We start from the raw sequence: 71148 nt of genomic DNA, 5'->3' as shown, positions 1-71148 counted from the left end.
AATCATGAGGCTCGAGCCCATGGTGCTGTCGACGTGGCCGTGGAGCAGGTACTCGCGAAACACCAAGGAGAAGTACCGCTTCCAAGCGGAGTAGGACGCGGTGGATTGATCAAGCACCACCGGAACGCGCTCGTGGATGTTGAGATCGCAGACGAGGATGACATCGGGAACGGCGAAGGGGTTGGAGACGGTGGAGGAGGATGAACTCATGGCGCAGCTAGGGGAAAGGGGCGGCTAGGGTTCAGGACGGGTCGGGTGTGGATCAGGTTAGGGTTGGGGTGGCGCGGGGGGAGGATGGGACGGCGCGGGTAGGAGCGGCTGGGTTAGTTTTGGGGCGGAAGCGGGTTGGAACAACGGCGACAGGCGGCGGCGGGTGGCGGCGGTTGGAGGTGGGCAGAGCGGCGACGACCGGTAGCAGCGGCGGCAACTGGAGGAACCGGTTGCGGCGGCGGCGGTAGGTGGCGGTGCTAGTGGTGCGGCGGCGACGGCGGCTAGGGTTGGGATCAACCTGCGGTAGATACCATGTAGAAGAGGAAGAATAGGCTGCGCAACACAATGCATTAATCGATGCACCAGGCACGTATATATGATGTATAGAAGGGGCCACAACCTCAACTATACAGATAAATTAGGAGGTGAGCCCAAGACACAATATACGCGTACATATATTCAACAGTTGGGAATTTATGATATTGATCCGATTCTAGCTAGCTCCCGCATAAGCATGGAGGACGTCGGCAAATGGTGCAGCATGACTTCCGTCTTCTCTCCGCTGCTATTAGACCGAGCAGGCGTCGTAGGATGTTTGGTTGTATTCAGACCTGTGAATGTTAAGATTCAGGCTTTCGAGGAGGCCACGTTCGTCTGGTGTTTGTTTTCCGGATAAAAACGCCAGCGCGGGCATGCATGGTCCTCTTCCCGTTTACACCTTAATGAACATCTGTAATTACCAATTGGCGGCGACATTCTAGATTCTACGCTAGGGCTATTCTGTGGTATCAGATGCTGCGTCCTGCGTGATGTTGCTGCTTGAGTGCTTCTGGAGAAAGAAAGAAAGAAGGAAGGAAGGAAGAGTAGGATGGTCGGCTAAAACGGAGAAGCAGCGTGGTGGACGGTGGTAGCAAAGCCAACAAAGTCGTCGAGGCTGCTGCTGTTTGAATATCGAATATTGAATATTGGATTGAACTGAATGTACGGAATCTCGCTGGCTCGTGGGATTCTGGACGGTCTTCTTTTCCGTTCACTTCCGGCCACGACTTTTTTGCTCTTTTTTTTTCCCTTGATGACACTTGGAATATAATAGTGCCGTTTAATCCGACGCGACATTCTGTTTTCGCGCTGGAGAGTTGATACCGGGCACGTGGCGGCACGGCGACCACAAGGAGCTGATGGTGCTTACAGCTGAATGCAGAAGCTGATGGTGCTGCATTTTTTTTTTGACAAAGGAAATATATTAATATCACGAAGATATCAATTACACCTGGCCTCTGTACCAACAAGATGTCCATAGACATCCAGGATACACACAGCCAAAAAGAAAATAAAAATCCTGCCACGGTGATCAATCACTAGCAACAACAGCACTCTAACCACCACCGAAGACAACATCCGGATTACAAAAGAGGTTCTTCAAAAGCAACGCCTCAAAGAAGGAAACAATGCACAGGCGTTGTCGTTGCCTGATCGAAGATCTTGAGCTTTCACCCTGGAGAAAGTCCGAAATCATCAAAAACAATGCCTTCAACAAGGCCATTGCCAAGTACAACCAATAAAGGCCAGACCTTCGGTTTTCACCCTGAAAATTGAGACTCGGTACTCGAGGAGTACCACCGAAATTGCAATCCTTCAATGTTGTCGCCCCCACTTGCTGAGGCTGCTATTGCAAGTCATCAAACACGTAGCATGTAGTCTTCATCGCAGATACACCTTGCCGTCAACGCTTCAAGATCTCCAATCACATTCGCCGTGACTTCTGCATCTGGCTTCACACCTTTTCTCTTCTTTTTTTAAAAAAAAAGAGCTAAAAGAAAACCATCGCAGTACAGATGGCGCCTCATTCGGAGTATGACAGCCAACTCATTTGCACGTATCTTTTTTTTTATCATGCTACCAAGTACATCGAGTAATTGACATGCCACATTTGTGAGTGTGTTGTAAAAAAACTCTAAACTCTACTCTCCCTTATTTAATTGAAGAGGCAAATCTTTTACCTCCGTTCGAAAAAACATAGGAAGACTGAAATTGATGGTGAGACCGGGGACAAGTTGGCGGTTCCATGCCTCCTATCCATGCTGGGCCAGTCCTCCTCGTCTGATCTTTCCTTAGGGCCATAGAGGCGTGGTGGCCCCGGCTCTTACCGACTGGAGGGTCCTTCTTCGTTTTTAGATGTTTTTTGAGGTGTGTTTGTCTTTGTGTCCTATTCTCTTCGTCCGGAAATACTTGTCATGTCATGAAAATGAATAAAGAGTGATGTATCTAGATGTATTTTAGTTCTAGATACATCTTTTTTTGTCCATTTTGATGACAGGTATTTTCGGACGGAGGGAGTACTTGGGAAAGCAAGACAGCGGCGGCTCCCTGTAGAAGAAATACGGTTCTCCTCGCCTACCCTTGCCCCGGTGAAGCGTCTAGTATCGTCAGAGGGAGTGGAGATGTATCTCTGACGGATGCCGCGATATTCGGTCGGTGCTGGTCCTCGATGGATCTATTTGAATCGAGTCTTCATTCGTCGGCATCCTGTGTTTACATGTTGGACCCTTCCGGTCAATATACTCTTCACCGGCGGCGATGGATGATTTGGTGCGCTAGTCCTTGTATTTTTTTATGTTATACTCCCTTCATCCCAAAATAATTGTCTTAACTTTATACTAACTTTAGTATAAAGTTGTATTAAGCATGAGACACTTATTTTGGGACGGAGGGAGTACTTTATAATTGTCGGCGTCTTCAAACGGTATATACTCAAGCCTCTATTGCAGGCAAGGTTTTTGCCCCAACATTCACCCACTTGTGTGAAAGTGACCCATGGTGAATTGTGTACATGGCACGTGCCCTTTTTTGGTATGTGGATGTGTACAAATGTCTTGTGTATTTAGAAATTTGATTCAAATTTTTTGAACGGGGTGTGGCGATTGCTTTGGTTCGCTTAGCATTTTTTGGCTGCATGTGGGCCAGGCAGATGTGATTGTTCTTGGCCCGTTGACCTGGTTGTCTAGTGTTCCTTCCGTGGGCTTCCTTTCTTATCTGGCTTGCACGTGCCTCCTGATCGAGTTGTCGTGTCGTGCATCCATGTACCTGATCGAGTTGTCGTGTCGGCATCCATGTATTCGGTTCTCAGTGCCGCTTTCCAGTCAAAAAAGGGTGCCGCCTCGATCGCGTAATCTAGACGCTCCTCGTGTTTCTGATCGGTGCCGCTTCCATCGTTTGATCTAGAGTCTGCTATTAGTTTCTGGTTTGCGCTGCTGTCGTCGTTTAATCTTTAAACCTCGCCGTCTATCGCCACCGTTGCGGGGTTATAAATAGACCGTCCTTCTCGCCATATTATTGTAGTAGGTCTTCTTCGGTCTCACGTACATTGTCTTCATGGTATCTCTTTCTTTCTATTGTAATGGACTGCGGCGTCCGGGTCGGCCTCCTCGTTCCCGGGGGGCTGTGGTTGGCCGGCGCGGTGGTTGGGGCCGTTCTGCTGTATCGTCGTTGTGTCGGCTCGGCCCGTATATATGGAGCATGCTCCGGCGTTTGATGATCATGCATGCAGTCTGCGGCCGGCTCATGGGATGCCAGAGCGAGCGCCCCGGCAAGCGGCGCCACTCGTGCGACAACGGCTGCGCCTACGTCCGGTGCTCCCCGATGGACGGCGGCGTCTGCTACACCGGGTCTAGTAGGTTTATAACCAGCACGGCTGCCAGAGCTGCGTAGCCTACTACGAGGCCGTGACCACGAGAGCATGTGCCCACACGTGCCTTGCTCCTGCACAGGGCCCGGCCATGCCTCCATTGGTTCGCTGCCGCCGCCGCTGAAGTCAGCCGCTAGGAGCGGCGCCTCCGGATCTCCGTCGCCCCCGACTTTTCCTTGCAGTGTCTCGCCTCCACCGCTGTGCCGCATCGAGCTAGACAGAATCGGCATCATGGGCATCAACCCCTTCTCAAGCCGTGCATCGTGGCCATCCCCGCACATGGCTCCTGCGGCAACAGCGCGAGGTGGCAGCGACCTGCGTGCATGTAGAGCGGCGGTGGCGGCACACACTCATCGTGCGGGGAAGATGTTCTTCGCACCTGGCGGCTAGCCGGGGCATCGCCGCATCCGGGATGATGGAGCAGACATCGCCGCCCATTACGAACGCCGGTATGGCAGCCATTCCGCGTTGGGTGGAGGAGGTCGGGACAAACGCTAGCACACCAGCCAAGTTATGGCTACAACCACGGCAGCATCGATGCAATCCAGAACCTCTCGCCTTCAACTGGAGTATCCTACGGAAGACGCGGTGCTCGATGTTTGTTCCCTAGCTACCCGGTGTTTGTTCCCTGCTCCACAGGTAAGGTAACGTGGCTTCTAAAACTCTAAAACAGGTCGGGTTTCTTTATTTGTGTTCTTTCGCAAGATTTGACATGTTTCTTTCTCTGTGTTCATCCGCAAGATTTGACATCATGATTTAACTGGTCGAAAAGCAAAATTGTTGATGTTAGAACCATGTGGCCACCCCATGCAAAACTCACTCACTCACGTAGGCACCTCACCTCTCAATCCCATGCACATGCACGTGGTCACATCACTGTAATTCACGCCCAATCAAAGCATGCACCCATCAGGGACAAAACGAAAGCAAACAGATCCCATGCCGCTCCATGAAGAATGTAGTTTGACAAAACAAACCGTGGAAGAAAGTGCTGCGGCCACACATATCGTGTACCAGCACTTGGGCATTCTGTTCATGGAAAAACTGTTTTTTAAGTTTTTTTTGAAGAGAATTCAAAAGGAAAATATACACCGTTATCCTTTTTTAGTGGGTACATTTACCTTTTCTAATTTGTGAGAAGACATGAAGATCTAGTACCAGGTTTTGAACATGAATGTCGACAAATAAAAGTTCACACAAAATAGAAAAACTAACACACGAATGACCCAGCGAAGTGCGGCCACAACTCAAGTAACTATTAATTGAACAAGAAAAAATATATGTACATAAAATATTATATACTACATAGATGATTCACCGAAATCCACCAAACTCAAACTTAGCATGCGATATATAAAAGTGCTTCCCTTGTTTAATAAGTATCGATTACTTCATGCAATAAAATTTTCCTTCTTCAAACATCTTAGCATCCACAATGGCTTTATGTTCATAAAAAATCATTCAAAATTTATATTACTTAATAGACATGCAAAAATTTAAATGAATAAGTAGTAACCAACCAATTAGCAAAATGATCAGCAGATGAATGCATACATGATTTTAACATAGTGTTGCATGCACACCTATATTATTGCTTCCCCTAAAAATTAGGTTATTGCCAAAAAAATTCATCCCGAGTCAAGACTAATAAAAAAATTTAAAAAAGTGTAAGTATATACAATAGTATACACTGTTAACCATAACAAGGCGTGGCGTGCCGCCGCGCGGGTACATGCTAGTAAATATGCTAGATCATCCAAAATGGGCAATTGAGCTATCTTCAATGAACAATGGGAAATCAAAAATGCTGGAAAAAAAACCCTCTACATCAAGTATGCAACCAAGAACCAAAATAGAACTAAACAAAATAATGGGGAATCTTCATCATTTCCATCATGTATAGGATTGGGGGAAAGTAAACAAACAAATCTGGAATATGGTGCGTGGTGGGTGTTTCCGTCATCTGACGAAATCTAGAAGTGTCGTTGAGGGGGCCTAGTGGTATCCGGCGTAAAACCAAGGTGTGTTTGCCTTCCGATGGTTTCGTTGCCATTTTCTCATTTTAGTAAAATAGAAAGTTTAGAAACCCGAATCCATGTGGTCCAGATTTGAATAGATCTCAAAGCAACTTTGCCCCGATGGATGGCTGACATAGGATACATACCCGCTTGTGTTGGTACATATGCATTTTCGCTCATAAAAATACTAAATAAAATATTTTTGTTATGACTGTATTTATATAGCACTTGGGAGGAGAGGAGACATATTAGCTGAAAAAAGTTAGGTCTTTATCTAGACATATTTTTTGACTATTTGTCGAAATCCAAGACCTTATGAGCCAAGTATAGATGTTTAGCCCATGTGACCGTGGCGTAATGCCATGACGGAGTATCACTCAGCCATCATTTTAAGCGATAACAAAAATTCTGCTCTTTCTTAAGTAAGTAAAAGAATAGTTTTGGTTTTACCCAACCTCTCGATTCAAGGCTCATTCAACAACTTTTAGGCAGTCTCCTGGCACCATTCCTTTACAAAATCCTTCTACTTTGATTGCCTATTCACCACCTATGTATCATTAAAAAATTCTTTTAGGATGCAGACACTTTTGAAGTTTTTCTTCCAGTACTTCTCGAGAAAAAAAATCGGGCTTGATTTTGCGAAATTTGCTAGTTTTCGTTGTATCAAAATGATCACCACCCTCATACTAGGTAAACATATCCTTGTGAGTTTCAATGAACACATTTAGTGCATCCATGAATTTATCCATTGCGTCCACAAACCTTTTGTCCTTGCTGTTCTTCACCTCTTGCAGAACTGTCTCCATTGTCGCAACCACTATTACATATCCATATATTAAAGGTTATACAAACACAAATAATTTTTTTCTCGCCACCACTATTATATGTCATTATTTTGTTCATACTTAGTGATGCTACACAAGAAGTAACTCTAAAAAACGTCGTCAATTGGAAGCGACTGAAGTGGAGGAATGGGATCTGTAGCAAATAAGGAAGACAAGGAGTGCAAGTACTGTAGAGGAGACCATAACTACTTAGAATTAAGCGATGCCAGTTGTTTATACTAAACTCTTTTACTCCTCTACAATTGTTTTTCGCAGCACACATTCTGAATAATAACATCTTGTCTAGGCGATTGGAACACTACTATGAACAATGGACCATGGCTCTTCCATAATCAAGCAGTGATCATTAAGGAGTATGACTGGTTTACGAATCCAAGAACCGTGAAGCTAGATAAAATTGCAATATGGGCGATGGTACTGAAACTACCTTTATCTGAAAGAGGCAATTATCAAGGGCATCTGTAGGAAGATGGGGAAGGAGTTGGAGGTACAAATTCAACTCCCAGCACGTTACATAGGTTCCTACGTTCAAGTGAAGGTAAAGATAGATGTGGGAAAGAAGTTAGAAAGATTTGTGTCAATCACAAAAGGAGGCAACAAAGATTGGTATTGGCTAAAATATGAAAAGATGCCTACTTCTGTAACAACTATGGACTCTTGATACATTGGTATGAAGAATGCAGAACCTGGAGAACATGACATAATCAAATTTGAATGACGTGATTTTATTTTATTGGGCGACGATTTGGGGGGGGGGGGGGGGGGGGGGGGGGGGGGTGATGATGGAAACAATGGCGCTGGAATGCATTATATGCAGGGGGCGGAGCTACAGTGTTGGACCAAGGGTCAATTGATCCCGATGACCTTGGCCCAAATCTAGGTTCGTACATACAGCCCATGAAGAAAAATAACACTGTGAAAAAAATTGACCCCAGTGAAAAGAGGACGGGAGCAACTAACTGAGGAGCGCTCGTTCCCAGCCTCCACAAGGGTCACTTGGGGTGGGCTCACTGATCTCAGTCTGATTACCCTAAGAACAAAAGCCAAACACAAAGACACTTTCAAGGATTGGGTTGCAGCACACTTATCTTATTTCTCCATGAATTTTCCAAGAGCTGGAATTGGTTAGAGGGTTGTCTTTTGTACTCATTTTCTTTTCTTTTTGTATGTACAAATTTATTTGAGTAATGACAATTACCGCAGAACAATTATTCCACAGTCTTGGGTTAAAAAGAAGTAACGTACTACTTTTTAGTTTTCTTATCATGCTACTGTGCACGTATGTTTGTACTTAAAACATAGGAAGACGGAAACTGATGGTGAGACTGATAATCACTGGATTTTAGCTTCAGAGAATGGGGTGTGTGATGATGGACGGTGAAAGCCAAAGTTGCAAGTTACTGCTGAAGTAATGAATGAACCCTTTCTTGCCCAAGGAAACAGATCGACCTTCTGAAATTTAAATGGCGTCCTCTTTTCTTCCACAAGGCGGCGGTCGCTTCCTGAAAATGAAATATGGTTCTCCTCGCCTACCCCCGTCCTGGCGATGTGCCCAGTGTCATCCGGAGGGTATGTGGAGATGTATCACCGACGGATGTCATGATATTCGGTACTGGTCTTCGGTGGATCTACTTGGATCCAGCCGCGTGTTTGCATGTTGGACCCTTCCAGGCTATACTTCTGTTCATCGGCGAAGATTGTTGATCTGGTTTTCGTTATACTAGATAAGCTTGTGCCTGGCAACGGGATATAAATATTGTAGTAGTTAGCCCATAATTTAATTGCCCGTATTAATATATTGGGTAAATAAATATTTATCAACTTCTGCCATGATTTACCTACCTAAGTAAAGTTGTGCTTTTATTTGGTAGAACTATTAGTTTACCAAAGAAACTATACATGATTTTATTTGGTAAGTAAATAAATGATGAAACGGTTAAGACTGTTTTTAAGAGAAACTGGTAAAAAAAACTCAGAGAGAAAAGAATCAAATCAAAGAAAAAGAAGAAGAAACATATGTGAGGTTTGACGAAGTGCTCTGTCCGACATGAAAGGAAACCTTACATCTTTTGAAGTAGTATATATAGAAATATTGCCATATATGTATTAATTTAAACTTTTAAATCGCAAAACCAAAAAGCAGTGTGGGCCCTTCATAGAGGCCATCAGATGGTCCAAATTGCTAGGCTTCACAGCTACGGTGCATATGAACAAAGGTAGAGTAGTTTTCTAGAAACATAGACATACTAATCGATCCATGTGCTTTGCTGCTACTATCCATCTGTGTGTAGCTGGTCTCGCCAATCGCCTCAGTAAGTTTCTGAGAGGAGAGAGGATCCTCATCTAAAGGCATTACTCAAAGTGCCTAAAGGCCGGTGTTATAGGAACACCGTAGAGCATGAGTAGAGGTATTGCCCAGGCAGGCATAGCAACCAGCTAGAGGTCCAAAAGAGAGAAATCGTCGACAAAGTTTGTAAATGTATGCCTAGCATCATGGTTTTCTGCCCGTAACACCAAAACCAAGGTTGTGTTCCGGGTCTGCTTAAATCCATCCTCGCCGTATATATATATATATATATGTGTGTGTGTGTGGTCCACGACGTGCAATTTCAACTTTGGCGTTGTTTGCAAGTATCCATGTACTCAGTGGCAGACCTGAACATTGAGATTTCAACCACGCTGCACCTGCACCCACTGGCCGCTGGGGATGAGAGGTGCCCCTGTCACTGGATGATGTATAGTAAACCTGTAAAGATGAATCATGCTTCGATTGGGGTGCCATATGTCTGCCCGTTCTTTGTTTTTTTGCAGATAAAAATGGCAGCACACAGTCTTGGTGGGACGAGCAGACAGCGGGCATCAGATGCTGCGTGACGTTGCTGCTTCTGGAGGAACAAGAAGAAGGAAGAGTAGGACGGCAGAATCTCAGGGAGACCGGCCGACGAGGAGCAGAGCAGCGTGGTGGGCTGTGGACGGTGGCAAAGCGTTTGCCACCGAAGCTGGCTCTTGTGGACGGAATTGTTTCTGTTTTGTTAGCGAATTTGCCAGCAGAGTCATCGAAGGTGCTGTTTAATACTCGTTGAATATTGTACTGAAATGAATGGACGGGAATCTTGCTGGCTTTCATTCCGGGATCTGGACGGTGTTCTCTTCTTTCACTTTGGGCCACGACCTTCTTGCCTTGCTTGGATGGCTTCACACCCAAGTTAGCATTATTATTACTCTAGTACTAGTAATCTTTTATATCTAAATAGCTAACCCCCACTAGGTATTTCTTTCAACATACAAGCATGCCATCTCATCATTCAACATGCATAAAAAAGACCCACCTAAGCATGCAACTATGCAAATAAAAAATCCACTACAACATGCATGCATGTAAAATTCCATTTTATTATGCTATTTACATTTAATTCTTATATAGTATTTTTAGAAACTATTGTTTCAAGAATTTATGTTTCATATAATCAAAATTTTATTGAAATATTGCAAACATTTTCGCAACAATGTGCGAGGCATCATCTAGTAGGTAAATTTGTGTGGCGATTAGAAGGTGAGATTCGTTGGTTGATAGTGACATGAGTCATGGCGCCTGGTTCTGGTTCTGGTTGCTTGATTAGGACAGCTAACCGCACGCACTCACCCACGCCGACCACAACATATTAGTCACACTTTTTTTCCTCGAGTGAAACCAGTACATTCTGGAACATCACGAGACAAAAATAAAAGCAATTACCTTGAAATAACAACACTGATACTAATACAACCTATGATTAAAAGGTTAGGAGAACAGTCCAACCACCAAAATTCAAGTACTAGACTTGACACTCGTTGATTAGGACAACGAACTGCACGCACTCACACCGACCACAGGATATTAGTGTCATTTTTTTTCTCTAGAGTGCTGCGATCAGATTAAACATCACCAACAAAAATAATAAAATGATGGAGGAGTAATTTCCTGCAACATTTCCTTGAAAATAATTTTTGCCTGCAAGTAGTAATAATAACAATACTAATGGGGCCTTCCTCCCCTCGATCTTCGCCGGCGAGCCCATGGATTCGCCTTCCCTCCGCCTGCCACTCCGGCAACTGGTAGATATGTAGGGTTTAGCCCTCGTAGTACCAGCGTTTGGACGGATGGCAGCGCTCCTTCTTCGAGTCAGTCTCCCGGGTTTTGATCCTTCTCAAATTGGTCGGTTGGGATGGATTAGGTTGAGCTCCGGCGTAGATCCCTGACAGCTCCTTGGGGCGGCGAGCTTAGAGTTTCTTGCTGTCCGTATGCAACGGCGATATTTGGTGTCAGGTTCTTCAGATCTATTCAAGGATTCAACGGTGACGATTGCGGCTCCAGGGCATTGGTCCTTAGGGGCACGTGCACGGAGACTTTCCGGCTGTCGACAAGGTCAGGTCGGCTCATGTTGGGAGCGACGCGTCGGCGGCTCGTTCTGGTGACGGCAATGGTTGTTCGGTGATCCATAGATCTCGATGCAATTTTAATTATGTTTAAGGCACTTTGTATCTTCGGTGAATGTTTATAAGTAGATCTGGTTATTTTTGGAAAAAATACTAATGAGGTGCAATTTTAATTATGTTTAAGGCGCTTTGTATCTTCGGTGAATGTTTATAAGTAGATCTGGTTCTTTTTGGGAAAAAAATACTAATTGGGGAGGAGTAAATAATTTCGTTTTTCCTTGGAGATTTACCATTTTTTTTGTCGGTTTTGTACTGCTACTCTGCTAGCACCACGCTTGACGGGACGGTTCCACTTTTCCGGTACCAAACGTCACCTTCTTCCCAGCTTCCTCCTCCGTCCACCCACGCCGCCGACGCGCCTCCGCCGGTCCGGTCTACATATACCAGCGCCCTCGCCATCCCCCATTTCCTTCCTCCCCAACCCGCCATTTTCCGTCCTCACCGAGACGGTTCCCATCCCCGCGCATCTGCCTCTGCCGTCTCCGCCCGGTGCCATCTTCTTCGCTCACTCCGCGCAGGCCAACTAATCTTTCTGGTAAGTACGCGCTGAGTGATCTGCACTTCAATCTCTTCCCCTCCGCGCCCGGCCGTCCTGTTTCTCTTCTCGCCGGCGACGCCCCCGTTCTACCCGGCGCCGCCGCGCGCGCTGGGGCCTGTAATGCGACGCCGCAGATTGGATTCTGTTTAGAGATCTGGACCGCGTCCCCGGCCGTGGATTGATTCGCTGACTGATTGGGCGTTGGTTCTTGCAGATCGGCCGGCCGGTCGAAATGGGCCACGAGGGAGCCAAGTACGGCGACGACGGCCGCCCCACCTGCGACTGCCTCCTCTTCGGTACTACTTTGTCTCTCTTCCCTCTGCTGCTGCCAGATATCTCTCTCTGTCAGGCTAATTTCAGTTTCAGAACATCTTGGGTGGTACTGCACGTCTGATGCATGCTATGCCTTTGTGTGTGTGTGTTCTTTTTTCTCTTTTTTTCAGACCTTGATGACACGCTCTACCCGGTGGGATCAGGCATCGGCCTCGACGTCATGAAGAACATCCAAGGTACATAGATAAGCCAAACTCTGCTTGTTAGTTCTACTGAAAATCTGCACTGGCACATCAGTTTGCAGGTAGAGATGTCTGGATGCATTTCTGATCTGTCTATGTATATATGGTGTTCATGAGTTGTTGCTGCTCTCTGACTAATTGGCTTCCTGGTGCTCCAGAATACATGGTCGAGAAGCTCGGCATCGACAAGAGCATCAGCCACGAGCTCTGCATCCTGCTGTACAAGCAGTACGGAACCACCATGGCCGGTCTGCGGGTGCGTGCCGTGTCGTTTCAATCCACACTCCACAGAATAGATTTTAGACCCGTTCTTTTGTTTGTTTCTACTCTTCTTACCTTGTTCCTCTGAACCTTTGATGTAGGCTGTCGGGTACCAGTTCGACTACGATGATTTCCACGGGTACTGCCTGCCGGTTTCTCTACACACTTGTTGTTTCAGTGTAATTTGGGCAAAAATAATGGAATTCCAGAGTCTTGACTGTTTCATTTGTTCTGCAGCTTTGTTCATGGAAGGTTGGCCTACGAAAAGCTCAAGCCTGACCCTGTGCTCAGGAACATCCTTCTGAGCCTACCAATCCGCAAACTCGTACGCATCGCGAAATCCCGAAACTTTTCATCAGAACCCAAGTGTTAGGATGCAACCATAACCATGTAATTTTTTCTGTGCTGCTAGGTGTTCACGAATGGTGACAGGCTCCATGCTTCGAGGGCCATGAAGAGGCTTGGGATCGAGGACTGCTTTGAGGGAGTTCTGTGCTTTGAGACATTGAACCCGCCACCGCCCACTCCTGCGCCAGCCAGCAAAGTTGAGATCTTTGATATAATGAAGCACCTGGCTCATCCGGAGCCTGGGGTTGAGCTGCCAAGGTCACCAATCCTGTGCAAACCGAATATAGATGCAATGCTGCATGCCCTCAAGCTTGCCGACATCAATCCTCAGACTACTGTAAGTGCCAAATAACTCAACGGTCATATTCAGAGATTCATAGGTACCTCATGTTATATGGTGTGCTAACTGAATACGGGACATCCACCAGATATTTTTTGATGACAGCGTCAGGAACATCCAGGCCGGGAAGCAAATCGGAATGCACACTGTCCTGGTAAAATCCTGCCTCCGGTTATTGTCGCTCAAGTTTGGTTGATGATTGAGTTGCTAATGTGAATGTGTTGTTGAATCGATGTACCAGGTTGGAACTTCTGAAAAGATTAAAGGTGCTGACCATGCCTTGGAAAGCCTCCACAACATGAAGGAAGCGTTTCCAGAACTGTGGGAGGAGGCTGTGAAGGATGAGGACGTCAGGAAATCGAGCAAAGTTGGAATCGAGACATCGGTGATCGCTTAAAATCCCTCATGAACTGACTCATGGTTTTGGGCAAAGGGCACATGAGACGACCAGATCCAGTATCTGTTTGTCTGACAGTAGACATGCTGATTAGACCAAGAGAAAATTGTTGTAATCGTTAAGGGAACTGATGCCACTTTCGTTATGTTTGTCCCTTGTAATAAGAAATAAAATGTTCTGAACCTCGCTGTAACTCCGTTCACGGGGCAATAGACCTGCTATGCTAGTACTATTTGACATTACAGAGCATCTTGGTTCAGCTTGCATTATAAAATGAGCGAGCTTGATTTGGCTCGAGCTAAAAGTCCGAGTTGCAGGGTGGGCTCATACTCAACTTGTAATGATGTTCATGGAGCCCCAGCTGCAAGAGATTGATGAGCACGAAATGTAGAACGAGGGTGCCATCCACCCCACTCGAGACTCAATGCGAGGAGCAAGAGTGGCTCCTGGCTCGGGAGAAGCTGTTTGAGGCTTCACAAAGCTCTGGCGCTGCCACTACTTCAGGCACTACAACAATGTAGTGCTTGATGAGGGCGACGAGCTCAGCCTCTACATCTCATTGGACGACGGTGCGGCATAGGGCGGCAGGGCACCGTGGCGGCTATGCTTAATTATGTGTAGTACTAATAGTCTTTGTTTAGAGCTATATTTACGTCAACTAACAAGATTAAAGATGCTTAATTATATATTGCACTGATGATGGATCCATATCACCCCTCATTCAGTTACAACCCATAGATCACACAGAGCAGAAGAGGCGGCGGGAAAGGGAATGATATGCATAAACGAGTACTGATAAGTAAAACAGACTACTAACAAGAAACATGTTGCATATCAACAAAGGAAATAATTGGCAGCTAATGATTGCACACGTAAATGGTAGATCGTCCAGAATGGACAATTGAGCTATCTTCAAATGAACAATGTGAAAGCAAGAATGCTAACAAAATCCCTTGACCAGATCGACGAGTTGATTTCTCTAAGAATGCATCTTTACTATAAACTGGTAGACAAAAAAAATAAAGAAAATCTAGGGAATCTATATCCAATCTACATCGAATATGCAACCAAGAACCAAAAAAGAATCTGGAGTATGGTGCAGGGTGGGTGTTTCCTTTGTCTGACGAAGTCTACAAGTGTAGGTGAGTGGGCCTAGGGTATCCAGCATGAAACCGTGACATATTTGCCTCTGTGTCATGTCCCGATGGTCTCGTCGCCATTTATATTATTTCACTAATGTAGAAATTCTAGAAAGTCAAATTCATGTGGTTTGGACAGATCTCAAAGTAACCTTGCCCCAGTGGATGACTGAGATAAGATATGTACCTGCATGTGTTCGTACATATGCATTTCCATTCATATAAAGTATTAAGTAAAACATTTTTGTTATGATTGTATTTATACAACACTTGGGAGAAAATGGAGACATATTTAACTGAAAATAGATATTTTTTATTTAGAATATAACGTCCTGGAATTTAGACATATTTAACTGGAAATAGACATATTTATACAACGTCTTGGAATTGTGTGACAGCTCAAAGTCCCTTGTTGGTTTGTAACAACTAACAAGTCATCGTGTGCCCAACGGCTAGCCGCGGCCCAGCCCAACTACTAGCCGCCGCCCCTCCCCTCAAAACCTAGCAACCACTCAAAAAAAACCTAGCAGCCTCGCCCTCGCTTCCTCCCTCGTCTCAAACCCTAGCCTCCGCCTCCGCCTCCGCCTCCCACCGCCGCGTCCCCATCCTCCATCGCGGTCCGCGTCCCCGTCCGCGAGCGCCGCCGTCCTTCTCTGCCGCTAGAAGCCAGAAGGCGCTCCTCCTCATACTCTTCCTCCTCGCACATCTTCCTCCTCTCTTAGCACCTAGGGTTCGTATGAAAGAAGTTGTTTCTTTTACAGGAGGATATCCCACCATGGCCCAAGTCAGAATAGTTTCCAGCCTTGCTGATGTTGATGCTGCGTTCAAGATCTGCACATCACTGAGATAAATCAAGCTGGTCTTGTTCGATTTCAATTGGATGAGCAAGCCCCCCTTCAAGAAGCAGCAAAGATCAATGTGAAGACCCATCCAAGAAGGCATGGATTCATATTGGTTAAACAAGAATTGTTGAAGTGCAAGTCTAGTGCCAAGACGGCACTAGAGACGTCCTTCAACACCATGCTTGACGCATCACTGGAGCGGATTGATCAAGAGCTGCAGGGAGTTGAAGCAAGCATCGCAGCACTTGAGGTCCTTGTACTCTACGATGACAATCAGATGGCACATAATAGACCTCCACTTCTGGAAAGAAATCGGGGAGTAGAACATGCCATCTATCCACACCCTTATTTACATTGTTCTCTTTATTTTGGGATAATAAAAATCACTTTAAACCAGTTTTGAGTACATTTTATATGAAACTTGCTTGCCTCTAACATGTTTAGAAAGAATTATGCAAGTGCTTGTTTTGTCTCTGGTTTGCTCGTTTCCATGTTATAAGCCATGGTTTTCACATCACATCGTCTGAATGCGTCTAATACTACTTATATTGGGTGCATTTCATTGAGATAACAACTTATAACTAGATGTGTCTGTATTAAGAATAGCATTTATTATTATTTGTCAACTGTTGTCATATGTTTGCTAGTACTATAATATTGTTTGTTTAGAAAACTACTGGTTGTGATATGTTTGCTTAGTATTGCATTTTTCTCATTATCAGTTCCTAAAATTTCCTAGTTTTGAGCATGGCGCACACCAGCAGAGAGTCACATATCAAGCTGCTTATGGTACACAACAAGAGAGGGATGAGTCAGTTGCTCGTGACAGGCGTGCCAAGAGGGCTCTCTGGCATGCCAAACTCCGTATTTTGAAGGCGAGGCAGTCCATCTTGAAGGAGAGGAGGTCTGAGATGATGTCAAAGATGAGGGCGGAGTTCAAGAGGATTATGGAGGAACGATCGGAGCTGGTTATGTGGATGATGAATTTCCTCCACTGGCGTAGGTAAGTCACATTTAGTACAAGGTTTATATGTTTATATATTAAATTCTACTCCAATCCGGTAGAGACGACCATGACTACTTAGAATAAAGTGATGTCACTTGTTTATACTGAACTTTTTTAATCCTCTATAATTGTTTTCTCGTCACATAGTCTTATAAAAATATTTATGGTATTATGCATACTAAAATTAGCTAAAGAACCATATTAAAAAATATTAAGTACAAATTCTTGTTATGATTGTAATTTGGTTATTATAAGAAACTTGTGATGAGCTTGAAATGTATTTAGTTGTAAAAGCTATGTTTTAATTGAGATTTTTTGGAGATATTTCTAAATACATAATGTTACATAGACAAAAATTTATTTCTTTGTAAACTAATTTTACCATTTAGATATATTGGTGTATTTATTTGTTTTGGCATAACCTTTAATATCTTTGTAGAGAGATCTACAAATGTATATGATTGTCTACCTTATCTCACATGCAAGTAAATAGATAATTCTAGATTGTCTATATAAGTGATGTGTGTGTTTCTCCAAGTGACTTGTTGGCCTAGAATACATGGTCGAGAAGCTCGGCGTCGACAAGAGCGTCAACCTCGAGCTCTGGATCCTGCTCTTCTAGCACTATGGAACCACCATGGCCGGTCCGCGGGTCCGTATGATCTGAATCCACCGTAAAGCCTAGTTCTTTTGTTTGTCTCTAGTATTGACCATGGATGTCTCTTGTGATCTTTGATGCAGGCCATTGCGTACCAGTTCGACTATGATGATTTCCATGGGTACTACCTGCTTGTCGGCTTCTCGCCAAACTTGTTGTTTCGGTGTTTGTTTTGGGCATAATTTGGGCAAAAAAGAATGGAATGCCAGATTCTTGATTGTTTCATTTGTTTTGCGGCTTTGTTCATGGACGGTTGGCCTTGGAAAAGAAGCCTGACTGGGTGCTCAGGAACATCCTCCTCAGCTTACCTATCTGCAAACTCGTATGCATCGCGCAAGCCCGGAACTTTTCATCAGAAACCAAGTGTTAGGATGCAAGCATGACCATGTAATTGTGTTGTGCTGCTAGGTGTTCACGAATGGTGATAACCTCCATGCTTCAAGGGCACAAAAGAGGCTTGGGATTGAGGAATGCTTTGAGGGGGTTTTGTGCTTTGAGACACTAAACCCGACATCGCCTACCCTGTGCCATCTGAAAAAGTTGAGATCTTCGATATAATGAAGCACCTGGCTCATCCAGAGCCTGGGGTTGAGCTGCCAAGGTCACCAATCCTGTGCAAACCGAATATAGATGCAATATTGCATGCCCTCAAGCTTGCCGACATCAATCCTCATACTACTGTAAGTACCAAATAACTCAATGGTAATATTCAGAGGTTCATAGGTACCTCATGTTTTATGGTGTGCTAACTGGCTAAGAAATATATACCAGATAGGTACCTCATGTTGCGGAATACTACTAACGTAGGAGGACTAATACAGTGGAACGACGTGACAGTGAAGCGACTCCAATCCAACGGGGGATTGCTAGGACACTTCCTAGTTGGCACCCTCGACGTCCACAACTACGACTTCTCCTGCATCTTGCATGATAAGCTAGGTGAGTACTTTGAACGTGCTCGCAAGCCCACAAACAATCCACAAGCAAGCAAACAAGCAAGGACAAGGCATTTAATATGAAACAAGTTAAAGACACTAAAGGTGATTAGTAGAACGCCAGTGCATTGCTACGGACCCCCTCCATTTCCTCCAGTTCGTCCTCCCGAGCGCCAAAGCATTGCGTCGACCACCTTGAGAGCGTGATCTCTCCGGCTCTCCTAGCTGCACCCAGCCCGTCCCTCTTGGCAGCGTCGCCGTGCTCACCGAGCAGCAGCGCATGCACCCCGGGAGAGCTTCATCTAGAGGACCGCTTCCTCCACCTACCGCACCGAGCGCCGCTCCGCGCACAGTGAAGAGCGCATGTATGGCAGCCGCCTGCGCACTCACGTGTAGAGCAATGCCCGCACGCCACGCCACGTCCACCCTTGCCACCTGTGAGACCCCTGCAGCAGAAACAAAGATCAGCGACATGAGCAGAGGGCTGGTGCTTGAAACTCTCGGGCCGCGATTTGCTGAAAATTTCATCTCCCTACCAGCTGTTGGCTCCAGAGGAGGGATCCTGATCGCCTGTTGTGATGACCATGAAATTATAGCTGAGCCGTTGGCTGTTGGGTTGCATTCTGTGTCAGGAACGGTAAGGAGTAGGACTGACGGAGTGAGTTGGTCGATAACTGGTGTATATGGGCCGCAATCTGAAGATGAAAAAGTCTTGTTCATTGAGGAGCTGAAGAGGATCAAGCTGCATATGCTACCAAGATGGATGGTTCCGGGCGATTTCAACATGATTTGCAGAGCGAGAGACAAGAGTAACAGTAATATCAATCTGCGGATGATGGGAAGATTCAGGGCTGCGATTGATGATCTTGAGCTGATCGACCTTCCATTGCTTGGGCGAAGATTCACTTGGTCAAATGAGCGAGAGGACGTTACGCTCACCAAGATCGACAGGATCATGGTCACCAGTGACTGGGAGGCTGCCTTCCCTCATCTACAACTGTCACCTGCATCGACTAATATCTCAGATCACTGTCCTTTGGTGCTAAGAAGAATGGAGAGGTCAAACAACAGAGCCTTTCGTTTCGAAAACCACTGGCTAAAGTGCCCGGACTTTGCTCAGATTGTGCAGCGAGCCTGGGAAAAGGAGGTCAGGTCGGGCGACCCCATTCGCGTGTTGCACACCAAGCTTTCTCGAACCGCAAAAGCTCTGAAGTTGTGGGACAAGCAGAGGAGTCGTTGGGCTGTTTTTGTTTCGGCACTTGCAAGCGATGTGATTTTCAGTCTGGACTTAGCTCAAGAGGAAAGGGAGTTGTCGATGGCAGAGAGAAATCTGCGTGCGCGGCTCAAGACAAAGCTTTTGGGGTTTGCGGCGGTGGACCGAGCGAAATGGCGACAAAAATCAAGACTGACTGAAATTCGAGAAGGTGATGCAAGTACTCGGTTCTTTCACCAAAGAGCTTCAGGGAGGCGGCGGAAGAATTTCATCCCGGTGCTGAATGGGGCTGACGGCCCAGTTTATGACCATGAGGCCAAGTCCAAGATTCTACATGACAGATTCAAGGGGCTTCTGGGGGCGCCGTTCACCCGCTCCGCCAGCCTCAATTGGGAAATGTTGGGGTTGCCGAGAAGAGATCTAAGTCACCTTGAGGCTCCCTTTTCCGAGCAGGAGCTGCTTGCAGCGATACAAGGCACTCATGGTGAGAAGGTGCCGGGGCCCGATGGTTTCACCGGGGCTTTTTTCAAGGCAGCTTGGGCGACGATCAAGAGCGATCTGCTTGCGGCCGTCAACTGTGTGCATACTCTAAGAGGGCAACACTGGAGCATTCTCAACACGGCCAATATTGTGCTTTTGCCTAAGAGAGAGGGTGTGCAAGATGCGTGTGATTTCCGGCCTATCAGCCTCATGCACAGTATCCCGAAGATGGTCAGCAAGATGTTAGCTGCGCGACTGGCACCTGAGATAGCTCATCTGGTCACTAATAATCAGAGTGCTTTCATTCGAGGGCGAGCAATTCAGGACAACTTTCTGTATGTAAAGAATGTGATCAAGGCCGCTCACAGCTCGAAGGCACCCCTTGTGTTCCTCAAGCTCGATATTGCTAAGGCTTTTGATTCGGTCTGTTGGGGTTTCCTGCTTGAGGTGATGGAGGCCATGGGGTTTGGTCAGAGGTGGCGTGACATGATTTCCCTGATTCTCTCGTCCTCCTCTTCGAGAGTGCTGCTTAATGGCTCGCCGGGATTGCTGATTTTGCATAAAAGGGGATTGCGACAGGGGGATCCCCTGTCCCCCTTGCTGTTCATCATCACTATGGAGCCGCTCCAGCGCCTATTCTCCCTGGCCACCGAAAATGGCATCCTCTCGCCGCTGCATACCCGGCTGGCGCGTTTTCGGTCCAGCTTCTACGCCGACGATGTGGCCCTGTTCGTCAACCCCATGCGTTCCGACTTTGTTGCGGTTCAAGCAATTCTCAAGTTGTTTGCTGATGCTTCGGGTTTAAAAGCCAACATTCACAAGACAGTGGCATATCCGGTATCCTGCACGGGCATTGATCTTCTGCCTCTCATGACTGATTTCGGTGGGCAGATGGGTGTCTTCCCGTGCCAGTACTTGGGTTTGCCGCTAGGTCTGAGAAAGCCAAGGAGGGCTGAGATGCAGCCGCTGATTGACAAGATTGCCGGCAAACTGGCCCCGCGAAAGGGTAGGATGCTCAATAGAATGGGAAGGCTGATATATACCAACTCCGTGGTCACGGCTACGGCCACGTATTTCCTGACGGCCTTCCCTCCGGACAAATGGTTGATCAAGAGGATTGATAAGTTGAGGAAAAACTTCCTATGGGAGGCGGACGACGTGTCGGTGGGTGGGAAAAGCTTGGTAAACTGGAAGCTAGTTTGCTCGCCCAAAAAATATGGAGGGCTGGGCGTTAAAAACATTGAGTGCTTCAGTCGTGCGCTGCGATTGCGTTGGGAATGGTTTAAGTGGGATAATTGTGACAGGCCATGGAAGGGGTCGGCCACACCTTGTGACAATCTGGACAGGCAGTTGTTCTCCAGTTGTACAACGATCTCCCTGGGTGATGGCAGTGTGGCTAGCTTCTGGATGGACCGGTGGCTGGACGGCGTGGCGCCAATGGTGGTGGCTCCTGCCGTCTTCAAACTGGCACGGTTCAAAAAGATCTCGGTGCGAGAGGGCTTGCATAACGGAAGGTGGATGAAAGGGCTCCACAGGATGAATAATGAGGAGCAACTGGAACAATTTGTCAAGCTTTGGAATGGGGTGCAGCTGACGAACCTGTCGTTAGAAAAGGACACCATTGTTTGGAGGCTCACAGCCAATGGTGCATACTCGGCTGCCTCGGCATATGATGCCCAGTTTATCGCTCGGGTGGAAAAGCCGCAGCTGGCCCGAGTGTGGACTACCAAGGTCGAGGGGAAGGTGAGATTCTACATGTGGCTCCTGCTTCAGAACAGGAATTGGACTGCTGACAGACTTCAGGCAAGAGGATGCCCTCACAATGGCCTCTGTAAGCTATGTGACCAAGAAGCGGAAACTGCTAAACATATCGCGCTGCACTGCTCTTTTGCCAAGGAAGTTTGGTTTCAGTTCCAGCAGAACTACCCCGCCTTGTGTGCTATGGCCGACGAGGCCCAATCCATTGATGAATGGTGGAGGAGATTTTGTTCCGCCCGCGAGCCGAGGGAGCGGGTCAGGGAAGAAATGACCCTGTCTGTGTACATCGTCTGGAATCTTTGGAAAGAACGGAACCGAAGAGTATTCGAGCAAAAGGAGCTGCCGGCCTCTGCGCTGGCTGGAATAATCAGAGATGACGTCAGCTGTTTCAACGAGGCCATAAGAGGAGTAGGCGCTTAGAGTTTTCAATGTAATCTTCGGTTCCGTTCGGTTTTAAACTGTGTGTTGTGTTGGGAGATGACCCGCCTTTCAATGGGTGGTCTGCCCTTTCTTGTATGACTTCCTTTCTTCTATAATGCAAAGGCAGAGTTCCTGCTGTTCGCGTCAAAAAAAGACCCCTGCAGCGCGTCCGCATCGCCGGAAACGCGAGGTCTCACCCCGTCCCCGTGCATCCTCTTCCCGTCACCATATCCATCGGCGCAAGTTTGGCGGACATTGCCGTCGGGCTCCGGCGCCAAGCCGCACGAGCATCCCTGAGCTCCTCTACTCCATGGTCCACGCTCTACCTCGCATCCCCCTGCGGAACCTCCTGCGCCAGCCAACCGACGAGAAGCGCCACCGGGCCTTTGTTGTAATGCCCACCCCCACCGCCAACGGCAGGTATCAGTTCGATTCTTTCCATCCTAGGCGCCTATTGGTCCTTGAGCTCACGCGCCTTCATTCAGTTGCAGATAAGGCAGCAATGGGGGAGTTCCTCTGCAAGCCCCGCTCCCGCGGCCGCTCCGGTGCGTAGCCGCCGGCGCACTGATGATCCTCCTTGGAGAGCCCCGTTGACATCTGTCGTCTCCGTCCCCGTCCGTTGTCACCGTCGCTGCCCCGCCTCCTCTGTTTTCCCTGGAGAAGAAGTCGGTTTGGTTTTATGACGAACCGGTACTGAAGAGTGGGCCTACGGTTTATTTACAACCAGTCATTACCTCTGACGCTAACTACGAGTTTTTATTTAACCGGCACAAATCCTATAAGCGTATGACCGCCGGGCTCCACCATATCCACTTCGATTTAAAGTTCGATTTACTTTGCTGAAAGCGCATTTGCTTCATTTACACTTGATGTTTGGCTCGTCCTTGTACCGTTGATCCCTAAACAATAAGAGCATCTCTAGCAGATCCCACAAAAGAGGTCATCCGATAAAATAACCGCCGATTTAACGGATGATGTCTTTTTTTGCCTCGAACAGATCCCGTAAAATCGGCCATTCGCTAAAAAAAATTCTAGGATCCTGCGGATCCCTCCCTCTTTTTAATGGTTCCACTATCATTGGCGCGAAGGAACTTCCACCCCCTTCCATTCCCACCTTACTCCTTGCCGCCGCCTCCGATATCGCCGTCTCCTCGCCGCGCTGCCAACCAACCCTATGGAGTACCCGTAGGCTCCAGGCGCAGCATTTCATGCGCCGCTGCCACCAAGTATGCCGCCGCTCCGTCCTCCCGCGCCTCCCTCGATTGTGCATGACGGCCCATGCCAACACCTTACGGCGGTGGCGGCAAGAGAATCACCTCGTACAAGGAGGCGTGGCCGGCGCGGCACCACTCCCCCCCCCCTCGGCTCCAGTTCCTCCTGCCGCGGCCGCCGACGTGAGGAAGAAGGCCGCCTACACCGGCACGCCCCCGAGGAAGAAGGCGCTCGCAGCAAGGGGTCGGGGTCCTCCTCCGCCTCCGGCCGGCCACGTTCTCCCCGATCATAGGCACTCAACCGATCACGCCTACCACGTGTTCGATGAAAACGTACGGGAGGTAAAAAAGTTCTTTTGCTTGAAACACTCCGGTGATCTTTGGTTCGACTTTGAAGCACTTGTTTATGCTTTGCCTGTTGGATTTTGTAGCCAAAACATGCACTCAACATATACCGAAATGTTGGAGGAGAATGCCGTACATTTGAGTGCTCCCCTTGACGATTTCGATACACCTCATGCAGAGGTCAAGGCGGAGCTGGATCTAGCGAATGACGGTGGTGATAAAGTGGAAGTGATTGAGGTATGATGCTAGAGTGGGAAGGACTGGAAATTACACAGACAGGAGCGAAGCTGAAGCTAACACTACTAGGGAAAACCCTAGCAGTAGCGCTGGTTTTGTGCTCACTAGTAGCGCGGATAGGCGCGCTACTAATAAGGCGCTACAGCTATTGCTTACTGCTAGGACAAATAGCTGCAGCGTTTGTTCACTCCCACGCTACTGCTAATGTAACTACTGGCAGCGTGTTTTCTCTCCATCGCTACTAGTATTCTTTTTTATTTTTTTATTTTTAGTGTATTTATACGCCATCATACAAATGTTGGTACTGAAGGAAATATGCCCTAGAGGCAATAATAAAGTTATTATTTATTTCCTTATATCATGATAAATGTTTATTATTCATGCTAGAATTGTATTAACCGGAAACATAATACATGTGTGAATACATAGACAAACAGAGTGTCACTAGTATGCCTCTACTTGACTAGCTTGTTAATCAAAGATGGTTATGTTTCCTAACCATGGACAAAAGAGTTGTTATTTGATTAACGGGATCACATCATTAAGAGAATGATCTGATTGACATGACCCATTCCATTAGCTTAGCACCCGATCGTTTAGTATGTTGTTATTGCTTTCTTCATGACTTATACATGTTCCTATAACTATGAGATTATGCAACTGCCGTCTACCGGAGGAACACTTTGGGTACTACCAAACGTCACAACGTAACTGGGTGATTATAAAGGAGTACTACAGGTGTCTCCAAAGGTACATGTTGGGTTGGCGTATTTCGAGATTAGGTTTTGTCACTCCGATTGTCGGAGAGGTATCTCTGGACCCTCTCGGTAATGCACATCACTTAAGCCTTGCAAGCATTGCAACTAAATGAGTTAGTTGCGGGATGATGTATTACAGAACGAGTAAAGAGACTTGCCGGCAACGAGATTGAACTAGGTATTGGAATACCGACGATCAAATCTCGGGCAAGTAACATACCGATGACAAAGGGAAGACGTATGTTGTTATGCGGTCTGACCGATAAAGATCTTCGTAGAATATGTAGGAGCCAATATGGGCATCCAGGTCCTGCTATTGGTTATTGACTGGAGACGTGTCTCGGTCATGTCTACATTGTTCTCGAACCCGTAGGGTCCGCACGCTTAAGGTTACGATGACAGTTATATTATGAGTTTATGCATTTTGATGTACCGAAGGTTGTTCGGAGTCCCGGATGTGATCACGGACATGACGAGGAGTCTCGAAATGGTCGAGACATAAAGATTGATATATTGGAAGCCTATGTTTGGATATCGGAAGTGTTCCGGGTGAAATCGGGATTTTACCGGAGTACCGGGAGGTTACCGGAACCCCCCGGGAGCTATATGGGCCATGATGGGCCTTGGTGGAAAAGAGAAGAGGCAGCCCATAGTGGGCCGCGCGCCCCTCCCCTCCCTTGGTCCGAATTGGACAAGGAGAGGGGGCCGGCCCCCTCTCTCTCTTTTCCCCCCTCCACAAGTCCTATTCCAACTAGGATTGGGGGAGGGGGGAATCCTACTCCCAGAGGGAGTAGGACTCTCCTGGCGCGCCCTATGTGGCCGACCAGCCTCCCCCCCTTTTGGTCCTTTATATACTGAGGCAGAGGCACCCTAGAGGACACAAGTTGATCCACGTGATCTATTCATTAGCCGTGTGCGGCGCCCCCTGCCACCATAGTCCTCGATAATATTGTACCGGTGCTTAGGCGAAGCCCTGCAGCAGTAGTGCATCAAGATTGTCACCACGCCGTCGTGCTGACGGAACTCTTCCCCGACACTTTGCTGGATCGGAGTCCGGGGATCGTCATCGAGCTGAACGTGTGCTAAAACTCGGAGGTGCCGTAGTTTCGGTGCTTGATCGGTCGGGCCGTGAAGACGTACGACTACATCAACCAAACGCTTCCGTTGTCGATCTATGAGGTACGTAGATCATACTCCCCCCCCCCTCGTTGCTTTGCATCACCATGATCTTGCGTGTGCGTAGGAATTTTTTTGAAATTACTACGTTCCCCAACAGGTACAATATTAGTTATGAGGTTTACATCATTATGTCCATAACAGTGTGTCAAATGAAGGTGAATTAGGTTCAAGTGGAGGCAATATGTGGTGCATGTCAAAAGTATACTACTAATCCAAACTTGATCTAGTTTGGACTAGTAGTACTTTCGATGTGCACCACATGTTGCCCCCACTTGAATCTAATCCGCCAGCACAAGCTATTTAATCATCATCATAGTCATTACCACCAACAGTATTTATTTAATCACCACTAACACTAGCTAATAATAATCATCATAGTCATTACCACCAGCACTAGCTATTTTATCATCATAGTAATAGTGTAGCACATCATCATCCTCAAACTCATTTCTAGCTAGCTAATCACTCCTGCTGCTCTCTCTTAGGTAAAATAACATAAAACATGTGTACCTCTCCTCCTTAATCAAGTTGGAGCATGCAGATGAACTTGTCTCCTAATTGTGGGTAACGCATTTGTTTGCTGCCCCCTAGTACTTCTCTGCGCTTCTCCATCACACATTTGGTCCAGTCTTGCACTATTAAGCATCCGTCGCTAATCTTGAATGCACTAAAGTAATCTGTAGGATATTTTGGTCGTAAGCTAATAATACTCATGGTACCTTTAGTCTCGATCCCATAAGGCACAACATTCATCGGGAGTCCCTGTTGAAGAACATCGTATGGTAACATACTTAGCAATGAAGTTTAGCTTCAAAAATAATGTACGAAAAAGCTACACTGAGGACAAATAGTAAAAATATTACCATCCTTCAGAAATAGATGTGACCGTAGTTCATTACGAACACTATTGGTCGCACGTTTTCAGTACTAACATTTTTAAGTGCATGAAGAAAATTTGTCTTGACAGTATCAAGATCCTCAAGCCATGAAACATAATGACTTAGCTCCTCGCAGTTTAGTTCAGCCCCGGGACAGTAGTAGGTCCTGTCTACCAAGCGCTGGACATGTTTGCTTGCACCAAAATAAGCTGACAATACAAATTAGTTGTCAACTATTTTTGAATAAACAATATCAAAGACATAAATATGGTTGAGAAACTTACATAATGGTATAACTGGAGGCGTCTGCACATCGACCCAGATGTCGGTATTACCTTCAATATCATCTTCCGGACGAATATCAAAGGTGATAACCATATCAGGCTCAAATGCATAAGTCTTGCATAGTGTTCGCCATGTTTTGCATCCAAAATAGGTGTAGTCATCTGAATTATATAGTTTTGCGTGGAAAATATAACCATGCTCGGTCTTCAAGTAAACTTTCTTTTCGTCCATAGTACGACTGAAACCTATCTTATCCAATACAAAAACTCTTGCATGGCAGGGGATACGCTAGTAGAATAGTAAAAAAAGACTTGTCATGCTTAATGTCATGCTTAAATTATAAGTTGAAGCAAATGAAGCAAATGTCATGCTTAATTACGAAAAAAGACTTGTCGTTGTGACTTACTGTATCCACTTCGAAATTCTCGTCCAGCTTGATGCTGAAGCGCCTATCATCATCTAGGAAGATTTCGTCGCACAGGTCGCGCTCGTCTTCGCAGTATTTGCAAATACTGAAATCCTTTTCGTCGTCAGACATTTCCTATGTTCATAGTTAAAACATTAATTGAAAATCGATCGAAGACAACTACCAGGATACTCAACACACAAATCCGGGGCACTCGATATTTCCTACATATTCTGGCACAAGTCATGCCAAAATTCACGGAAAAATCCGGCATGACCTTTGCTAAAATAGGACATATCGAGCGCTTGAAATTTGCCGGAATGGAAATGAGTCAACACTCCGGCAAAACATAGGCCACTCGAAGGTGTAACCTGCAAACATGACCGGCCACTTGGGCAAGCACATATCTTATTTGAGCAACACAAGATATACATTTCAAAATATCTTATAGGACTCAAATTAGCATGCATTCAATAAGCAAAAGTAAATCATCTCATGCGTCCGTACATCGTCGAATATTATCACTAATACATCCCGAATAGTGTCATACATATAACATCACTAATACAACTAAAACCCTAGCACACGACGGGTATCGACGCAGGCGGTGGACACCCACAGAGAAGGAACCATCACAGGATCATAGCTCCAGTGAGATCCCTGGAGAACCTGCCAGGTATTGGAGAACCTGTGCTCCAACGCAAACAAGTAGCGACGGACGTGCGCGTCCTCCTCACTGACACGGTGACGCACCACCTCCGCGGGGTCCTCGAGCCTCTGGACCGCCACCAAAGAAGGTTCGGGTCAACGACAGGCTGGCTCCTCACCAACCTGCGCCCCCCGGTAGGTAGCACCTCCCAGTACCACCCCGACGGAGCCCAGTCTCGGACATGGCCATCTGGTCAAGCATGTGTCGTCCTCCGCCGACTCGACGACGAGGATGCGGGATAGGCATCGTCCACGTCGATGCGGGAAAAAAATGCTTTAACTAAAAAAATATCAACAAGTTCTTACTAACTAGTTCTATTAATTCAACTAGTTCTTATTAAAAATAAACTTACTATAAATAAAAATAAACTAGTACCTAATTAGTACCTAGTTCTTACTAACTAATTAGTACCTAGGAACTACTGCCCTAATTACCATCTAATTTGATGAAGCTAGGGGTGGAAAGTGGTAGCGGATATTCCAATTATCCAACTATAAAGTGAAATAAGTGGTCAAATTTTACTCGTTTTATGATTCATCTTAGAAATTTGATTCATTTCCACCCTTACATTAACCCTAACTCATTTGAGCCGCATCCGCATCCGATTCGTTTCCACCCTTACATGAACCCTAACTAATTTAATGCAACTAAAATATAAAGAAACCCTAGGCAGAGGTAGGGGAGAGGGAGGAGCAGGCGTGCTCACCTCGGGTGCCTGCGACGAGGGAGGGGCAGGTGGCGTCGAGGTCGGGGTCGGGGCTCGGGCGCGCGGCGGATGGTGGCGTCGAGGTCGGGGTCGGGGGCGGCGTCCGGGGCGGCGTTGAGGTCGGGGGCGGGGGCGGCGTTGAATCTAGGATCGAGGGCGGCGTAGAGGGTGTGCGGAGAGCGCGCGGCGGCCGACGGGCGACAGCGGCGGCGAGAGTGGAGAGCTGGATTTGGGGGAAGTGGCCATGGGGAAGGACGAACCCCGTGGTTAAGTCAGAAGTAGTAGTAGCGCGTTTCAGAAAGCGCGCTACTGCTACGTTAGCTACATCGCGTTCTGGGATACACGCTACTGCTACTCCTTTCTCTTCCCCCCCTTTTTCATTTAGTTTTCTTCACATTTTATTTTTTTCCTTTCACCTTATTCTATTTCTTTCATTTTCAATTACCTTTCTATTTGCTTTCCATTTAATTTTATATCCTTTAGCAGTAGCGAGTTTAGATTAAAACGCGCTGCTACAAAGAAAGTAGCGGTAGCGCGGTTCGATATAGGTCGCTACTACTATGTGTAGCCTATCGGCTAAGCCGTGGGAATTTTAGTAGTAACGTGTTTAGAACAAGATGCGCTACGGCTAAAACTTTATCTGCAGCGCGGTTTGCACAGGCGCGCTACTGCTACTTAGCATCAGCGTGCTTTTTTGACCCACGCTACTGCTAAAGTTCTGTGTATAAGGTTTTCCCTAGTAGTGTAATGTTACCCTGATGCACTACTTCACTATGGCATAAAATTTTCAACCAACAATGTACTGAATAAAGGTGTGTTTAACAACTTCTAACATGAATTTCGGACATAACAATAGTCGATCTATGACAAAAATAACATGAATATTTTTGATTTCTACTCCTATAAAAATCTCAGTTGGTGGTGATGGTGTATCTGCCTCTGGACAACGTGAGCCCTTCGATCTACCTGGAACTAACGGCTGAGATGTGTGTGCATAGAGACATGGCTTTGCGGTAGCAGATATTTACCCACCTCTGCCACTGTATAAAATACGAAACTACTCATCCCAGCCTCATTTCCTTTCTCGTTCATCTCATTGCATTCTTGTCAGCGGCGGCGAAGGTTCCTGAAGATGGAGTCCAGACTCTAGAACCCACTGCAACATCCTCCCGTCCCCTCCATACGCCCTCCACGTCGGCTGATCCTCCACCATGCCCTGTCGTCAATCTCCCTCTAGAAATATTTAACAAACTTTGAGCCATGGCAGAGCTAATTTTATTGTGGTTCCGTTGCAAATGCACGGGCTCCTTGCTAGTATAATACTAAAACAAAGAACAAAATTAACTGAAAACTTTGTCTTGCATTTCCAAGTTCTAAAACACATCATCAAAAATCAAGGTCCAATAACCTACAAGATAGACAAGATAAAAAAATAGAATTGACTTTTCAAAAAAAACATAATATACTGCCCAAATCAAAGAACTTAGAAGGGCTTAAGTTTTTGAAAAATTTACCTTTAATAAATTCTCTGCCCCTAGACATGTAACTGGTGACCTTTTTCATGTTTTTTCTCCATGTAACAAATAACATCATCACTCAAGCTGTCATTATTGAGGCTATTGCGCGAGTACGTTTTGACAAGTTTCATAGATGAAAAACACCTCTGAAGTAATATATTTATGTAAGATTTAATATGCTAGCTATAAGTTCATACATACACTTGATGGAACTTGTACAAATATTTAAGAAAAACAACACACAAAAGGATATACCGAAGCAGAATTCAAATTGAGGGAGCGATAATTGAAAAATACTCCCTTCATCCCATAATATAAGAGGTGTAAAAACACTTTTATATTATGGGATACAGGGAGTATGTTGCTATTCAGCAAAGAATCTGAGAGAAGTAACAAAAATTACAGTGTATCGAAGTGTCGATTGCTGGCTAAAAGCATACTGGACGGATCCTGCTACTGCGCGCAGTTGCGTAGCCATGTAGGCGTGTATGGTGCGGCCGTCGAGCTGGCAACTGCCCAAACTTTCCTAGGAACGGATCGGTCGTTGCCGCCGCCGCGCTTTAGCTGTTCGAGAATCGGACTCAGGAGACGATGGATCGATCGCTGGTTCCTTTCAGACAGCAAGAAGATGGATCAATTAGGGACTCGTGCGTGCGTGGTGACTAGATGTGAACAGCGGACATACTTGAACATGATGGCTCCATCTTGTTGATTATATAGGTCCTATAGCACCACTCTCAGCCCACTCTGATGCCCTGGGCCTTATAGCCTATAAGTGGTAATAGAAAAAAATTAATCGGCCTTATAGCCTATAATTAGTATTAGAAAAAAATTGATCTTTATAGCATGTGCCACAAAGTGGGTCTATTGGGCTCTGTCTCTATACACGGAGATGAAGAATGTGTGCTTGATTCAAGTATACGAGAATGTGTCACTTACACGGTGACGCGGTGTTCATGATGATGGTGGTGCTCATTCTCCAGTCTAAAATGTTGAATGTGTTGCTGCTCGTTCTCCGTTCAATGTGAATGGTGGCGATGGAAGTGCTAGGGACGGTGGTTGTGGCGATGATCTTCACAATAATGAGGATGCTGCTTGTTTTTTATGACATGTGGTCATTTGATCATATTTTATTTTGTTTAATCGCGTATTTGTATGACTAAACTTGATATCTCGTATGTTGCACATAATTTTGTATGTGATAAACTAGTGTAACAATGTATATATAAATTTCGTGCATTTGTATGAATTTAATCAGTTGTCAATATTAGACTTATAATTTTTTTTGGTACTACGAGGCCTCCGGCGCGGAACAAATTCTCTAAACCCGTCCCGAATTGTACTCTGTTCGTGAACAGAATTTGCGGAACACGGCTTTAGAGGATCTACTATAGATACTCTAAAAACAGTAATTTTTCTCGCATATTCTAAAAATATAACCAATGCCACTTGTTTATATCAATCTTTTTTACTTGACTATAAATTGTTTTCCCGGCCCATCATGGTAAATAATATATTTATTATGTTATACATAGTAAAATTAAAAAAATGACATGCTAACAAAATATTAACTACAAAACACGATTTGTAATGCTTGTTATTAGAAGACACTTGCGATGAACTAGAAACATATTTAGCCGCAAAAGGTTATGCTTTTATCACTATTTTGTTTGAGATGTTTAAAAACACTATAATTTCAAATAGACAATAATTTAATTATTCTTAGACTAATTTCTACCTTTTAGAAGTTTTATATTATATTCATTTGTGCTTGCATTGTTCTTTAATATCTTTTTTTGCAGGGTGTCCTTTAATATCTTTGTAGAGAAATATACAAATGCACATTTCTATAAGAAAAATCTCTAATCTAAGGCAATTGGTTGTTATATAACTCTAGATGCCTCGACAAGTGACTTTGCATTTGGTACTTGGAACAATATGATGACCTCTATAACATACAAGTGCGTTCACGTATTTTTCTTCGCTTGATCGGCATCATCCCGCATAAAGTGTGCAACTCAGTCGTAAATAACATCAACTTCGAATCTCCCTACACCACCAGAAATTTATCCAGCATGTCAAGATGTCCACATGTGCGTGTGTGTGGGGGGTGGGTGGGAGGGGGTGACAGCATTGCCATGACTTAGTGATGATAATGCATGTACGCCCGATGCAATGTTAGTGGTCGATGCTCCTGAAGTTGACATACAAGAAGGACATGTTCTTTTTACAGACAATTTAACGGATATGTTTCCTATAGGAGAAGTTCATTTGAAACATTTTGAAATGAAGGAATGACTATTCTGATTCTCTTGAAATGAAGTCCATCAAAATTTTGGAGGTCTTTCCTAACTTTTTCTCATGTTTTTTTCTGTGTTCACCGTGCTTTATTTTTTAAGTTTAACTTCTATTTTGGCACCTATTGGAAGTATGGTACATGTCACCTCAATTCCCAGTTTTAATGTTTATGTATTTTGAGTTCCAGGGCTTCATCAAGTTAACTTCAAATCTCAGAGTATTCGTATTCCAACAGAGCAACAAATGTGGGTGGAACTATAGATTCAAATTGGCGAGCCTTACCATTTACATGGAACAATGATGGAGACAGTACTACTTTGAGCTTGACCGAATGGACCCAACAAGTGGAAGGCATTCTATACGAATTACAGTTATAGCTCGATGACGCTGTTCTACAGTACTATGACATTACATCCATGATAGCTAATTGTACAAAAGAGTGAATGAAATGAACAACGAAAATCCAACATGGTATTTCTGCAGACGGGCTTCTCAGAAGTGAGCCAAGCTGTATACAAGAGTCCATGAAAGCTGCGAGCCGAGAGAAGAATCTGTTAGTAATTGAAGACACCCAATTTATTCAATGTGCGAACAGAAAGAGCAAGAACTTAAGGAGTTGGTTTGATGTTACAAGCTTGTGTCGTACTGAAAAAGTAGTACCACATGATAGTGCTAGTTTTATGTGCCAGTAGCGGTTGCTAGTTAGGAGGCCAACAGATAACATGTGAAAAGAAATCACTATGAAGACATGCGTATGAATGGTAGAAATGACTTCGATGTCGGTGCAACTAGAAGGCGGTGAGGAACAGATATAATTATGGATGATGGCTTACAAGGAAAAGGGTGAACGAAGCAAAGAGCCCCTCCTTTAGTAGGGCGGCATGGCCTCCAAAGTCTTCCTCATCAATCTTCAGCAAATGCGCATAGTACAAATGAACTATGACGGTGGAAATTGTAAAGAATCTGCAACAGAGAAAAACAAAATATGCCACATGGTCAATTTGGCTGAAAAGAGGTAAAGCATGCATTTATCGAAAGGGTGCTAAAGTTAACCTAAAACGGCATTCGGATTTTAGAAATCAGGGACCCTGTTACTGAATTCTCTGGCTAACTTGTAACAAACCATACTAGTTATGATAGTCCTGAACTGCTGATACTAAAATACAATCATAATCCAGTATGTCACGTGCTATATAAGCAAAGGGGCATATTACTGGCCATGCGAAATGTCAAGCCATGATTTTGAAGTGTCTGAACATAGAAAATGCTCAGGAGTTCAGCAAAAATCAGCAATCAGGCGATGTCACCGCTCACAACACAATTTTGCACAAGGTTTTATTCCCTGCTGAAGAGAGCAGATACATATACTCTTATGGACTGAGGAAAAAGGACAACTCCTATCTAGATGTCGAAGTTTGCATTTGGTTTGAGAGTGTTAATCTTTCCAAGGAACTCTAGCAAGGTGAACGGAACCGGCCAATCATACATCAGCAGCCCTTTACCAGTTTATTCACTAATGAACACCTAGAAACTCAGAGCAGTTCATATCCCGCTGTGCTGTAATTGTGTTTGTTTGCTAACGGTACAAATGAACTATCATGGTGGAAATACTAAAAATCTACTATACAGCACAAAAAAATATGGCGCATGGTCAAATTGGCTGAAAAGGAGGTATGTCAGTCTTCATTTATCAAAAGGGTGCAAAAGCTATCCTAAGGCGATATGCAGATCTTGAAAATAGGCACCAAGTTACAAAATTCTTCAGCCAACTAGCAATAGACCATCTATGTTATGATAATCCTGAATTTCTGATACCAAAAATACAATCACAATCCAGTATGCTGCATGATGTAAGCAAGCACGCATATTGTTGGACATGAGAAATGTTGAGCGATGGTTTCAAGTGTTTGCATACGGAAAATTCTCAGCTGTTCAGCAATGGTCAGCAATCAGGAAATTCATCACTCACAATGCAATTTTGCACCACAAGAAACTACATATACTCTCATTGACTGAATAAAGGGCACCTTTCAAGGAACTCTAGCAAGACGAGCAAAACTAGCCAATCATACATCAGCAGCCCTTTGCCAATTCATTCAACTAATGAACACACAGAAACTACAGGCAGTTCATAACCCACTATATATATATGCGGCCATTGTGTTGGTTTGCTGATGGCCACGCCAAACAAAGAGCTGATTTTAACAGCCCATGCCGCATCTAATACCAGACAAAGCGAAGAACCTCCAATTCGCAGTGAATCTAACACTCACTTGAACAAAGCGGGCTTCTGAACTGAAATCACGCAGATAACAGATATCGCTAGCCTCATCTAGTACTATACCACGCGATGGGGGAGAGATCCTGAATTCGGAGTGAGATGAGCTCATAAATTCAGTTAACAATGAACCTGAATCTGTGCCTAATCTATGCCTATGTCTGAAGGGAAAGAGAGAGGAAGACTGGGGCTTTGAGGAGGGAGGGAGGGAGGGACTGACAGGGCGATCCAGAAGGCGCCGACGAGGGGGACGGCGCCCCAGAGCAAGCCGCAGGTGAGCCCCACCGCCTGCCGGATCCAGTGCACCGCGTCCAGCAGCTGGTCCTGCAAACCAAGAACAAACACCGAACCAATCAGAACTCCACGGAGTCGCTCGGGGACACTTCGGCGGCGGCGGCGGCATACATACCTTGTCCAAGGACGCGTCGGGGTCGAGGTACCGGACGAGCCTGGAGGGGAGGGCGTGGCCGTTCTGCGCCGCGTGGTGCGGCTGCTTCGCCGCCGCCGCAGCCGCCTTGGACTTCCTCATGCCTCCGGGTCCTCCGCGGCGGCGGTTTTCCACGCGGGCGGCGGCAGATGGGATCGGCGGTGGGCGGGCGGCGAGATGGGATCGCTGGTGGGCGTGGGAGAGAGAAAAGACGGAGCTTTGCTCGGTCCGGTCGCCGACGGACTCCTTTTGGCTTCCGCCTTAGCAGGCCGTTGGCGTATTCCAGGACTCCGTTTTGCTATCCAACAAGATCCTTCTCTCACACGTTCTAATAACTTCTAACTGAAATCACCATTAAAGATTCCCCTTAACTGATTAGATTGAAACAGAAATACCATGCCCGTCTGTCGGATCATTTGCCTCTTGAAAAAGTCTGCGTGTTGTACTGTTCTTAACTCAAGTTGATTCAGTAAGTGTGTCTCGTTTTTTTTATGTTGTCGCCTCCTGCGACTCAAACATACTATCTAGCATCCCATCCCAATCCTTCCGGCTTCGTTGAACCCTCCGAGCTCGCCTCTAAACAGCTTTGGTAAAGTCTCCTTTCTCGCTCCGGCCACCACGTCGTTACTGGATGATTAGTTGGTAGGGATCTGCTCTATGATCTCTATATACATTGCTGACAGGCGTCGTTGGTGGTCTCGAATCGCTCTTCACCCTTTCGGAGGTTGATGGTCAACTACATTTAACAGAAAAATTGCAAGCGTCTTTTAACAAAAAAATTAACAAATTTCACTCCTATATAACCTACTGTTGGGTCCATAATATAATACCGTTTTGCAATCTATTGGAAATAGTTGTAAAGAACAAACCTTTTTCTACCAACAAAATGTGCAAACGAGGTTGCTAATAACAAATAAAAGTCTGAGCAGCAATTGTTGGTTTTCTTTTTGTGGTAATATGTGTCTTATTTATATCATCTAGATCATAGTACGAGCCACATACACACTGACCTGATAAAACTAAAAAAATAGCAGAAGCTGCAGAACGGTACCCTTTATACAAGGGAACACTAGTCAAAAAGTAAACTTATAAATAAGACTGAAGAAACTTCTGAACTTGACACCAGCACCTGTCACCTGCATCTGGCACCATCACAGCAGCCATCAAAGGGAAAAAATGATGGATCACCTTCACACCCGAGTTTGACGCGGCTCCATCGTTGATATGCGGTTTTGCAGAATTCCAAGGTGGCTTACCAAAGCTGAAACCATTACAGTTGAACAAATCAGACCAGGCAACACACCGGACACGTCATCAAACTCCAGATCTGGCACCCCACATGACTAAGACGTTGGAGGAGGAAACCATACATGTCATCCACGTACCACGAACCCAGCACACGTTCCACCATCTTCCAGACGCCGCCGATGCAAACCACGCCTCAAATAGCTCCAAGCTCCACACCGGCGCTGGAGCAAATGTCGTCGCAACGGCGGAGACCGAGGACACAGGTCCACCACGAGGATACCGCCACCGCTGCACCAATCTTGCTTAAAAACACTGGATTCCAAATCCACCCCAAACATTATTCAGTGCTGCCATTGCAGCCACCGAAGCCAAGACGACGAACAACCTAAAAACTAAACTACTTTGGCCTAAAATTACCTACACGTGTGGATCCGATGACCCCCCTCACCACCAACGACCAAGGTCCTTAGGGGAGGGGAGCCACCGGAGGATGGCGGCGAAGGAACTCCCTAGCGACGGGCGCTGGCGAGATCGCCTTTTCCTTCCAGAGGAAGAATGAACGATACGCTGAGTAGCAATGGATTACCAGCAACAAAATACAATGATACAGCCGTATGTACTAGTAGTATACAAGGAAGAAAAAACAGCTAAGAAATTAAGACGCCAGCCAGTAGTGGCGAGATGGGATCGAAGGTGTCGCCACAAGCAAAAAATAAACTCAGTTGGATCATCACCATCACCGTCATCATTTTTCTTTAGAAAAGTTGTGTGGTTGTCCCCCCACCAAACGTCTATGCACCTTCTTATCTGCCCAAAATCTCCCTGCATCTACCACTGCCTAGCTAGCTACAAATTTAACTTCTCAGTCTAGTTATTAGTAGAACACAATAATGTATTTTTCTTGAATTGATTGATGTGGGTTGACCTCACGGGTGTAGCTAGCTACTCCCTCCGTTCGAAATTACTTATCGCAGAAATAGATGTATCTAGACGTATTTTAGTTCTAGATACATCCATATCCGAGACAAATAATTTCGAACGAAGGGAGTAGCTGTTTAGTTCGATCTCAAAACCGTGTCAATTCGTATTCAGTTTCGAGGTTTAAGTTTAATCATTAATCTAACCAATAAAACCATGTTTATATGCAAAAGGAATTTATACCGTCGAATTTGTGCTCGAAAGAAGTTACCAGGAATGCTCATTTTATACTGGAGTCCCAAAATAAGTGTGGTTGATTTAGTACAAATTTATATTAACTTTATACTAAATCAGTGACACTTATTTTGGGACGGAGAAAGTATGACATTACTTACATACTAGTAATGTAATAGATGACCAATTGAAAAAAAAACTATTCGTAAAAAACATCAGCGTCACCCTCTTCTGGAGACATCGAAAAACCCTAGCCGCTCCTGCTGGCAGGGCCGCCCGACGTGCCGCTTCTACGACCACGGGCACTCTCTCCGTTGCGGGGTTCGAGTATCCAGGGGCCAGTGCTGTTTAATCCTTGTTTTGGCGGTTCTGGTCGGGTTTTTCCTTATGTCAGCCGTGTTGGGTGGCCTGCGGGCCATGGGACGTGGAAGAGGTGGCCATCCCGCTCCCGCATGCGTGCAGACGCCTACCTTGCCCCAGAAGTGTTTGCCAGCCTTTTACAAGTAGTTTCCCCCAAAAAACATCCACCTGGGTCGACTTAGTTCTCCCCTTTCGGGATGGGTTGTCAAAGATGACCACCTTCTAGGCGTCACATCACCTCACCCCTGTCCATATGCCATGCCCACCGACGTCAGCCAACTCTGACCATTCTTACCTTACTTGGCCATATATTAAGCACAACCGGACCACCCCTCTTTCCTCCCATCAAGACCACATCATCCATGTCTGAACGAAACGAGCTTGAGCAGTCGTGACGTGATCGCCATCATTGTACGGGTCCGCCGAGAGTTGGCCAACCACGTCGTGTCCTATGAGGTACGCCTTCGGGGTCCTTGGTTCCTGGGGGTTCTCTCATCCATTGAGACTCTGGGTGGCGCCACCCAGTGCCTGTCGTCTGGATACGGTGATGACCCGTCTCAGCTGGGCCTCGGCCCCTATATTGCTGACAACTTCATAGTCATTATCCTCGGTCTTCACCATCAACTGGCAGGATCAGTGCTCCATGGCCTAGAGCGAGATGGCAGGTGGCCCTCTCCGACGACTTCCCAAGGAGGTGATGTTCCATTCCTGGTCGGTGGTCTCGGATTCTTCTTGTTGGGTGTGGCTACTCTTGTACTCTTGCTCGAGTTTGAGTGGGTGGCGTTTTTCCTATTCTCTAGAATGTCGATTTTATTTTGACATGCTTCATTTTTTGAGTTTTTTTTTGACATGCTTCATAAGAGGATTTCCTCATCACCTTATATCTGTTCGGCCGTTTGGGCTTTATCTCTAAAAGTTGGGTGTAGTTTAAAACTCAAACTACAAGGACATCACATAAATGGAACAATTAAAAGACTAGTGAATAATATAGCATAGATGCTCAAAATAATAATAATATACCATAGTGTAATGGTTACACGTGATCCTCGTCCGCGCTTATTCTTGGAACCAACATTTTTCCAACCGCCATGAATTCAACTGAAAAAAGTGACACAAGCGGGACACGCATGGACGAGACTCAAGTCAGTCATAGACAATTACACATAGTACATTCTACTATTACTACTACACTAGAGTAGACTTCATGGACGTGAGATGTTGATTGGCATGGCACGAAGTCAATGATCCAGACTTGCAAAGTACTAGAAATTTAAGATACCGTTATATTATACGTTGGCTCACTGATTGCATTCTAGAAACATTAATTCCAGCCGTATAGCTAGCTAGCTAGATCTGCACACTACGTCCCTAACTAACAAATCCTCTGTATACACACACATATAAATGGTACTCTCCCTGTTCCCAAATATAAGTCTTTTTAGAGATTCCAGCAAGTGACTACATATGAAACAAAATGAATGAATCTACATCCTAAAATATATCTACATACACCTGTATGTTGTGGTCCATCTAAAATGTCTAAAAAGACTAGGAACAGAGGGAGTACATATATATAGTAGTAATAAAATAGATTCTTGGGGACCTTGGTGCATGCATGGGCCCATGCGGCAGCGTCACCGGCAGATTACATGGCACATAGAGATGGTCTAATCCACAAACAAATAAATCCTTATCTCAACAGGGATAGCCTCCCCTACCGTAGCTACTCCATCCATCCACCTCCGATCCTCTCACCGGCCATCATAATCCGTGGGAAAGCATCTCCATCCCTATCATCTTATCCCCATTTGCCAAATTTAATAGTGATGCTAAATGTAGTTCAGACCAAAATTTATTATCTGTCGGTAGACACAAAAGTTAATTCCCATACATGCTTGTTAAAACCAATTTCATTAAGAAAATTGAATTTTCAGCACACCTGTTCCCTGTCCAAAATATAAAAAAAAACAAGAGTTTCTTTCAGAGGGTAAAAGAACAGATTTGGCAAAGAATTAATACCTAACTACTACAAAAACGTCTTATATTAGTGTACATAGGGAGTAGCTCGCTCTAGTTTATTTGCCACTCTGCAGCAAAATCTTTGTTGATATTATGGCATAAATAGTCAAAGACACATACTGTACTTAATAGAGCACAAGTATGTGATTCTCAATAAGATGCCTAAAAATATCAAAAACGATACTTGACCACAGGAACACACATTCTATTAACTATTTATTCATGGAGAAACTATACATTATTAGGGAGATTCTTTGGTTGGAAAGCGATGTGCTACCCTTCCTCACCAACAAGACGCTGTGTGCACTTCCTCAAGTGGAGCACAAGAAAATGGACTTTAGAAGAAAAAAAAAGATGTAGCAGATCTGGTTTTTGTGATTGGCTACTTACCAATTTTTGTTGTTGTGAAAACCAAAGCCCGCATTGTGCTGGGCGATTTGTGATCCCTAAGTGCTGCTTTGACACCTAATGTCGTAGATTAATGGCGCTGGATCTTCTTATGCAAACACCGATTTGTCTGGCTTGTGCTAGTTAATGATATAGCTCTGGCAAATCTTGGATCTTAATAGGCTTATAATATAGTGGTATACATGATAATGTTTGATCAGCAAAGCGCTTTTGTCCCATGTACTAATGTGCAAGCCAGCCTTAAGCAGGGGAATCCTGCCCGCCTTTTTGTTCACAAGTAAAACAAAAAATGGACATAATTGATCCTAAATATTGCATAATCATACTGGGAAATACAAAAGTAAAAAAGAAGAGAAAGAAACAAATGATACAGTATGGAAAATTGTCATTCAGCAGTGTGCAGTGCAGGTGGTTAGCTACACAGAGACACACTGAACAACCAACCCCTGGCCTAATTAGCACTGCAGTGCAGCAGTCCTCCCTTTTGCATTTTTGCTAATTTTAAACATGGAACCCCACATGACATCAGCCTACATGCACGCGACACGTCATCGCCATCGCCGTCAGATCTGATCTGAGTGAGCTTAGACTAATCAAAGAATTTGCAAGTGATTAAAAGGGGAGCCAAATGTAGATCTGGATCATACATACATGGCAGCCCAGCACTTCACCCCTACAGACTAGAGTAATTAAGCAATTGGTGGCAGATCTGCTGCATCCACTGAACATACATACATACAGTAATACTGTGAAGCAGGAGTTAACAACTGGGAACTTAAAAGTAACACTGAATCAGTTACCACTGAAAAGTAGGAGGAGTAACAAGCAGTTACCACTTAAAAATGGGAACTTTGCTTACTGAAAGCAGGGGAGCGGTTCGGGCTGGGAGAACCGGCCGGGCGGGTGAACCGGAGTGGGAAGGGGGAATTGGGGAGTGGGTGTGGACGGTGGTATAAAGAGGAAGGAACCAGCGAGAGGATAGCCGAGGGTTTAAGCGACAGAGAGACGGAGAGAGAGAAGCAGAGGAGGAAGGGCAGAGGCGGGGAGGAAGCAGTTGGTTCCGCCGATCCAGGACCAGACGGAAACCGCAAGGGTATGCATGCATCCATCCATCCATGGCGCCGCCGGGGAAGCCCCGGGATTTCTGCCGTTTTCCCTCTCTCTTTTTCGCCGGTCGTCTTCTCCCCGCGGGTTCTTCTTCCCGGATCCTCCTCTGGTGAGGTCGCCTGGTCTTTGGCGCCCGGCGCGGACCGGGGAGGCGCCGGATTTTGGCGGGCTCGGCAGGGGCCGCTCGAATTATGCTCCCTCCCGGATTTGTTTTGTGCCCGGATTCCGCGAATTATGCTCCGCGATTTGGTTTTCTGCGGCCCGATTCCCCTCCCGGGGCTTGCTTCTTGACCCCGGCGGATTTGCTCCGTCCTGTTGCGTGCCGATGCGGACACAGACAGCGCTTCTTGCCCATTTCAGACTTTTTCCCCCGGGTTGAATTTCGCGGCGTTCTTGGATGTTCCGTGGTCGCCTCTCCGATTCTTCGGAATCCTGGCAAAAGATTGCCGCCGCTCTCCTCAATCGGGACTCTGTTCAAGCGGATTTTTTGGGGTTTTCCCGATTCAGAATTCGGCTCTTCCGATGCAGTTTTTTATTTCTGGATCTGTCTGGCTTGCTGATTCAGAATTTGGCTTCCTTGTTTGGTGCGCCAGCCAAAGAATTTTACTGCATAATAATATAACTACTACTTTTTTGTTTCAATTCATGGAGCTGACCGCCAGATTTGTTCGTGTGTCTTTGATTTCTATTTGTTGCAGAAACCGATGAAAAGGATTCCTGGGCAGGTGCTCATCAATCTTGGGTGACTCGTTTCAGATGCTCCTTGGAGGTGATCTCACTCCCCTATAATACCCAATCAATCTCCACCGTTTCTTCCCCTACTATGGCTATGGCAACTCCTCCTCCATCAAACCACCCGGCTTCAGGTTGCCCTGCCCTGTTGGCATACATACATACATACATACATACACAAAACATCTTACAAATTATTATTTCTTTGCTGGGATTCGATGGAAGACCATGTCTTCCACCCATTTTAGGCTTGCTAATATCTTGCTCTGTTTGGGGCCAAGCAGTTCCAGCTTTGCCGTTTGAGCAATCAGTAGCCGGGAATCCTCACTGAATTCGATATATTTGTTGCAGATAAAGCTTATATATGTGCTCGTTTGCTGCCTGCGAAAGCCGTCCTTTGGAGTGAGATCAAGACATGGTGGTGCGGAAGAGGTTGGATTATGGATCTCGTGGCCACCAGGTTCCCGCCATGCCACGCGTTCCAAGCTCTGCTCGGGTACATACACATTCGATATCCTGTACTACCTGCCATGACCCCGCGCAATTTTCGTGCTGGATATTATGTATTAACGCCCGGTGATGATTCAGGGGAAACGCTCAGCCAGGAGAAAGAAAGATGAGATGTCCCCGTTTGATTTGCTCGCGACCGTCGCAGGAACGCTGTTAGTGGATCATGAGAATTCATCTAATAATGCTCCTAGCATCAATGCAGCAGCTTTGACCTATGCCAGGAAAAGGAAATCAGTTAAAGCTGAGCAGTGTGATGACGCTCCGCCGCTCAAAAGCATTGCTGTGGAGAGCTGTATAGCGGGTTCTGGTGGTGTGTGTGCCTCTCCTAGGCAATCTAACATCTGCTTGGCAGAAAACTCGTCGACACGAAATGGTACTGACACAGTGTTAGAGTCACTAACCGTGAAACCAGATATGTTGGTTAGGGACTCGGTGTTTAGTTGTACAAAATCATGTAACCGTGCCCATGGTGTTGGCGGAATTCCAGAGTGTGGATCTTCACGGTCGCTAGAGGCTACTAATCAAGTGCAGGTGCAGCAACCTATGGACGGTGACACCACAGCCTTGTACAGTTTGGTTAGCTCTGTGGATTTGGATGGCAGACCTCCTGCTTTGGTTAGCTCTGACAGTAGCTCAGGAGTGCCTTTGTGCATCCATGACAAGGACCGCAACACCTCCCCTTTGTGCCATGCTGAAGCAAGGCATGCTGCAGATAGAGATGATGACGAAAATTCTTCCGGGTGCACTCATCCATGCACCATGGGAAATAATAAGAGCTATATGCCACAGTATACGGGCGATAGCAGGATAAGGAAAATGTTTGCTTCCAAGATAAGGAAGGCAGCTCGTAATAAGATGTGTGGAGAGATGTCCAATAAAGGTATGGAAATCCTCATCACAAAGTTAACCTTTCGCTTCTCCACAGGCTTCATATTCGCCACATTTTTCCACCACCATTATTGTGGCACTAACTAAATATTGCAGGAATTGGACTAAATAAGGCTATTGTTTTTTTTTGTTCAACTAGGTAGCAAGCTAAATTTAGGTGGAAAAAAGATATCCACCACACGCCAAAGAGTACAAAGAGCAATGTTCAAGAGGCAAAAGCCAGTGCGCCGTCATTTTACACCATCTTCTGCTAAAGGGATTCTAACTGAAGGTATGCTGCGTCACCAATTCACGTTTACCTCGTACGGTGGTACGATTGGTACATTGCACAGAGTCATTGAAACTTGCCTTCTATATGCCATCTGATAGCCTCAATCCTTATTTTGGTAATACTTCCTAAAAGAAAATGCCGCTTGCCATTTCAGCTAGCGGGGCATCATTTTCTGTGGAAGGTCAAAATCCATTATGTGGATCTGAGGACTACAATGGTATATTTTGCATATATAGATTTGTTATATTCTTCGTTAGCATGAGAGCTTATTGTATTCCCCCCCTTCCTTTTTCAGTTAAGCTAAGAATCAAGTCATTCACCATCCCGGAACTGTTCATCGAGATCCCTGAAAATGCAACAGTTGGTTCATTGAAGGTAAATACTGGCTTCTAGAAGTTAAATGTTTGTTGATATTGCATTAGAAATTGTGTTTGATGAAATGTGCAACAGTTCTTCTTTGAACTCTGTTTTGCACTCTGTTCTACATAGTTCTGTCATAATTAAGGAATGCATAAGTTACTTCCTGTACTTGCTGAGTCGAGAGGTTATGGTTCAATTTTTTAATTTATAAGCAACGGAACTAATTCATTACACAGTGAAACTTGTCCTCTCATGACAGTTTTAACGTTTTCTTTCTATCTAGAATTTCTTGTACGTGACTGATTCCCCTGCAGATAATATTACCTTCTTATGAGTGTTCCCAAGTAATATTCTCCACTTTCTGTACAGAGGACTGTAATGGACGTTGTTACTAGTATAATTGAAAGTGGCCTCCGGGTTGGTGTTCTTCTTCAAGGAAAGAGTATTCAAGATGACAACAAGACACTTCGTCAAGCTAGAATTTGCCACGGAGAAAATCTAGAAAACATAGACTTCACACTGGAATGTGAAGCTGGGCAAAGCTCTTCCCATGGGGTCAGAATACCAGAGGAAATGGATTTTCATGGTGCAGATGCCATGAAACCATTAGCTATGTAAGGCATAATAAAATTATTTCTCGTGCTTTTATATGGCAGTTTTGGTTTAGGAAGACAATTGTCAAGATGCATCTGATAGTTTCTATAGTATATGTGCGCTCTGGAGCATAAACCAAATCTGAAGACCATTGATGGTTTTGGTATCCCATGGTTTGCAGGGTAAAGTGTGAAGAGCCCTTTTCTGAGACCAAGGCCGGTTATAACAACCAGCAGCGTGTGCAGGCGTCTCCAAACCGTGTTCAGAGCGAACATGGTTCTGTTCATTCTCTTTTTGAAACAACTGCTCACGAAGCATCAGCTAGCTCACAAGCCATTGTTCCGGTTGCCTCTCCAAGCTCAGAGGCTCTAGCCATTGTGCCTGTTTGCAAGTCAAAGCGGCCCGCTATTGGGCAAAGACGAATAAGGAGGCCCTTCTCCTTGCCTGAGGTGGAGGCACTAGTGGAAGCTGTTGAACAGCTTGGAACAGGAAGGTTCGTGCCCAAATGATTTCTCTATTGAGTATTGACACAAGGTCATTGCTTCCAACATGTTCTCATATGTTGGCCTCTTGGTCTGTTTTGTTCAGGTGGAGGGACGTTAAAATGCTCGCGTTCGACAATACTGATCATAGGACCTATGTCGATCTTAAGGTAATTCAGTAACCACAGCCTAAAAACGGCTGCCATTGCATTGCTTTTTATTTCTTTCTGTTTAACATAGATTGTGAACAGTGAGGATTTTCAAATGTGCTAAACTGTGAAACATTTTGTGGACGAACCAGGACAAGTGGAAGACCCTGGTGCACACGGCGAGCATATCCCCGCAGCAGAGGCGGGGCGAGCCGGTGCCGCAGGGGCTGCTCGACCGCGTGCTGGCGGCGCAGGCCTACTGGTCCCAGCAGCAGCAGCAGGTGCTATCAGGCAAGGCTTCAGGACAAGCCTGCTCCTCCAGCTGCTGAAGGAAATCCATCTCTGCCCTGCCTGCCTAGAGAGGAAAACTGATACTCTGTAAAAAGAAATGTTTAAAGGAGGTTGACTAATTTTCTGTATTTATTCCAAAACTCACAGATCATTTTATTTTCCTTTTCTTCTCTATTTGCTGCTCAGGCCAGGTGCTCTCTTTCCTCTGTCGGTTAATAAGAGATACTAAACGCCTGGTCTCGACGGCCCCTTTGTAAATGATTTTATAAACTATTTGGAATGTTTCACTATTTACCAGATGTTCATATAAAAACAGTTCAACATTCCAGTTCTTGCACATTTTCTCATTACTACATTAATTAGTATTACACTGTCTTGCATTGGAGTTCTTTTTTCTCCAGAGAAACCGGATTATTGTTTTTTTTTCCCTTCAGAAATATTGGATTATTTTTTTCCCTTGAGTGGTTGGATTTGGTAAATTCTACTAGTACTTTTTTACTTTTTTTTAGGAAATGGTACAGTAGTTGCTAGTAAAAAAAATAAGATGAGTTTTTTTGTGAGAAAAAAGGTGTTAAACTGTCCCAACAATTTTTTTTGAGCGAGGGCTATATTTTTGCTGGTGAGGCCAGGCTGAATTAGCTAGCCCAGTAGATGAGGCCCATTAGCCCAACAAGGTCCAGCACTTACCAGTTACCACTCCTCTGCCCCCTCTCCCGAGCCGGCGGCGGCACATGGGCGGGAGCCTCGCCCAACTGCTCCTCTCATGCCTCGCCGGCGACCGCCTCCGCCGCGTCCTCCCGGCGGCGCACGCCCGCGCCGTCGTCTCGGGCCTCCTCCCGGACCTCTTCCTCGCCAACCTCCTCCTCCGCGGCTACTCCAAGCTCGGCCGCCTCGCGGACGCCCGCGCCCTGTTCGACCGAATGCCAGGCCGCAACCTCGTCTCCTGGGGCTCCGCCATCTCCATGTACGCGCAGCACGGCCGCGAGGACGACGCGCTCGCCCTCTTCGCCGCCTTCCGGGCTGCCGCCGACAACGATGGCGAGCCGCCCAACGAGTTCCTGCTCGCCAGCGCCCTCAGGGCCTGCGCGCAGTCGAGGGCGGCCCGCTTCGGCGAGCAGGTGCACGGCGTCGCCGCCAAGCTCGGCCTGGACGCCAACGTCTTTGTCGGGACTGCGCTGGTCAACCTGTACGCCAAGGCTGGCCGCATCGACGCGGCGATGCTTGTCTTCGACGCGCTGCCGGCGAGGAATCCGGTCACCTGGACCGCGGTGATTACTGGGTACTCTAAGGCTGGGCAGGCTGGGGTTGCCTTGGAGCTGTTTGGGAAGATGGGGCTGGACGGCGTCCGGCCCGACAGGTTTGTGCTGGCGAGCGCTGCCAGTGCTTGCTCTGTGCTTGGGTTTGTAGAGGGCGGCAGGCAGATACATGGCTATGCGTACCGAACCGCGGCGGAGTCAGATGCGTCGGTGATCAATGCGCTCATCGATCTGTACTGTAAGTGCTCCAGGCTCTTGTTGGCTCGCAGGCTGTTTGATTCCATGGAGAACCGCAATCTTGTGTCTTGGACGACGATGATAGCTGGTTACATGCAGAATTCGCTCGATGCTGAAGCCATGTCCATGTTCTGGCAGCTGAGCCGGGCTGGGTGGCAGCCTGATGTTTTTGCCTGCACAAGCATCTTGAACTCGTGTGGCTCTTTGGCAGCGATATCGCAAGGAAGGCAGGTACATGCTCACGCCATAAAGGCTGATCTAGAGTCTGATGAGTATGTCAAGAATGCTCTGATTGACATGTATGCTAAGTGCGAGCATCTAACAGAAGCAAGAGCTGTATTTGAAGCCTTGGCAGAAGATGATACGATTTCTTACAATGCAATGATCGAAGGATATGCAAGGCTGGGGGACCTTACAGGAGCAGTTGAAATATTCAGTAAGATGAGATATTCCTCACTAAAGCCAAGCCTACTGACATTTGTTTCGCTGCTTGGGGTGTCCTCATCTCGGTCAGACCTTGAACTGAGCAAGCAGATTCATGGTCTCATCGTCAAATCAGGAACTTCATTGGACCTATATGCAGGGAGTTCTCTGATCGATGTCTATTCAAAGTTTTCCCTTGTGGACGATGCGAAAGTTGTATTCAGCCTGATGCACAACAGGGACATGGTAATTTGGAATGCTATGATTTTTGGCCTTGCACAGAATGAGCGAGGGGAAGAGGCTGTGAAGCTCTTTAACCAGCTTCGTCTCTCTGGGCTAACACCTAATGAGTTCACGTTTGTTGCACTAGTGACTGTGGCAAGTGCTCTGGCAAGCATTTTTCACGGTCAGCAGTTCCATGCTCAGATCATCAAAGCAGGTGCGGACAGTGACCCCCATGTTTCAAATGCTCTCATAGACATGTATGCAAAGTGTGGCTTCATCGAAGAAGGACGGCTGTTGTTTGAGTCAACACTGGGAAAGGACGTCATCTGTTGGAACTCGATGATTTCTACATATGCGCAGCACGGTCATGCTGAGGAAGCTCTTCGTGTTTTTGGGATGATGGGAGGGGCTGGAGTAGAGCCGAACTATGTGACATTTGTCGGTGTGCTGTCAGCATGTGCTCATGCAGGCCTTGTGAATGAAGGCTTACATCATTTTAATTCTATGAAAACAAAATATGCAGTTGAACCAGGCACCGAGCACTATGCTTCTGTGGTCAACCTTTTTGGTCGTTCAGGCAAACTGCATGCTGCCAAGGAGTTTATTGAAAAGATGCCGATTGAACCAGCTGCGGTTGTTTGGAGGAGCTTGCTGAGTGCCTGCCATCTGTTTGGTAATGTTGAAATCGGGGCGTATGCCGCTGAAATGGCACTCTTGGCGGATCCTATGGATAGTGGCCCCTCTGTTCTTATGTCAAATATTTATGCCTCTAAAGGACTGTGGGCTGATGCACAGAAGTTGAGACAGGGGATGGACTCTGCTGGCGTTGCGAAGGAAGCAGGATATAGCTGGTGAAGGAGGTTCATATACATTCTTCGCAAGAGGACGAGAACACACAGAGGCAGAAGTGATACATGCAGTACTGGATGAGCTGACAAGTCTACTTAAAAATTCTGGGTATCTCCCTGATACCTCTGAACTTTACTTTGCTTGATGAGAATGGTTGATGGTACTTACTGAATGGTAACTTACATAGTTTTCAGTGTGTAGACAGATGGTCTTGGATGAACTGTTCTGGCTACGTCCCCAAACATAACTAATACTGGGAGGATGATGCTTTGATATAGTAGTTCTGGCTGTATTCTTTGATAACTTTTGTGTGTTTTACAACAGCTTGTCCAACGACTATCTGGCTATGTACTACTTACTGAAAGAGACCAGAGTTGGAATGACTTGATCAGATCAAATGCAAAGTATCTTACCGCGCATGTTCACTGTGGGCTTGACAAATGCATCACTGCGCATAGCCATGCTTAACTCTGATTTGAAGGTTCAGTGTTGTTAGCTACTCATGAGGTAACAAGAATACAATATTTCCCTTGCAGTAATTTGAATCTTCTTGTTTCTAAGAAAAAAAGGGAAACTTGAATCTTCTGTACAGGAAAATGATTTTTCATTGGATAATATTAAACTACTGCTTAACTAGCCAATAATACTGGAACATTAGCGTGCTTTGATTCAGCTGAACCTGTTCCTGAAAAAGTGAATTAGAAGTTGCCATTTATCTATCTACTAAGATGGCGTGCTGGAGGGTTCGACATGGTCTTTTTTCTACTAGACTGCAGTTCCAGCGAGGTCGAGTGCCACGTCGTCTGGGCCAGCATGCTCACAGAGTTCATCCTTGATGGCGATGGCTGGATGGACTTTGACGATGTCAGCCTCGTCGACGGCTACAACATGCCCATGCCATGTTGGTTCACAAGCGCTGCCCCCTGTGAGCTCTGCTCCAGTTACGAGGACACCATCTCCACATTCGCTTGCAACCACACAAACTACAGCATGACCTTCTGCCCACAGTCCAATCCAAACAGGTACTTTCTTAAATAATTTCGTGACAAGTAGAGTCCATTTTCATCATCGTGCTGTAAATCTCATTGAACTCAACGGGTATCTTTCCTGAGCTAGACACACAAAAAAGAGAGAATTTGATTTGGAATGTAAAATGGGGAAGGAGAGAGGAAGAGACAAAATTAGTTTTTCAGCAAAGAAAATGATTGAGTTGCTCCTTCTTGGATCCCCGCCTTGTATGTTGGTCTTGACTAGAAAGCCGCAGTTGTATGATTGGAGCCTGGAAAAGCAAGACCACATCATAGAAGTGCTCATGGTCATGCACTTGTTGGTCTAACTCATCATTTGAGGGCAGTGACAATCGATAAAAAAAAACTCTTTGTGTTAGACTTCACCTAAATTGCCACAACCTAACACTGAAACTGTGGTGCATATGGAGATTTTGCTTGAGGTTCAGTATATTGCTGGCATGTATTCTTGGCTGTACTGACGATAGAAGCTGCTCCCAGATTATGTAATATGAGAAGCCCCTCAACAGCCTAGCAAGGTGAAATAAAAAAAACAAAACACCGCATGTTGTTTCTAGAGTTGTACAGTTTGCTGTATTTTTTTACCTGTTCATGATCTATTAGCAGACTTGTCCTGCAACTTTTGTGTGCTCATAATCTTTGATTGAGTCGCGCCTTCTTGGATCCCCCCCTTGTATGTTGGTCTTGACTAGAAAGCCCCTCATAATCTTTGCTGAAAATTAGTTTTCAGCAAAGAAAATAATCTTTGATTGAGTTGCGCCTTCTTGGATCCCCCCCTTGTATGTTGGTCTTGACTAGAAGCCCCTCATAATCTTTGCTGAAAATTAGTTTTCAGCAAAGAAAATAATCTTTGATTGAGTTGCGCCTTCTTGGATCCCCCCCTTGTATGTTGGTCTTGACTAGAAAGCCCCTCATAATCTTTGCTGAAAATTAGTTTTCAGCAAAGAAAATAATCTTTGATTGAGTTGCGCCTTCTTGGATCCCCCCCTTGTATGTTGGTCTTGACTAGAAAGCCGCAGTTGTATAATTGGAACCTGGAAAAGCAAGACCACATCATAGAAGTGCTCATGATCATGCGTTTGTTGGTCTAACTCATCATTTGAGGGCAGTGACAATCGATAAAATAACACTCTTTGTGTTAGACTTCATCTAAATTGCCACAACATAACACTGAAACCGTGGTGCATATGGAGATTTTGCTTGAGGTTCAGTATATTGCTGGCATGTATTCTTGGCTGTACTGACGATAGAAGCTGCTCCCAGATTATGTAATATGAGAAGCCCCTCAACAGCCTAGCAAGGTGAAATAATAAAAGAAAAACACAGCATGTTGTTTCTGGAGTTGTTGTACAGCTTGCTGCATTTTTTTAACCTGTTCATGATCTATTAGCAGACCTGTCCTGCAACTTTTGTGTGCTCATACCTGCTATCCATTTCGACAGTCAGTGTGGTTATAGTGAGGAGAAACTTGCAGAAAAAGTGAAGAATAGATTGAACATTTATGTTCAATGAGACAAAAAGGAATTTCTTTTAGTGGGTGAAACAAAAAGGAACCTATCCAGCTTGCTGCGGCTGAGTTGTGTAAATTTTCTAGTGCAGGTCTGCATCCATGACAATCCTTTCATCACACTTTTAGGTGTTTCTTTCCCTCAGCTGCAACTGCTGTGCCAATTTTTTCCTCAAAAAAAGAAATATAAATTGACTGCCTTCGGATGCCTAATCTGCTTTTATTCCAACCCAGTAGCTCTGTTTGACCCTTTTGTCACTGTGTATTCCCCATATGAATCAAAATTTGAGATTTCCCTCTTTTCTTTCTTTATGTTCATAACCCTCACTTTGATTGACTCTTTTTTTCTTCTGATTTTGTATACCTGAAGCATATGGGGATTGATATGCTGAGTACGAGTGGTTACATGTATTCAGAAAACTGGACAAGGAGCATGGGAAGAAAGCTATAATTTTTGGTGTTCCGGCTATAGCTGAATGGTTCAGAAGCAAAGTCCATTTTGTGCCATCTGTAGCTGCCCTGGGGTCTGCCCTTTTGGCTGCAGTGAGTTCTTCTTTCACTCTTCTTGGATTGGCATCTGTAGCTATTTCTTGGGTGGTCACTTGGTAATTACAAGTTAACCTCGCCTTGTACTGCATTATCTCTTAATTGTGTACATAGTATTTTGCTTTATTCGGGTTAATTACTCGTACAATAGATGCATTTCTAGCGAGTTAGTTCATGCAGCAGCTGTGACTTATGCTCCCAGCTCCCTATCATAATCTACTGTAATTTTCAATTCTATTTTTCTAGAGCAACTGCAGTTTTTTAGCTACCCATTAAATGGCACTGAAGTTAGACATTATGATAAGACATCAGTTTTGAAGAAAGAAATGAAAACGCATCAGCCATCTTTAGTAGCGTAACTTAAATGGGCCGTTTAGACAAGCCTTAACTCCAAACATTAATATTTTTGTATAACTTCCGTGCAATGTCAACAAGCTTTTCCAATATATATGAACCATGGAGCAAGCGTTTGATGGTCATACACTCACCAGTCCCACTTACAAGAATACCACACATTACCTCCGATCCTCAGCAACGATGGCCAACTACACGAGGAACACTGTCCAAGGATTTGTGCTACTTTGTTTCATTCTAGTGGTGTGTTTTGCCCGTCTTGGACACACACACGGTAATTAACAAATCAAAGTTCATTTTATTGGAGAATATATTGTTGGCTTCGTGTTCTAATGTCGTTTTGTTATTGACTGTATCGGGTTTTCTTAACCAGAAAATAAATTCTAGGTGTACTTATATATGCGATAGACCCTTTTTTTGTATGTTGAGAAGACAAGTCTTTTAATTATTTCTTTTATGCATTCTAGGTAAAGGCATAAACAACAAGCAGATCAACAGGAAGATCGAAGCAAGCCACATAGTCCAACCCCCTTGTTACAAGGACGAGCACCAGGTCCTGGGCCAGCCATTCTGCTGTAAAAAGGATAAGCTGTGCTGGCAAAATCTTGGAGAATGCTTCATAAACTGCCCGTGCAAGATTAATTGCCAACCATCAGCAGCAACACAGAACCACATGATACCAACATCTAAACACACATAAACAAGTATTAATCCTATGTTCTTGCTAATGATGAAACTGAAATCATAAGCCAATACAACAGTTTATGCTGATGTAATGCAAACTGAGAAAGAAACCTACCTTTGCAGTTTGACAGTGCCGGAGCAATCTAGACAACAATGTGTCAGAATGAAGGCAGTAAAGTATGCCTTTGCAGTTTGACAGTGTCTGAGCAATCTAAACTAAATCGGGTCTCAACAGTGCCTTTTTTAAAAGTTTCTTTGATAGCTGAAATTTGTTTTTTTGCCGAGAGCTCCCTGAATGTTATTTCACCACGAATTTTTGCATGCACCTTGTGCACTCGAGCATCTTTGATGCCAATTTTTTTTTTCAGATTTTTAATTTGTTTGCTATTTTATTATTATTTTACTGTTCACTGGCAGGAGGCTCCGAATCGCCGCATTCTTGCCTCTTCTGCTATTCTGCTCAACTTTTGTAAACCATTTTTCTTTCAATGTTTTATGCTATTTTGGACTCTTGAAATGTGCAAGTTCCAATTAATCCTTCAGGAGTTGTTCATTGATATAAACTGTTTGATTTCACACATAACATTTTCCAATTGATGAGCCGAATGCTGTTCACATTTGTGTGTACACCCCCCCCCCCAACCCAAACATGTACAGCAAGAGGAACTGTATCAAGTAGCACAAGATTATTTAAGTCTGTCCTCTATTCTCTCTCCATTTGAACACATACTGTTCCTTCTTAAGGTCTCCAATACTATGCACTTACGCGACTATTTCTGTCAATTACAATTGTTGATAATTTTATTCTTTTGTTGATCCTATTCACCAAGTGTTCTACATCCCCAACTGTTGATTAGCATTTCCCCGCATAATTGCATTAACATCATCCTTATAAGTTTTGGTTGGATGAGCATAACTTCTCACTGAAAAGTAGCATCTTAAACATTGTCTGACCTATTTATTATTGACCAATGTACTTTACATCGCAGATGGTGCTATGGCTTTAGGCCATTGGCTACACCTTTATGTGATTTTGAGTTAACCAGGGCCTTATTTCCTGTGTATGCTCAACAAGGCTTTGCTTCTTAACACAAACATGCTTATTCTGTCACAGGTTTAGATTGATATGTTCAGTGAAGTATTGAACTCGACTTATGAGTAACAACCTGCCGGGAAACACTATTTTTTCCTGCATATCCATGTGCATGTGTTTTTCAAGCTTAATCAGAAGGATACTTGAAATTACGGCTTAAACTTTGCTGTCGAGCAGTCAGTTACTGCCAAGTGCTCAATAAACTCGATTTAATTCTTTGCTGATAAAGATTATCAATGTGGTATTTGTATTTATTTACTGCCAGTCAAAGCTGTTTAAGTGAGATCAAGATAATATGGTATGGTGGATGTTGAATTATGGATCCCGTGGCCACCAAGCTCCGCTCAGTTACATGATTCTGTGCCTGTCACAGGACCTATGCCGACCTTATGGTAATTATTTATCAAGATTAGAAAACTGAATCTTGTGGGGCCTCTGAAAGTCTAGGAAACTATAAATCTCAAGAACCTGATGTTTAGCCCTATTGGGTTGCTTGTAGAAAATGAATAAAAGGGGTGGAAAAGTAAATCTGTGGAGCTAGCACTTCACATAAGGTTGTAGAGTATTTTACTTTGCCGCCTTTATCATGATATACAAACTTGGTATCTGTACCTTTCTTTTGGAGAGTTCTCTGAACTTTAGTGAACCATAAAGTTCAGGCAGAACTGACGTAACATGTAGCCTCTGTTTCCTCACAAATTCAGCTATTAGTTGAAAATCTGTGATTGTGCACATGCTTCAAATCCCAGCCATAGAATTAACAGCACAAATATCTTTTGTTGTGATGAATAAACACTATACAGTATTAGCCGTCGCCGCTGCCGAAGGTGACGAGGATGCGGCAGCGACGATTGATGCGTAGAAGGAGGGCGTGACGAAGGGAGAGCATGCGGTGATCCATGCTTGGGCGTCCGTTGATGCAGTACAGAAGGAGTAGGCCGAAGTTGATAGTTGTTTGACGTCAAAGGTTTTCGCCCTGCCCCCGAATCTTGTTTGGAGCAGGGCAGCGACGAGGTAGCAATCCAGGGGGAGGCGGGAATTGTGGAAGAAAATGAGGATGTCGTGCCGGAGGGCTGCGGCATGGCGGGGAGGCGAGACCATTGACCGTTACTTCTGTTACAGTATTAGTCTCGGTGTAGCAGGAAGAATCCAAAAAAAATCTCTTAGCCGGAAGATGGCTCCCCGTCTCCTTCCTCCTCCCGCTCCCCCGCCCCCACCCCAGCAATCTCAACGCCGGCCACCCTGCCCTCCGTACACCTCCAGCCTGCCCATTGCCACCTTTAGCTCTCCCCCGCTCCCTCCTGGCGTGCGCTTTGATGACTCTCCGGTCCAGGGAGCCATGCGGGCTGCGCTTGGCGTTGGAAACGCCATGGGTGCTGACTTCAAAAACCAAGTCTGGTCCGCCATCCTCCAGCCAATCACCCCTTTCCGCCACAAAAGCTCAGGAATCCACCCGACTGCAACAATCGTGCGCTCCGTCATGGAGATCGACAATCTCATGCTTGCATGTTTCCTCCAGGGATGCCTGGGTGGGCAGTCCGACATGTTCATGACTCTCCAGCTATCCCCATCGGCCTTTCGTTTCACCGTCTCATCGGCGCCTGTCGCCCTTGGCATTCTCCGGGAGGTGGAAACCGTCTCCTCCCGCATCCACATCTCCTTTGGCGTATGCTCGCCGAAGGATTCGGTAAGAGATAACCCTGCCTCCATTGCTACTCGTCTGCTTGCCCCACCCCCTCCTCGCCAGCCTCGCTCCACGCCTGAAACAATCTGCCATGCTGCTCACACGATCGACATTGCCGATCGTATGCTCCACGCCTTTCGCTTCATTCAGCAATCTCTAAACCTAGATCCATCGACCGGTCTTGCCTTCCAGGCTGCCCTCTGGCAGCAAAAAAGGTCAATGGTCTCGCCTCCCTGCCATGCCGCAGCCCTCCGGCAGGACACCCTCATTTTCTTCCACAATTCCCGCCTCCCCCTGGATTGCTACCTCGTCGCTGTCCTGCTCCAAACAAGATTCGGGGGCAGGGCGAAAACCTTTGACGTCAAACAACTATCAACTTCGGCCTACTCCTTCTGTACTGCATCAACGGACGCCCAAGCATGGATCACCGCATGCTCTCCCTTCGTCACGCCCTCCTTCTACGCATCAATCGTCGCTGCCGCATCCTCGTCACCTTCGGCAGCGGCGACGGCTCGGCCTCCCTCGCCCCAGCGTCTACGCGCCATCATCCGCCAACCATCGCTGCAAGCTGTGGCTTCCACTGCTCCGGCGCCCTGCGGTGACCTGGCTCCCCTGACGGACTCAACACCGACACCTCTCGTCGCCGCTTCTGAGGTTAGGCCGTTCCGCTATGGATTTAAATTCTTTAATCGTATTCTAAACATGTACCACACCGAGATCACACGCCCTATCTTCTCGCCGCGCCATGCACCACCGATTCCCTTTTGGATCGTCTGCAGCTCCACAAATGTTAACCCAAACACCATGCTAATTTGCAACGCCCTAGACTACCATTTCTCGGTTAAACAAGATTTTCAGGCAACTAAGCTCTCTGACCGCGTGTTCCGCTCCTCTGTACTGTCCATCGAAGTCAGATTTGAAATCCTGAAAAAATCGCCCCTAGTTTTCAAATGTCTATCTCTCCACCTTTTTGACCAACTTGCAACGGCCACTGACCATGAACAGCGTATCATCGCCAAACTTGGACCGGCCACGCCCAACATAACCAGACATGTTCACCATGCTACACACGAATCCATACTCGGGCCGCACCCGTCTACTCTCTCCACACACACTAGTGCAGAACCGGGCAATAGCACCGGTTCGTAAGGCCCTTTAGTGCCGGTTTAGGAACCGGCACTAACGTTTCGGCACTAAAGGCCCCCCCCCTTTAGTACCGGTTCAGCACGAACCGGTGCTAAAGGGAAACCACGTGGCACGAGCCAGCTCCGGAGGCCGGGAACCCTTTAGTACCGGTTGGTAACACGGTACTAAATGGTTGTGGGTTTTTGTTTTATTTTGTATTTTTCAATTAAATTTGTGTTATCAATTTAATTTAGGATTGTTTTACGTTATAATGAGTTGTAGTCGTCATCATCATCATCATCGCATATTAATAAATAAATAAACTCTAGCTAGCTAAAAATCATCATAGTCGTCTAATTACCACTATTTAATCATCACGGTCATTTAGCTCTCTAAACAATTAGGTAAATGACCGAAAAACAACAAATGATGTCAGAACATGTTGGAAATTGATGACGTCGCTTTAAATGCTGGATACTGAACACAAAAGAAGTCCGGAGTTCAAATAAGTTTAAAAAACATTGAAGTGGCCATGTAACAGATGAGTTCTCGTCCGAAACCCTGATACTCGGAAAGAGTTTGTCCAGTTTGTACATGAAGTGCGTCCAGTTTTTGCCGTGACCCTCTCTACTCTTTCGCGCATGCTATGCGGGTGATATGATGATACCATGCCAAGTTTCAACATTTTCAGGATTCATTTTGTAGTGATTTTCAATTTCACGGTCATTTAGCTCTCTAAACAATTAGGTAAATGACCGAAAAACAACAAATGATGTCAGAACATGTTGGAAATTGATGACGTCGCTTTAAATGCTGCATACTGAACACAAAAGAAGTCCGGAGTTTAAATAAGTTATTAAAAATAAAAAAGAGGTGCAATGCTGGTTAATTTGCTTCAAGCCATTCGGAATAGTGCAGACTGCACTGCACATAGCTCAGTGCAATCTATGCTATTCCGCAAGGCTCGAAGCTAATCAACATGTAGGTGAGCATTGCAACTCTTCGTCATTGTCTGTGCACTCACGGCTTATAAACCGCTCATACCGCCTCTCTCTTGGCGAGGTGGGACTAAAAATAGCTTGCCATAACCTCATTAGTACCAGTTCATGGTACGAACTGGCACTAAATGGTGATGGTGGGGCCACAGCCTGACCGCAGGCTGACACAGCCTCTTTAGTACCGGTTCGTGGCATGAACCGGTACTAAAGGTTCACCACGAACCGGTACTATTGATCGCCGCCACGAACCGACACTAATGTACACATTAGTGCCGGCTCTAATTCAAACCGGCACTAATGTGCTTCACGTTTGACCCTTTTTCTACTAGTGACAACGCACAGCGCCAAGCTCACTACACACTACACAGAACACGCCTGTGCCCTTCGATACATGCAATGCACCCACCACCCCATGAATCCGCCAGACCCAACCCTCTACCACCATCCCACAACGAATATTGCACCTGTTCCCACTCCTCCGCTCTTGACCCTCCCTGAAAATGAGGAGACGAGCTGCAGCCATGCTCTCACCTCAGACAAAATCATCCCAACTAGTCAAATCTCTCACCTCCTGAGCTCGCCCCACGCCACCCACCCGCGGCTACACTCGTCCTCTGCTACGGACGCAGACTCGGTGCGTGACTGCCTGCCCGCTGCACTTGGGTCCCACCAACGCATCCATCAACACCGACCGCCCTCCCCTGCGGCGCCCGCATGCATGCCCACGCTCCACGATCCCCACGCCCCTGCACAACACTCCGCTCCAACACTGCTCGCGTCACCCGCTCCACATCCATACCCTGACGACCAACCACTCCTATCCATGCCGACTGACCACTATTCTTCCAGCCGCCCTTTGACCGAATGCGTGATGCCACATTTGGATAAGCCACCATCGCCCAGATCATATCGGGATGCACTTCTCTCCCCTCCAGCGCACCTGCATGCAGCCCACAACCCTCCTCCTATAAATAACGCATACACCCCACGCCTCTCTCCATCAGTCCACCACCCACCCCCGCCTCCACTTTCCAAACGACGTTGTTTTCGTTGCCTCGCTCTGGATCATAAGGTCCAGAGCTGCCGTGACCCAGTCAGGTGTGCCCGTTGCTGGTGCTCCGGCCACAAAGCTCGGCAGTGCCGCTCCGTCCGCATCCTCCCTTTCTTCCCAACTCTCCCAGCAAACCCCACATCCAACCCAGCTTTCCACACTCCCCTCACCACGCCGACACCCATCGACATGGCCACTCCGACTGCATTCGGCCCGTCCAACCTCCCCGACCTCGCCGCCGGCTGGCCTCGTGAAGGAGACGGCCCCGACGCACCTTTCATCGGCATCCCAGTCTCACACCTTCCCATGCCTTCCTCCATGCCACAAACCCAATCCACCATGAACCCCGCTCCCCCACCGCTCGCCTCTCAGCTAGACCTACACGCTCTGCGCGCTCGACTTAACGAGGCGCGCGCGGCAGCTGCCTTTGGCTCATCACCGCTTCACGCCAACGCCAACCAGCCCCCCCGTCAGTCCGCCCTACCGATCGAAACCGCACCCCTCATTGTTGCTCCCCCTGCCTCGTCAATGACGTAGGACACATAGCCTTTGCACACCTCCGCACACCTATTCACAACCCAACACCGCTCATCCACGCTGCCATCAGCCCACGCCGGCAACCCCAGTTTCAGCGTTGCGGGTTCGTGGCGCGGGGCTGGGTGCGTCACTTTCGAGTCTGCTGGGCTGCGAGACTACCTCGTTAGCCTTGGCCCACTCGACTTCCACGGAAACCAGGTCACCCTTGAGCCTGTTGAGCTCGCAGACCGCGCAACACCAGTCTTCGACCAGCTCATCGAGCTCCAGATCATGGAGTTCCCGCATGAGCTGTGGCATGACGCGAGCATCCGGTGGGCCCTTAGTCGCATTGGTGACGTTTGCTCCGTCGACCATTACTGTCTTGAGGGGCGTGACTACACTGCTATCCGCGCTCTCGTCATGGTCGACCGGCGCAAGCGCCTGCCGGATTCCCTGGGGATCCAGCTGTTGGGTTTCGTAGTAATTTCAAAAAATTTCCTACGCACACGCAAGATCATGGTGATGCATAGCAACGAGAGGGGAGAGTGTTGTCTACGTACCCACGCAGACCGACTGCGGAAGCGTTGACACAACATAGAGGAAGTAGTCGTACGTCTTCACGATCCAACCGATCAAGCACCGAAACTACGGCACCTCCGAGTTCGAGCACACGTTCAGCTCGATGACGATCCCCAGACTCCGATCCAGCAAAGTGTCGGGGAAGAGTTCCGTCAGCACGACGGCGTGGTGACGATCTTGATGCACTACAGCAGCAGGGCTTCGCCTAAACTCCGCTACAGTATTATCGAGGAATATGGTGGCTGGGGGCACCGCACACGGCTAAGGAATAGATCACGTGGATCAACTTGTGTGTTCTAGGGTGCCTCTACCTCAGTATATAAAGGACCAAAGGGGGGGAGGCTGGCCGGCCACAAGGGGCGCGCCAGGAGAGTCCTACTCCCTCCGGGAGTAGGATCCCCCCAATCCTAGTTGGAATAGGATTCCTCGGGGGGGAAGAGAGAGAGGGGGCCGGCCACCTCTCCTAGTCCTAATAGGACTAGGGGAAGGGGGAGGCGCGCAGCCACCTTGGGCTGCCCCTTTCTCCTTTCCACTAAGGCCCACTAAGGCCCATATGGTTCCCGGGGGGTTCCGGTAACCTCCCGGTACTCCGGTAAAATCCCGATTTCACCCGGAACACTTCCGATATCCAAACATAGGCTTCCAATATATCAATCTTTACGTCTCGACCATTTCGAGACTCCTCGTCATGTCCGTGATCACATCCGGGACTCCGAACAACCTTCGGTACATCAAAATGCATAAACTCATAATATAACTGTCATCGTAACCTTAAGCGTGCGGACCCTACGGGTTCGAGAACAATGTAGACATGACCGAGACACGTCTCCGGTCAATAACCAATAGCGGGACCTGGATGCCCATATTGGCTCCTACATATTCTACGAAGATCTTTATCGGTCAGACCGCATAACAACATACGTTGTTCCCTTTGTCATCGGTATGTTACTTGCCCGAGATTCGATCGTCGGTATCCAATACCTAGTTCAATCTCGTTACCGGCAAGTCTCTTTACTCGTTCTGTAATACATCATCCCGCAACTAACTCATTAGTTGCAATGCTTGCAAGGCTTAAGTGATGTGCATTACCGAGAGGGCCCAGAGATACCTCTCCGACAATCGGAGTGACAAATCCTAATCTCGAAATACGCCAACCCAACATCTACCTTTGGAGACACCTGTAATGCTCCTTTATAATCACCCAGTTACGTTGTGACGTTTGGTAGCACCCAAAGTGTTCCTCCGGCAAACGGGAGTTGCATAATCTCATAGTCATAGGAACATGTATAAGTCATGAAGAAAGCAATAGCAACATACTAAACGATCGGGTGCTAAGCTAATGGAATGGGTCATGTCAATCAGATCATTCAACTAATGATGTGACCTCGTTAATCAAATAACAACTCTTTGTTCATGGTTAGGAAACATAACCATCTTTGATTAACGAGCTAGTCAAGTAGAGGCATACTAGTGACACTCTGTTTGTCTATGTATTCACACATGTATTATGTTTCCGGTTAATACAATTCTAGCATGAATAATAAACATTTATCATGATTATAAGGAAATAAATAATAACTTTATTATTGCCTCTAGGGCATATTTCCTTCAGTCTCCCACTTGCACTAGAGTCAATAATCTAGATTACACCGTAATGATTCTAACACCCATGGAGCCTTGGTGCTGATCATGTTTTGCTCGTGGAAGAGGCTTAGTCAACGGGTCTGCAACATTCAGATCCGTATGTATCTTGCAAATCTCTATGTCTCCCACCTGGACTAGATCCCGGATGGAATTGAAGCGTCTCTTGATGTGCTTGGTTCTCTTGTGAAATCTGGATTCCTTTGCCAAGGCAATTGCACCAGTATTGTCACAAAAGATTTTCATTGGACCCGATGCACTAGGTATGACACCTAGATCGGATATGAACTCCTTCATCCAGACTCCTTCGTTCGCTGCTTCCGAAGCAGCTATGTACTCCGCTTCACATGTAGATCCCGCTACGACGCTTTGTTTAGAACTGCACCAACTGACAGCTCCACCGTTTAATGTAAACACGTATCCGGTTTGCGATTTAGAATCGTCCGGATCAGTGTCAAAGCTTGCATCAACGTAACCTTTTACGATGAGCTCTTTGTCACCTCCATATACGAGAAACATATCCTTAGTCCTTTTCAGGTATTTCAGGATGTTCTTGACCGCTGTCCAGTGATCCACTCCTGGATTACTTTGGTACCTCCCTGCTAGACTTATAGCAAGGCACACATCAGGTCTGGTACACAGCATTGCATACATGATAGATCCTATCGCTGATGCATAGGGAACATCTTTCATATTCTCTCTATCTTCTGCAGTGGTCGGGCATTGAGTCTTACTCAATTTCACACCTTGTAACACAGGCAAGAATCCTTTCTTTGCTTGATCCATTTTGAACTTCTTCAAAATTTTGTCAAGGTATGTTGTTTGTGAAAGTCCAATTAAGCGTCTTGATCTATCTCTATAGATCTTAATGCCTAATATGTAAGCAGCTTCACCGAGGTCTTTCATTGAAAAACTCTTATTCAAGTATCCCTTTATGCTATCCAGAAATTCTATATCATTTCCAATTAGTAATATGTCATCCACATATAATATCAGAAATGCTACAGAGCTCCCACTCACTTTCTTGTAAATACAGGCTTCTCCGAAAGTCTGTATAAAACCAAATGCTTTGATCACACTATCAAAGCGTTTATTCCAACTCCGAGAGGCTTGCACCAGTCCATAAATGGATCGCTGGAGCTTGCACACTTTGTTAGCTCCTTTTGGATCGACAAAACCTTCTGGTTGCATCATATACAACTCTTCTTCCAGAAATCCATTCAGGAATGCAGTTTTGACAATCCATTTGCCGGATTTCATAAAATGCGGCAATTGCTAACATGATTCGGACAGACTTAAGCATCGCTACGGGTGAGAAGGTCTCATCGTAGTCAATCCCTTGAACTTGCCGAAACCCTTTTGCGACAAGTCGAGCTTTGTAGACAGTAATATTACCGTCAGCGTCAGTCTTCTTCTTGAAGATCTATTTATTCTCAATCGCTTGCCAATCATCGGGCAAGTCAACCAAAGTCCACACTCTGTTCTCATACATGGATCCCATCTCAGATTTCATGGCTTCAAGCCATTTTGCGGAATCTGGGCTCACCATCGCTTCTTCATAGTTTGTAGGTTCATCATGATATAGTAGCATGACTTCCAGAACAGGATTATCGTACCACTCTGGTGCGGATCTCACTCTGGTTGATCTACGAGGTTCAGTAGTATCTTGTTCTGAAGTTTCATGATCATTATCATTAGCTTCCTCACTTATTGGTGTAGGTGTCACAGGAAGCATTACTCTCCAACAAGGGAGCAGGTACAGTTACCTCGTCAAGTTCTACTTTCCTCCCACTCACTTATTTCGAGAGAAACTCCTTCTCCAGAAAGTTTCCGAACTTAGCAACAAAAGTCTTGCCTTTGGATCTGTGATAGAAGGTGTATCCAATAGTCTCCTTTGGATATCCTATGAAGATACATTTCTTCGATTTGGGTTCGAGCTTATCAGGTTGAAGCTTTTTCACATAAGCATCGCAGCCCCAAACTTTCAGAAACGACAACTTTGGTTTCTTGCCAAACCATAGTTCATAAGGCGTCGTCTCAACGGATTTTGATGGTGCCCTATTTAACGTGAATGCGACCGTCTCTAAAGCATAACCCCAAAACGATAGCGGTAAATCAGTAAGAGACATCATAGATCGTACCATATCTAGTAAAGTACGATTACGGCGTTCGAACACGCCATTACGCTGTGGTGTTCCGGGTGGCGTGAGTTGCGAAACTATTCCGCATTTTTTCAAATGTACACCAAACTCGTAACTCAAATATTCTCCTCCACGATCAGATCGTAGAAACTTTATTTTCTTGTTACGATGATTTTCAACTTCACTCTGAAATTCTTTGAACTTTTCAAATGTTTCAGACTTGTGTTTCATTAAGTAGATATACCCATATCTGCTTAAGTCATCTGTGAAGGTAAGAAAATAACGATATCCGCCACGAGCCTCAATATTCATTGGACAACATACATCAGTATGTATGATTTCCAACAAATCTGTTGCTCTCTCCATAGTACCGGAGAACGGCGTTTTAGTCATCTTGCCCATAAGGCACGGTTCGCAAGTACCAAGTGATTCATAATCAAGTGGTTCCAAAAGTCCATCAGTATGGAGTTTCTTCATGTGCTTTACACCGATATGACCTAAACGGCAGTGCCACAAATAAGTTGCACTATCATTATTAACTTTGCATCTTTTGGTTTCAATATTATGAATATGTGTATTTCTACGATCGAGATCCAATGAACCATTTTCATTGGGTGTGTAACCATATAAGGTTTTATTCATGTAAACAGAACAACAATTTATTCTCTTACTTAAATGAATAACCGTATTATAATAAACATGATCAAATCATATTCATGCTCGACGCAAACACCAAATAACACTTATTTAGGTTCAACACAAATCCCGAAAGTATAGGGAGTGTGCGATGATGATCATATCAATCTTAGAACCACTTCCAACACACATCGTCACTTCACCCTTAACTAGTCTCTGTTTATTCTGCAACTCCTGTTTCGAGTTACTACTCTTAGCAACCGAACTAGTATCAAATACTGAGGGGTTGCTATAAACACTAGTAAAGTACACATCAATAACATGTATATCAAATATACCTATGTTCACTTTGCCATCCTTCGTATCCGCCAAATACTTGGGGTAGTTCCGCTTCCAGTGACCAGTTCCTTTGCAGTAGAAGCACTTAGTCTCAGGCTCAGGACCAGACTTGGGCTTCTTCATTTGAGCAGCAACTTGCTTGCCATTCTTCTTGAAGTTCCCCTTCTTCCCTTTGCCCTTTTTCTTGAAACTAGTGGTTTCGTCAACCATCAACACTTGATGTTTTTCTTGATTTCTATCTTCGTCGATTTCAGCATCACGAAAAGCTTGGGAATCGTTTCTGTTATCCCTTGCATATTATAGTTCATCACGAAGTTCTACTAACTTGGTGATGGTGACTAGAGAATTCTGTCAATCACTATCTTATCTGGAAGATTAACTCCCACTTGATTCAAGCGATTGTAGTACCCAGACAATCTGAGCACATGCTCACTAGTTGAGCGATTCTCCTCCATCTTTTAGCTATAGAACTTGTTGGAGACTTCATATCTCTCAACTCGGGTATTTGCTTGAAATATTAGCTTCAACTCCTGGAACATCTCATATGGTCCATGACGTTCAAAACGTCTTTGAAGTCCCGATTCTAAGACGTTAAGCATGGTGCACTTAAACTATCAAGTAGTCATCATATTGAGCTAGCCAAACGTTCATAACGTCTGCATCTGCTCCTGCAATAGGTCCGTCACCTAGCGGTGCATAAAGGACATAATTCTTCTATGCAGCAATGAGGATAAACCTCAGATCACGGATCCAATCCGCATCTTTGCTACTAACATCTTTCAACACAATTTTCTCTAGGAACATATCAAAATAAACACAGGGAAGCAACAACGCGAGCTATTGATCTACAACATGATTTGCAAAATACTACCAGGACTAAGTTCATGATAAATTTAAGTTCAATTTAATCATATTACTTAAGAACTCCCACTTAGATAGACATCCCTCTAATCCTCTAAGTGATCACGTGATCCAAATCAACTAATCCATGTCCGATCATCACGTGAGATGGAGTAGTTTCATTGGTGAACATCACTATGTTGATCATATCTACTATATGATTCACGCTCGACCTTTCGGTCTCCGTGTTCCGAGGCCATATCTGTATATGCTTGGCTCGTCAAGTATAACCTGAGTATTCCGCGTGTGCAACTGTTTTGCACCCGTTGTATTTGAACGTAGAACCTATCACACCCGATCATCACGTGGTGTCTCAGCACGAAGAACTTTCACAACGGTGCATACTCAGGGAGAACACTTATTGATAATTAGTGAGAGATCATCTTAAAATGCTACCGTCAAACTAAGCAAAATAAGATGTATAAAATATAAACATCATATGCAATCAAAATATGTGACATGATATGGCCATCATCATCTTGCGCCTTTGATCTCCATCTCCAAAGTACTGTCATGATCTCTATTGTCACTGGCATGACACCATGATCTCCATCATCTTGATCTATATCAATGTGTCGTCACACGGTCGTCTCGCCAACTATTGCTCTTGCAACTATTGCTATCGCATAGCGATAAAGTAAAGCAATTATTGGACGCTTGCATCTCATGCAATAGAGAGACGACCATAAGGCGTTTGCCAGTTGCCGATAACTTCCACAAAACATGATCATCTCATACAACAACTTATATCTCATCACGTCTTGACCATATCACATCACAACATGCCCTGCAAAAACAAGTTAAACGTCCTCTACTTTGTTGTTGCAAGTTTTACGTGGCTGCTAGGGGCTTAAGCAAGAACCAATCTCACCTACGCATCAAAACCACAACGATAGTTTGTCAAATAGACTCCGTTTTAACCTTCACAAGGACCGGGCGTAGCCACACTTGGTTCAACTAAAGTTGGAGAGACAGTCGCCCGCAAGCCATCTATGTGCAAAGCACGTCGAGGGAACCGGTCTCGCGTAAGCGTACGCGTAAGGTTGGTCCGGGTCGTCTCGTCCAACAATACCGCCGAACCAAAGTATGACATGCTGGTAGGCAGTATGACTTTTATCGTCCACAACTCACTTGTGTTCTACTCGTGCATATAACATCAACCATAAAACCTAGGCTCGGATACCACTATTGGGAAACGTAGTAATTTCAAAAAAATCCTACGCACACGCAAGATCATGGTGATGCATAGCAACGAGGGGAGAGTATGATCTACGTACCCTTGTAGACCGCAACAGAAGCATTAACACAACGCAGAGGAAGTAATCGTACGTCTTCACGACCCGACCGATCAAGCACCGAAACTACGGCACCTCCGAGTTTTAGCACACGTACAGCTCGATGACAATCCCCGGACTCCGATCCAGCAAAGCGTCGGGGAAGAGTTCCGTCAGCACGACGGCGTGGTGACGATCTTGATGTACTACCGACGCAGGGCTTCGCCTAAGCACCACAACAATATGATCGAGGAATATGGTGGAAGGGGGCACCGCACACGGCTAAGAAACGATCACAAGGATCAACTTGTGTGTCTAGAGGTGCCCCCTGCCCCCGTATATAAAGGAGAAAGGGGAGGAGGCCGGCCAGCCCTATGGAGGCGCAGGAGGAGTCCTACTCCTACCAGGAGTAGGACTCCCCCCAATCCTACTCCAAATAGGACGCCCAAGGGGGAAAGAGAGAGAAAGGGGGCCGCCCACCTCTCCTAGTCCAAATAGGACCAGGGGGAAGGAGGCGCGCAGCCCACCATGGCAGCCCCTCTCACTCTCCACTAAAGCCCATAAGGCCCATATGCTCCCGGGGGGTTCCGGTAACCCCCGGCAATCCGGTAAAATCCGAAATCACCCGGAACACTTCCGATGTCCAAACATAGCCGTCCAATATATCAATCTTTATGTCTCGACCATTTCGAGACTCCTCGTCATGTCCGTGATCACATCCGGGACTCCGAACTAACTTCGGTACATCAAAACTCATAAACTCATAATAAAACTGTCATCGAAACCTTAAGCGTGCGGACCCTACGGTTCGAGAACAATGTAGACACGACCAAGACACGTCTCCGGTCAATAACAAATAGCGGAACCTGGATGCCCATATTGGCTCCCACATATTCTACGAAGATCTTTATCGGTCAGACCGCACAACAACATACGTTGTTCCCTTTGTCATCGGTATGTTACTTGCCCGAGATTCGATCGTTGGTATCTCAATACCTAGTTCAATCTCGTTACCGGCAAGTCTCTTTACTCGTTTCGTAATACATCATCTCGCAACTAACTCATTAGTTGTAATGCTTGCAAGGCTTATGTGATGTGCATTACCGAGAGGGCCCAGAGATACCTCTCCGACAATCGGAGTGACAAATCCTAATCTCGAAATACGCCAACCCAACATTTACCTTTGGAGACACCTGTAGAGCTCCTTTATAATCACCCAGTTACGTTGTGACGTTTGGTAGCACACAAAGTGTTCCTCCGGCAAACGGGGGTTGCATAATCTCATAGTCATAGGAACATGTATAAGTCATGAAAAAAGCAATAGCAACATACTAAACGATCGGGTGCTAAGGTAATGGAATGGGTCATGTCAATCAGATCATTCAACTAATGATGTGACCTCGTTAATCAAGTAACAACTCATTGTTCATGGTCAAGGAAACATAACCATCTTTGATTAACGAGCTAGTCAAGTAGAGGCATACTAGTGACACTCTGTTTGTCTATGTATTCACACATGTATTATGTTTCAGGTTAATACAATTATAGCATGAATAATAAACATTTATCATGAAATAAGGAAATAAATAATAACTTTATTATTGCCTCTAGGGCATATTTCCTTCAGTCTCCCACTTGCACTAGAGTCAATAATCTAGTTCACATCGCCATGTGATTTAATAGCAATAGTTCACATCACCATGTGATTAACACCCATAGTTCACATCGATATGTGATCAACACCCAAAGGGTTTACTAGAGTCAGTAATCTAGTTCACATCGCTATGTGATTAACACCCAAAGAGTACTAAGGTGTGATCATGTTTTGCTTGTGAGATAATTTTAGTCAACGGGTCTGTCACATACAGATCTGTAAGTATTTTGCGAATTTCTATGTCAACAATGCTCTGCACGGAGCTACTCTAGCTAATTGCTCCCACTTTCAATATGTATCCAGATTGAGACTTAGAATCATCTGGATCAGTGTCAAAAACTTGCATCGACGTAACCCTTTACGATGAACCTTTTTGTCACGTCCATAATCGAGAAACATATCCTTATTTCACTAAGGATAATTCCGACCGCTGTCCAGTGATCTACTCCTAGATCACTATTGTACTCCGTTACCAAATCAGTGCAGGGTATACAATAGATCTGGTACACAGCATGACATACTTTATAGAACCTATGGCCAAGGCATAGGGAATGACTTTCATTCTTTTTCTATCTTCTGCCGTGGTCGGGCTTTGAGTCTTACTCAACTTCACACCTTGTAATACAGGCAAGAACTCTTTCTTTGACTGCTCCATTTTGAACTACTTCAAAATCTTGTCAAGGTATGTACTCATTGTAAAAACTTATTAAGCGTCTTGATCTATCTCTATAGATCTTGAAGCTCAATATGTGAGCAGCTTTACCGAAGTCTTTCTTTGAAAAACTCCTTTCAAACACTCCTTTATGCTTTACAGAATAATTCTACATTATTTCCGATCAACAATATGTCATTCACATATACTTATCAGAAATGTTGTAGTGCTCCCACTCACTTTCTTGTAAATACAGGCTTCATCGCAAGTCTGTATAAAACTATATGCTTTGATCAACTTATCAAAGCGTATATTCCAACTCCGAGATGCTTGCACCAGTCCATAGATGGATCGCTGGAGCTTGCATATTTTGTTAGCACCTTTAGGATTGACAAAACCTTCTGGTTGTATCATATACAACTCTTCTTTAATAAATCTATTAAGGAATGCAGTTTTGTTTATCCATTTGCCAGATTTCATAAAATGCGGCAATTGCTAACATGATTCGGACAGACTTAAGCATAGATACGAGTGAGAAACTCTCATCGTATTCAACACCTTGAACTTGTCGAAAACCTTTTGCGACAATTCTAGCTTTGTAGATAGTAACACTACTATCATCGTCCGTCTTCCTCTTGAAGATCCATTTATTTTCTATGGCTTGCCGATCATTGGGCAAGTCAACCAAAGTCCATACTTTGTTCTCATACATGGATCCCATCTCAGATTTCATGGCCTCAAGCCATTTTGCGGAATCTGGGCTCACCATCGCTTCTTCATAGTTCGTAGGTTCATCATGATCTAGTAGCATGACTTCCAGAAAAGGATTATCGTACCACTCTGGCGCGGATCTTACTCTGGTTGATCTACGAGGTTCAGTAGTATCTTGTTCTGAAGTTTCATGATCATCATCATTAGCTTCCTCACTAACTGGTGTAGGTGTCACAGAAACAGTTTTCTGTGATGTACTACTTTCCGATAAGGGAGCAGGTACAGTTACCTCGTCAAGTTCTACTTTCCTCCCACTCACTTCTTTCGAGAGAAACTCCTTCTCCAGAAAGTTTCCGAATTTAGCAACAAAAGTCTTGCCTTAGGATCTGTGATAGAAGGTGTATCCAATAGTTTCCTTTGGATATCCTATGAAGACGCACTTCTCCGATTTGAGTTTGAGCTTATCAGGATGAAACTTTTTCATATAAGCATCGCAACCCCAAATTTAAGAAACGACGGCTTAGGTTTCTTGCCAAACCATAGTTCACACAGTGTCGTCTCAACGGATTTAGATGGTGCCCTATTTAACGTGAATGCAGCTGTCTCTAATGCATAACCCCAAAACGATAGTGGTAGATCGGTAAGAGACATCATAGATCGCACCATATCTAATAAAGTACGGTTATGACGTTCGGACACACCATTACATTGTGGTGTTCCAGGTGGCATGAGTAGTGAAACTATTTCACATTGTTTTTAACTGAAGGCCAAACTCGTAACTCAAATACTCTTCTCTACGATCAGATCGTAGAAACTTTATTTTCTTGTTACGATGATTTTTCACTTCACTCTGAAATTCTTTGAACTTTTCAAATGTTTCAGACTTATGTTTCATCAAGTAGATATACTCATATCTGCTCAAATCATCTATGAAGATCAGAAAATAATGATACCTGTCGCGAGCCTCAATATTCATCGGACCACATACATCAGTATGTATGATTTCCAACAAATCTGTTGCTCGCTTCATTGTTTCGAAGAACAGAGTCTTAGTCATCTTGCCCATGAGGCACGGTTCGCAAGCATCAACTGATTCATAATCAAGTGATTCCAAAAGCCCATCAGTATGGAGTTTCTTCATGCGCTTTACACCAAT

The 71148-nt window shown here is 45.4% G+C and overlaps 4 protein-coding genes and 1 pseudogene across 7 annotated transcripts; 4 read left to right on the top strand and 1 right to left on the bottom strand.

Moving 5' to 3' along the window:
* Positions 1-11520: 11520 nt before the first annotated feature.
* Positions 11521-13875, top strand: LOC125546335 (uncharacterized protein C24B11.05-like). The gene is made up of 9 exons (XM_048710583.1): positions 11521-11769; positions 11987-12068; positions 12216-12281; positions 12446-12543; positions 12650-12687; positions 12786-12873; positions 12961-13233; positions 13325-13390; positions 13478-13875. Exons 2-9 carry the CDS (start codon positions 12005-12007, stop codon positions 13631-13633), a joined length of 849 nt encoding a protein of 282 aa, XP_048566540.1. The 5' UTR covers positions 11521-11769; positions 11987-12004; the 3' UTR covers positions 13634-13875.
* A 1293-nt stretch (positions 13876-15168) lies between these two features.
* Positions 15169-16966, top strand: LOC125546336 (annotated as a pseudogene).
* Positions 16967-32873: 15907 nt separating this feature from the next.
* LOC125546334 (respirasome Complex Assembly Factor 1-like) lies at positions 32874-35582 on the bottom strand. The gene is made up of 4 exons (XM_048710582.1): positions 35301-35582; positions 35112-35215; positions 33447-33576; positions 32874-33144 (listed from the first exon to the last, which is right to left on the bottom strand). Exons 1-4 carry the CDS (start codon positions 35418-35420, stop codon positions 33106-33108), a joined length of 393 nt encoding a protein of 130 aa, XP_048566539.1. The 5' UTR covers positions 35421-35582; the 3' UTR covers positions 32874-33105.
* Positions 35583-41444: 5862 nt separating this feature from the next.
* Positions 41445-46226, top strand: LOC125546333 (telomere-binding protein 1-like). 4 transcript variants are annotated; one of them, XM_048710577.1, is made up of 11 exons: positions 41445-41598; positions 42311-42381; positions 42696-42840; positions 42933-43734; positions 43882-44013; positions 44168-44230; positions 44309-44388; positions 44743-44987; positions 45149-45460; positions 45556-45619; positions 45751-46226. In XM_048710577.1, exons 3-11 carry the CDS (start codon positions 42760-42762, stop codon positions 45925-45927), a joined length of 1956 nt encoding a protein of 651 aa, XP_048566534.1. In that variant the 5' UTR covers positions 41445-41598; positions 42311-42381; positions 42696-42759; the 3' UTR covers positions 45928-46226. The 4 variants fall into 4 exon arrangements, with proteins under 4 accessions (XP_048566534.1, XP_048566535.1, XP_048566537.1 ...); XM_048710578.1 differs by having other exon boundaries at positions 42311-42478; XM_048710580.1 differs by lacking the exon at positions 44168-44230.
* Positions 46227-46520: 294 nt separating this feature from the next.
* Positions 46521-53128, top strand: LOC125546331 (pentatricopeptide repeat-containing protein At4g39530). Its single transcript, XM_048710576.1, has 3 exons — positions 46521-49901; positions 51785-51957; positions 52782-53128. The coding sequence occupies exon 1, from the start codon at positions 46621-46623 to the stop codon at positions 48883-48885; it is 2265 nt and encodes a 754-aa protein (XP_048566533.1). The 5' UTR covers positions 46521-46620; the 3' UTR covers positions 48886-49901; positions 51785-51957; positions 52782-53128.
* Positions 53129-71148: the final 18020 nt, after the last annotated feature.

Source organism: Triticum urartu, chromosome 3 (assembly GCF_003073215.2).
Source record: "Triticum urartu cultivar G1812 chromosome 3, Tu2.1, whole genome shotgun sequence".
In the NCBI taxonomy this organism is placed as follows: Eukaryota; Viridiplantae; Streptophyta; class Magnoliopsida; order Poales; family Poaceae; genus Triticum; species Triticum urartu.
Note: the sequence above shows the minus strand (reverse complement) of the source record. Positions and strands in the feature narration are given on the sequence as shown.

Excerpts from the sequence above, each read along its gene's own strand:
- LOC125546334 (XM_048710582.1), bottom strand. The coding sequence starts at position 35,420 with ATGAGGAAGTCCAAGGCGGCTGCGGCGGCGGCGAAGCAGCCGCACCAC. Across the intron at positions 35,216-35,300 it reads CCGACGCGTCCTTGGACAAG|GACCAGCTGCTGGACGCGGT; the intron begins GTATGTATGCCG and ends CTTGGTTTGCAG. Across the intron at positions 33,577-35,111 it reads GGCGCCTTCTGGATCGCCCT|ATTCTTTACAATTTCCACCG; the intron begins GTCAGTCCCTCC and ends TCTCTGTTGCAG.
- LOC125546331 (XM_048710576.1), top strand. The coding sequence starts at position 46,621 with ATGGGCGGGAGCCTCGCCCAACTGCTCCTCTCATGCCTCGCCGGCGAC.
- LOC125546335 (XM_048710583.1), top strand. The coding sequence starts at position 12,005 with ATGGGCCACGAGGGAGCCAAGTACGGCGACGACGGCCGCCCCACCTGC. Across the intron at positions 12,688-12,785 it reads GACTACGATGATTTCCACGG|CTTTGTTCATGGAAGGTTGG; the intron begins GTACTGCCTGCC and ends TTTGTTCTGCAG. Across the intron at positions 12,874-12,960 it reads GCCTACCAATCCGCAAACTC|GTGTTCACGAATGGTGACAG; the intron begins GTACGCATCGCG and ends CTGTGCTGCTAG.
- LOC125546333 (XM_048710577.1), top strand. The coding sequence starts at position 42,760 with ATGGTGGTGCGGAAGAGGTTGGATTATGGATCTCGTGGCCACCAGGTT. Across the intron at positions 42,841-42,932 it reads GCGTTCCAAGCTCTGCTCGG|GGGAAACGCTCAGCCAGGAG; the intron begins GTACATACACAT and ends GTGATGATTCAG. Across the intron at positions 44,231-44,308 it reads TGGATCTGAGGACTACAATG|TTAAGCTAAGAATCAAGTCA; the intron begins GTATATTTTGCA and ends TTCCTTTTTCAG.